General features: G+C 33.8%; 6 protein-coding genes and 1 long non-coding RNA gene across 15 annotated transcripts in view; 2 read left to right on the top strand and 5 right to left on the bottom strand.

Moving 5' to 3' along the window:
* Positions 1-6,690: 6,690 nt before the first annotated feature.
* On the bottom strand, positions 6,691-10,030 carry LOC136068898 (tryptophan N-monooxygenase CYP79A68-like). Its single transcript, XM_065776724.1, has 2 exons — positions 9,074-10,030; positions 6,691-7,317 (listed from the first exon to the last, which is right to left on the bottom strand). The coding sequence occupies exons 1-2, from the start codon at positions 10,028-10,030 to the stop codon at positions 6,691-6,693; spliced, it is 1,584 nt and encodes a 527-aa protein (XP_065632796.1).
* A 5,209-nt stretch (positions 10,031-15,239) lies between these two features.
* LOC112000134 (protein FAR1-RELATED SEQUENCE 5-like) lies at positions 15,240-16,391 on the top strand. The gene has a single exon (XM_024032242.2). It carries the CDS (start codon positions 15,240-15,242, stop codon positions 16,389-16,391), a length of 1,152 nt encoding a protein of 383 aa, XP_023888010.2.
* Positions 16,392-16,553: 162 nt separating this feature from the next.
* LOC112000132 (protein FAR1-RELATED SEQUENCE 5-like) lies at positions 16,554-17,354 on the top strand. The gene has a single exon (XM_024032241.1). It carries the CDS (start codon positions 16,554-16,556, stop codon positions 17,352-17,354), a length of 801 nt encoding a protein of 266 aa, XP_023888009.1.
* An 826-nt stretch (positions 17,355-18,180) lies between these two features.
* Positions 18,181-20,014, bottom strand: LOC112000125 (uncharacterized). The gene is made up of 2 exons (XR_002881683.2): positions 19,656-20,014; positions 18,181-18,702 (listed from the first exon to the last, which is right to left on the bottom strand). It is a non-coding gene; the product is annotated as an uncharacterized LOC112000125 (long non-coding RNA).
* Positions 20,015-25,851: 5,837 nt separating this feature from the next.
* Positions 25,852-44,363, bottom strand: LOC136068889 (uncharacterized). 8 transcript variants are annotated; one of them, XM_065776712.1, is made up of 9 exons: positions 44,085-44,288; positions 40,821-40,887; positions 33,188-33,257; positions 30,986-31,055; positions 30,790-30,857; positions 28,996-29,119; positions 27,454-27,493; positions 26,909-26,976; positions 25,852-26,274 (listed from the first exon to the last, which is right to left on the bottom strand). In XM_065776712.1, the coding sequence occupies exons 2-9, from the start codon at positions 40,869-40,871 to the stop codon at positions 26,262-26,264; spliced, it is 504 nt and encodes a 167-aa protein (XP_065632784.1). In that variant the 5' UTR covers positions 40,872-40,887; positions 44,085-44,288; the 3' UTR covers positions 25,852-26,261. The 8 variants fall into 8 exon arrangements, 2 of the variants coding, with proteins under 2 accessions (XP_065632784.1, XP_065632783.1); XR_010630200.1 differs by lacking the exons at positions 25,852-26,274; positions 28,996-29,119; positions 30,986-31,055; positions 40,821-40,887 and adding exons at positions 27,572-27,791; positions 30,459-30,524; positions 33,649-37,476 and having other exon boundaries at positions 26,908-26,976; positions 44,085-44,363; XR_010630199.1 differs by lacking the exons at positions 25,852-26,274; positions 28,996-29,119; positions 30,986-31,055; positions 40,821-40,887 and adding exons at positions 27,572-27,791; positions 33,649-37,476 and having other exon boundaries at positions 26,908-26,976; positions 44,085-44,363.
* Positions 44,364-45,908: 1,545 nt separating this feature from the next.
* LOC112000129 (tryptophan N-monooxygenase CYP79A68) lies at positions 45,909-48,268 on the bottom strand. Its single transcript, XM_024032238.2, has 2 exons — positions 47,266-48,268; positions 45,909-46,594 (listed from the first exon to the last, which is right to left on the bottom strand). Exons 1-2 carry the CDS (start codon positions 48,241-48,243, stop codon positions 45,968-45,970), a joined length of 1,605 nt encoding a protein of 534 aa, XP_023888006.1. The 5' UTR covers positions 48,244-48,268; the 3' UTR covers positions 45,909-45,967.
* A 20,048-nt stretch (positions 48,269-68,316) lies between these two features.
* Positions 68,317-72,089, bottom strand: part of LOC112000128 (uncharacterized) — a 6,094-nt gene continuing 2,321 nt past the window's right edge. Inside the window, exons 5-8 of one of the 2 annotated variants that reach the window (XR_010630205.1) lie at positions 70,272-70,341; positions 70,071-70,138; positions 68,640-69,011; positions 68,319-68,403 (exon numbers count right to left, since the gene is read on the bottom strand). Coding sequence is in view for 1 of the 2 variants with exons in the window: in XM_065776713.1 (XP_065632785.1) it covers positions 68,333-68,403; positions 70,071-70,138; positions 70,272-70,341 (209 nt within the window). In the remaining variant the exon portion in view is untranslated. Of the gene's footprint in view, positions 68,404-68,639; positions 69,012-70,070; positions 70,139-70,271; positions 70,342-72,089 lie in introns of both variants that reach the window. The other variant, XM_065776713.1, reaches the window with a different exon arrangement.

Genomic DNA, 72,089 nt, shown 5'->3' with positions numbered 1-72,089 from the left:
CTACGCAATCTGTGTGTTTAAGGGGTCTAAAACCGTTCAAAATATATTGTAATGGAATAACTAAAGTTATTCATAAGTTTGTTTATGAGTTGTGAGATTAGAATAAAACTAAAGATTTATTTTAGGAAATATCTTACTCAAATAATTATATTTTAAAGTAATAATATTTTTTAAAATTTGAGAGAGAGATGAGTTATTTTTCATGATCTTTTATTTCCATAATTGTTATTTGCATATGGAAAGTTTATTTATTTAAAAATATATTAGTTTTAGAAATTATTACACCTAATAATTATTTTTCATTTTAAGCAATAGCTATTCATAAGGAATGATTATTCCTTGTAATAAAAATATTGTCCAACTACTAAATAGTTAAATCATAGAAATAATTATTACACTACAAAACATGTCCTAATTGATTTTTTGTTTAAGAAAAATTCAAATAAAAGTCTCTTATTCAATGACAAAATATATTAGCAAATAAAACTATAATCCCACTTGATATATAGCATTAACTGTTGGAGTATTTTAATATTAAATAATTAAAATGAATGAATGTTATAACATAAATGTAAATATGTGGGAGTGAATATGGAAGATAAGGAGTTAGTGAAAATGGTTAATCCCACATTGAAAAAGAGAGAGACTATTTTATTCCTTTTAATTGTGATGATTAATGCCCTAAAATAAATTGTCTCAAATATTGGGCTAGATACGTGCGCAAGGGGGAGGTGAGGAGTGTAGGTATCAAAATTGGAAATGAATCAACCTCTTGAATCCTCCTACTTGACAGCCCATTCAAAGTAATTACCATATCTGTTGGTGAGTAAATGGCCCGAATTAATACTCCATTTTTACTATGGAAAAATGAAGAGCCATTAACCCACTTAATGGACTATCCGTTTGGGCCTATTCATTCTTCAAAAACTCCTTATTTCACCATTAATTGTGTAACTCCAGCCTGTCAGATTAATATCCAACAATTAATTTTGTAACACCCACTACATCAGAATAATGGACCTAATTAATCAAATTAATTTGGGTAGTAATTTCGTGAGGCCCATTGAGCCTATAAATAGACTCATTCAGACCCAATCCAAGTTACTGCAAAAAAATACTGCAATATACACTAAAAAAAAATAGAGAGGTTCTTGGCAAAGAAGGGTGTTCTTTTTGGTGGAACTTTGAGCTTGAATACTTTATGCAGAGGTTGTTCTAGCCATATGACACTTGTGGGCTATTGTATCTTGGGGGAGACAAGTCAGAGACAGTCTGCACCGGTTACAAAGTTTAGCCAACGAAGGGCTTGAATCTCCTTAAAGAGAGCGAGTGTCGCGCTTCAGTCCAAATAGTGTTGTATAATTTTTCTTATTGAATTAGTAATATTCAAAAGTATTATTTAGTTTCTCGTTGTGTTATTTCCATTATTATTGTGTTTGCACCAACAATTTTAAGGAGATTCAATTAACATGGAGCCTACATAAGAGAAACCAAATGAGCCTGTTGGAGGACAAGAATCCATCAAAAGTTCTACCGATGGGATGAGTGAGGAAGAATATAGTCTCCATCAAGAAAAAATAGATAAGTATACAAAAGATGAATATAATTGTCTCTCTTATCTTTTGAATTGTCTTGCCAATCATTTCTATGATTATTATGATACAGCTTATAATTCTACTAAGAAAATTCGGAAAGCTTTACAAAGCAAGTATGAACTGAGAAGGCTGGTGCAAAGAAATATGCTGCTAGTAGATTTTTCCGTTACCAAATGGTGGATGGAAAATCGGTGGTGGATCAAGCACAAGACTTCCAAATGATTGTAGCAGAATTAAGATCTGAAAACATAAAGATTGGAGACAATTTGGTGGTAGCTGGCATAATTGACAAACTACCACAATCTTGGAGGGGGTTCCAAAAGACTATGCGGCACAAACAAAAGGAGATATCCTTGGAGACTTTGATCACACGCATCCGTGTGGAGGAGGAGGCTAGAGGACAAGATGCACTCATGACACGAGAGCAATGGGAATTCCACCACAAAGGTAAACCTTATGTTAGCCAATAATAATATGCCTAAAAATCATTTTCCTAGAAATGGTCAATTGAAGCCTAAAAAGAGAGCTTTTAAAAATAATAATAGACCTCAAGGAAGGGGAAACCCGAATAAAAATTACAATAAGAACCAAAAACCCCCTTCACAAGATCAATTTAATAGATCCTGTTTTGACTGTGCCAAGAGTGGGCATATTGCTCGATTTTGCAAATTTCAGAAACGTGAATCTGTCCCGCAGGCTAACGTAACCGAAGAACCTTTAGTGGCTATGATTACAGACATTAATATGGTGCAATATGTTGAAGGGTGGTGGGTAGATTCTGGTGCTAATAGGCACGTCTGCTATGACAAAAATTGGTTCAAGTTGTACACTCCTTTTGAAGAAGAAAAAACGGTTACGCTTGGTGACTCTAGCAAAACCAAGGTTCTTGGAAGTGGTGAGGTTGAATTGAAATTCACTTCTGGACGCGTGCTAATATTGAAAGATGTTCTTTACACTCCGCCCATGAGGAAGAATTTGATGTCAAGTTTTTTGCTTAACAAGGTTGGCTTCAAGCAAACTATGGAATATGATAATTATGTAATCACTAAAAAGGGATTATTTGTGGGTAAGGGTTATGCTTGTGATGGAATGTTTAAATCGAATGTTGAAAATAATAAAGCATTTACCAATTCAGTTTATATGCTTTCTTCTATTAATTTTTGGCATGCTTGTTTGTGTCATATAAATAGTAGATATGTGGGAATCATGAGTAGTTTAGGATTAATTCCAAGATTGTCAAAAGATTTTGAAAAATGTGAAACTTGTAGTCAAGCTAAGATTACAAAAAAGCCTCTTAAAAGTGTTTTAAGAAATACCGAATTACTTGAGTTAATTCACTCTGATTTATGTGAATTTGAGGGAATTTTAACTCGTGGAAGAAATAGATATATTATCACTTTTATTGATGATTTCTCAAAATATACAACTATTTATTTGTTGAAAAATAAAAGTGATGCTTTTGAAAATTTTCAAGATTTTTTTAAAAAAAGTTGAAAATCAATTCAGTAGAAAAATAAAAAGAATAAGAAGTGATAGAGGCCGTGAGTATGAATCAAGTGCATTCAACTCATTTGTTCAATCTTTGGGAATTATCCATGAAACTACTGCACCATATTCATCTGCTTCTAATGGTGTGACTGAAAGAAAAAATAAAACTTTAATTGAGTTTACAAATGCCATGTTAATTGAATCTAGTGCACCTTTACATTTTTTAGGTGAAGCTATTTTAACTGTATGTTATGTTTTGAATAGGGTGCCACATAAAAAGTCACACACCACAACTTTTGAGATGTGGAAAGGACATAAGCCAAATTTGGGATATTTGAGAGTATGGGGTTGTCTTGCTTATGTAAGACTTACTGACCCTAAAATGCCTAAATTAAGTATAAGAGCTACTACCTGTGCTTTTCTTGGTTATGCAATTAATAGTGCAACATATAGATTTTTTGATTTTGAAAACAAAATAATTTTTGAATCTGGTGATGCAATTTTTTATAAAGAAAAATTTCCTTTTAAATTGAAAAATAGTGAGAGTGAAGAAAATATTTTGTCACAATCTAGTTCTTCTACTTCACATTTACAAAATCAAGAAAATTTTGAAATGGATCCTAGAAGGAGTAAAAGAGCTAGAGTTGAAAAAGATTTTGGTCCTGATTATTATGTTTTTAACATTGAGGAAAATCTCCAAAATTTAAAAAAGGCTTTAACATCACCTGATGCTATATTTTGGAAAAAGACTGTAAATGATGAAATAGAATCTCTAATTTCTAATAGAACTTGGAAATTAGTAGATCTTCCACCGGGTTGTAAGACCATAAGTTGTAAATGGGTCCTTAGAAAAAAGTTGAAACCGGATGGATCAATAGATTAGTTTAAAGCAAGACTTGTTGCAAAAGGCTTTAAACAAAAAGCTGATCTTGATTTCTTTGATACTTTTTCTCCGGTAACAAGAATTACATCTATTAGATTGTTAATTGCTATTGCTGCAATTTTTTATTTGAAAATTCATCAAATGGATGTAAAAACTGCTTTCCTAAATGGGGACCTAGAGGAAGAGATTTATATGAATCAACCCGAAAGCTTTGTAGAGCCTAAACGAGAAAGCAAGGTATGTAAGCTAACTAAATCCCTATATAGCTTAAAACAAGCCTAAGCAATGTCATGGAAAGTTTGATTTCTGCATGATTGAGAATGATTATAAATCAAATGAATGTAATAAATGTATTTATTCTAAATCATGGAATAATTTACATGTTATTATTAGCCTCTATATGGATAATATGTTGATTTTTGGCTCAAATATGCATGTTATAAATGAGACAAAAAATATGCTTAAAAGCCATTTTGATATGAAAGATCTTGGTGAGACTAATTTTATTTTGGGCATGAAAATTACAAAAATATGTGATGGAATATTTCTTGATCAATCACATTATGTTGAGAAAATATAATTTTCATGATCACAAAAGTGTGGCTACTCCTTTTGATTCTAGTATTCATTTATTTCCTGTGAATAAAGATGATGAGATTTTTAATCAAAAGGATTATACTAGCATTATTGGTAGTTTGCGTTATGCTACTAATTGTATTAGACCTAACATTGCATATGCAGTAGGAGTACTTTGCAGATTTACTAGCAAGCCTAGTAAAGATCATTGGCTAGCTATTGAGCGAGTCATGAGATATTTAATTGGTACCAAAAACTATGGCTTATTTTATAAAAAGTACCCTGCTGTGATTAAAGCTTTCAGTGATGCCGATTGGAATACTTTGTTAGGTGATTCTCTCTCTACCACTGGTTATATTTTTACTTTAAGTAGTGGTGCTATTTGTTGGAAATCTAAAAAAGCAAACAATAATTGCTAATTCAACAATGGAAGTTGAATTAATAGCATTAGCTTCAGCTAGTGAAGAGGCAAATTGGTTTAGAGATTTATTATATGAAATTCCACTTTGGGAAAAGCCAATTCCACCTATATTAATTCATTGTGATAGCACTGCTGCAATTGGTAGAGTTAAAAACCGTTACTACAATGGTAAATCCAGACCTATAAGAAGAAAGCACAGTATCGTGCGATCTTATTTGAGTAGTGGCATCATAACTGTAGATTATATTAAATCTAATGATAATCTTGTAGATCCATTTACCAAGGCCTTGGCAAAAGATAGAGTCTGGAATACATCGAGGGGAATAGGACTAAAGTCCATAGAATCATGAGCCATATATGAGGATACCCAACCCAAGGACCAGAGATCCTAAGAATTGGGTTCAATGGGAAAAACAAATCATACGATGGTCGTAAGAAATGCACTATTTATTTTTTTTAATTATTTATTTTGTAAATAATTTTTTAATTGTTCATCCCAATGATGTAAGTGCATTTATCCTATAATGTGGAGAGGTTGAAGAAAAACTCTTAATGAAATTTGTAGCTCGTATGAGTGGGGTGTCAAAATTACAGGAGCACCCTTGACAAAATTTCACCTATGTGAGTGTGGGGGTGGGGCCGCTCCCTATGAGATTTAGACTTAATCTCAAATACACTTATGAAACTGGGATCAGCACACGGCTGTAAAGTGTTAGCTATAAAAGCTCATGTCAACACCTGGGTTGTTATGTGTAAGTAGTGACGCTTAATTTCCCTAAAGTAGTCCTAGTTCAAGTCAAAGACCACTATGACTCCGGAGTTGAGATCTTTATTTTACTAAGAAAATGTTCAATGCAAAGCACACCTTCATGATGTATAGTGACCCATCTTTGCCTGGTAATCTCTCTTTAACTAAAATTTAATATTAAAATGAGTGGGGGATTGTTGGAGCATTTTAATATTAAATAATTAAAATGAATAAATGTTATAACATAAATGTAAATATGTGGGAGTGAATATGGAAGATGAGGAGTTAGTGAAAATGTTTAATCCCACATTGAAAAGGAGAGAGATTATTTTATTCCTTTTAATTGTGGTGATTAATTGGCAAAAATGAATTGTCTCAGATATTGGGCTAGATACGTGCGCAAGGGGGAGGTGAAGAGCGAAGGTATCAAAATTGGAAATGAATCAGCCTCTTGGATCCTTCTACTTGACAGCCCATTCAAAGTAATTATCATATCCGTTGGTGAGTAAATGGCCCGAATTAATACTCCATTTTTACTATGGAAAAATGAAGAGTCATTATCCCACTTAATGGACTATCCGTTTAGGCCTATTCATTTAGACCCAATCCAAGTTACTGCAAAAAATACAGCAATATACACTAAAAAAAAATAGAAAGGTTCTTGGCAAGGAAGGGTGTTCTTTCTGGTGAAGTTTTGAGCATGAATACTTTGTTCAGAGGTTGTTCTAACCATACGACACTTGTTGGGTTGTTGTATCCTGGGGGAGACAAGTCAGAGACGGTCTACACCAGTTACAAAATTTAGTCAACCAAGGGCTTGAATATCCTTAAAGAGAGCGAGTGCCACGCCTCAGTCCAAATAGTGCTGTGTAATTTTTCTTATTGAATTAGTAATATTCAAAAGTATTATTCAGTTTCTCGTTGTGTTATTTCCATTATTATTGTGTTTGCACCAACATTAACTACACGAGATTATCAATTAAGCTGGGTACAAATGAGTAGGCAAGCGAGGTTCTGCATACACATGCAAGGGTTTGGGGAGGAAGAGTTGGTCGTTCTCTTTAAGGTCAATCTTCTCCAACTCAGGTGGAATACTCCATGTAAAACCTTGTAGAAGTCTTGCAAATAGCATCACAGTAATGAGTGTCCCTAGTGTACCACCCATGCACCCTCTTCTTCCTCTGGTGAAGGAAATGAACCTCAGGTCAGGTTCTGCAAGCCCTAACTCATGTGAATTATCCTTGAAATGTCGCTCAGGGTTGAACCTTAAGGGGTCCTCCCAAACTCTTGGGTTTCGACCCAGGCCTAATCGGCTTAGCAAGACTTGGCTACCTTTAGGGATGAAGTAGCCAGCCACAGTAAGATCTTCTTTAGCAACATGGGGGAGATTGAATGGTGCAATTGGGTGAAGCCTAAGAGATTCCCTTGCACAAGCCATCACATAGCTTAGGTTAGGAATGTCTGATTCTTCAACAAGTCTCTCTTTTCCAACCACCCTGTCTAATTCCTCTACTGCTTTTTGTAGCTTCTCAGGTTGGTTTAGAATTTCTGCCATAGCCCACTCCACTGTATTGGAAGGATTATCTATAGTTGCAAGGAATAGTTCCTACATGAATAACAACAAGGCTATTAATAGGTATACAAAACTAAACATTTTTGTAAATATATAACATAGACATTTCTGTAGGGAGAAAACTGGAAGGATCCTCTAGAATTCTTTTATTTTATATTTTATTTGAGATAAAGATTATACTCTAACCTAACGTAAGTGTATATATGCGTAAAACTTTCTCCTAAAAACTTAAACTCTGTAAGGTTGAAATTTATCAACCATCTTGTTAGCTTTATTCCGTGCCAATTTGCTTGTAATTTAGCACTTAGTAACCCTGTATTTAGGTGAGATTTATGTAAGGATAGTGTGTGAAGAGAGTGTAAAGAATTGCTCAACTTTGTGCAAAGAAGCAGGGACTCACGGCTAGGACTCGCGACTTGCAAACCGCCAACTGCTGCACATGTGAGAATAATGCGGGAAGGTGAAAGGTCACACCAGCTGTTGTACTAAAGGATAAAAGTCCCAGACTGGCCAAGCCGTTATCTCGCAACTTGAACTCACGACTTAGACCAGTCGCGAGGCCAAGCCGCCAATCAGCCCTGTTTGGGAAAAACTGACTTTTTGTATTTCAAACACACACCACTATATATAGATCCTTATACCCACGAAATGTAGAGAGCTTCCAGGGAGAATTTTGTGAGAGAAACCCTAGAGAAAAACAAGATTGCCTCATCCCCAATCTTCACTAAGAGATTCTTCAAAATTCCTCTACTCTCTTCCTCTCCATTGATACATCCTTGAGAGGTTATTGACCAAGTCCTTTTCTCACCACACCCACGTTTGTGAGAAGGTCTTTTGGTGCCAAGGGAAGCAGTTTAGAAGGGAACAATGGTTACTGGTTGATGCTATGGGTTATAGCGGAATCTGGTAAACTAGAAAAGAAAAAGGTTCGGCGCAATCTCGTTGGAGCAAGAAGCTTAGAGGGCTTAGGTACCTGGATAGATTAGCTTTGAAGAGTCTATTGTTGTTCATGTATCCCAACTACATTTTCTAGTGGATTATTGACCGCTTGGAGAGCGACGGAGAGATTTTACACCAAGGGCTTCGGTTTCCTCTTCGATAACACATTGTGTGTTGTCCTTGTGTTTGCATTTCTCTTCCCTTTATCTTTGCCTTTTATTTTCTGTTGTTGATGTGATTATAATTGGCTTAAATTGTTTATCAATTCTATGTTTGGCTTATGTTCATGTTCCACACATTAATTGTTTGATAATAAGCTTGAATTGATATTTTGTAATTTTGGGTCTAAACGTTCAAGAGTGTTTCACACACATATTAAACATTCAAACTCCGACTCTTACCCCCTACCACACAAGAACTTGTGGCATGCTAAGGATGTGTGATGATAGAATCCCCTAGAATTCTTAGAGTAAATAGAAATCAAATCTTATATTAAATCTTGTCCATAAATTTATTACAAAAGATATGAGTGAATATTCAAAACAATAATAATTAATATTTCTTTAAATGACACTAACCGGCAAAATTGAATCAATGATAAAAAGAAGAAGAATTCCAATCAATTGTTTAAACAAGAAGTTATTTGTAATTTCTTATACTATGCAAATAAGATCCATCAATTAAAAATGATTAGGTGGATACTTCTTTTCTTATCAAACCTAGGTTTGTTTTCAATAGTGAAAAAAGAGTAATTATTTGGTATCTAATTAAAATGATAATTAATGGAGTATAAAAGTCGTGAAAATGGGAATAATATCTTAAAAACCGATTAAATGTTAAAGTATATCACCGTGATTTGTGCTTTGATCTCTGCCACTGATAGCAATGGCTTCCCATTGTCATCCTTAACTGAAATGAAAACATCAAGAAGGTCTTCAGGCTCGGTCCTCTTCCCCTCTTTCCACATTTCTACTCTCTCATTGATAATCGGATCCTCATATTTTTTGATAACATTCAAAGCATTCCTCACAATCTTTTCATGTCCATCTAAATCGAGTGGCTTCAAGATTGGCAAGTAATCAGAAACACACAATGCATACACATACAAAAGAATAGCAAATAGTGCTTTAATATGCTCTTGTTCTTCAACACAAGGCCCCCCATCCTCTCTTCCTTGCCCATAGTACCTTCTGTTGAACATCATTCTCCTTATAATATTTCCAGTGAAGTGTCGGGAAACTAACCTTACATCAACAACCGAGCCTGATTTGCATATATTGTTAATCACTCGGAGAATATTATCGGCTTCTTCCTCTCGCTTACTACGTAGCCATTCGAGTCTTGTCTGGTTCAATATCTCGTGACTGAGCACCTTCCTCATCTTCTTCCATTGCTTTCCCCAAGGTGCAACGACTACAGTCAAGAACCCATCACTGAACATACTAGTGGTGACTGTGATAGGCCTTGATGCCATCACTGCATCATGTTGCTTCAAAAACTCCATGGCAATCTCTGGGGAAGTTACTGGCACAACATACACTCTTCCTAGACGTACACAAGCGATTTCTGTGTTCAACTCTTTCATGAGGCTATGCAGCCACCTATATCTAGGTTTTTTCATCCACATCTCTGGCAGATTTCCAACAATAGGCCATGGTTTTGGGCCAGGAGGGAGGGGGGCTCGCTTGCTTTTGGTGAAGATTTTTGAAAGAAAGAAGAAGATGAATGCAAAGAGAAGCGCAAATAAGAAGGTTACATAAATGAAAGCATATTCAAACCCATGACTGAAGAAGAAAGATAAGGACATGGTCGATATAATGTCAAACATATATGGCTGCGTCTTTTCTACAAGCTAAAAAGATGGGAGTATATGTAGAATGCTTTTGCAAATACAATACCATGGCTATATATACAATGAATTCCCCATGATTTTAGTTAATTAGGATGGCAAGCTGTAAAAGCTATTTATTAATTAATATTAATTACTGTTAATTAATATTGATTAATATTAATTAACAGTAATTAATATTAATTACTGTTAATTAATTAATATTAATTACTGTTAATTAATATTGATTAATATTAATTAACAGTAATTAATATTAATTACTGTCAATTAATATTGATTAATATTAATTACTGTTAATTAATATTGATTAATATTAATGACTGTTAATTAATATTGATTAATATAAATTAATTAATATTAATTACTGTTAATTAATATTGATTGAGATGGGGCCATGCATGCTTGGTTTTATCATGTTTATAGAGTATAATGCTATAGTTTCAAACTATTTTACAAATTTTTCCTCACTATTTATTAATTAATATTAATTACTGTTAATTAATATTGATTGAGATGGGCTCATTCATGCTTGGTTTTATCATGTTTATAGAGTAATGCTATAGTTACAAACTATTTTACAAAATTTATTGTGTTGTGACCAATTATTATTATTGATTTTTATCTAGGTCTGTCATCACTTTTTCACTTAGCAATAACCACTCACCACATCAATAGTATTTTGTAAAATAATTTGTAATTCTAACATTTTCCTTATAAAATACAATACAACGAGATTTCAATTATGGCAAGAATATATAACCCAATAATTAATTGAGATTAAATAATCTAATAAATGAGATTAAATTCATTAAAGACCTGGTATAAAAGTTTTTTGAGTAAATTGCAAATTACACCCTAAAGTTTAAAGGTATTTGGATTTTACTCCTTGAAGTTTAGGAGTGTTTGAATTTTACACATTGACGCTTCATAATTTGAAATTTACCCCCCTAAAGTTTGGGGGTGTTTGGATTTTACACTCCCAAATTCTGAAACTTTAGAGTGTAAAATTTAAACACTCCCAAACTTTAGAGAGTAAAATTCAAACAACCCTAAAATTTAGGGAGTAAAATCTAAATTCTAAAATCTAACACTCCCAAATCTTAGGGGATAAAATTCAAATTCTAAAACTTCAGGGTATAAAATCCAAACACTCCCAAACTTTAGGGGTGCAATTTGTAATTTACCTAAAGTTTTTATTTACACTCTCCACTAGTACAAATTTAGATTTTTTTTTTTATTGAGAAGATATGAAGATTTAGATCCGATGTACCATGCAATTTCCATATGTATATTTAATCTCTTAAACAATTTTTTTTTTTTTAAGAAACAATTTTATAAGTATAAATGATAAATAATTTTGTGGATGGGTCAACGTTAACCCCCTTGGCTTCACCCATGTTTATATACAATATAATTGGATTTCAATTGCAAGAATATATAATTTATGTGAGATAAAATTCGTTAAAGACCTAGTGTAAAAGTTTTACACCCTCCACCATGAACGGAGCCATTCATGGACTGGGGGGGAATGGCCCCCCCTAATTTTTTTTAAAAATAATATAATTATATATTTAGGTTCTAATTCTAGCTACTTCATTCAATAAAATTACATTTTTTCTCCCTTGTTGATTATTATAAGAGAAATGTTATCACTACAAACCTTTTTACAACATTTTTACAGACTATTGAGGTAGCAAATTCTTACTGGTTTGCATCTGGATCCACCACTTACATCACTTTTTTACTTACTAATAACCATTAATCACAACAAAAATTTGTAAAAAAAAAATTGTAGATTTAGTATTTTCCTCCTTTTAAAGTCCATTAAAAAAATTATAGATCTAAAATCTAAAAAAATATATATATACAAGCCCAAAATATTAGCCTAACAACAAAAATTACCAATAGGCAATAGCAAAGCTAAAAAAAAATAAAAAAAAATTTGAGACTAATCAACCAATTTTACCAAAAACAAACAACTTAGCTCTTTAAAAAACTTTAAACAAAATAATTTTGTCCTTACCAACAAAAGACATGCTCTACACACAATAAAAAAATAATCATAAAAGAAAACCTTTGCCGGCTAAGCAATAGAGCTGTAAGCTGAAACCACGATATATAGCTATCAATAAAACCGCCCCTCCTAACTCCCAGTCTTGGCTCCGTCCCTGCCTTCCACAAGTATGAATTTACATCTGGTGTACCATGCAAAAAATTATGGGTACTCTACAAATATAAATGCTTGTGGGGTGTGAGGGGCGAGAGCTGGGATTCAAGTCTCCAGGAGGGAGACTCATACATATATACACTTAAATTAGGCTAAAGTAGAAATTCTATATCTTGTATTCAAAAAAAAAAAAAAAATCTTTTAAACAATCTTTTCTTTTTTGAGAAACAATCTTATAAGTATAAATGGTAAATAATTTTTTGGATGTGTCAATGTTGACCCCCTTGGCTTCACCCATGTTTATATACAATATAATGAGATTTCAATTGCAAGAATAAAAGTTTTACACCCTCTACTAGTATGAATTTATATCCTGTGTACCATACAATTCCAATGTGTACATTTAATCTGTTACAATTTCTTTTAGAAGAATCTTTTACAAATTTAGATATGGTGTACCATGCAATTTCCATGTGTACATTTAATCTTTTTAAAAAATCTTTTTCTTTTTTGAGAAAAAATCTTTTAAAAAATCTTTTTTTGTTTTTGGAAAGAAATCCTTTAAACAATCTTATAAGTATAAATGATAAATAATTTTTTGGATGGATCAGCGTCGACCCTCTTGGCATCACCCATGTTTATATACAATATAATGAGATTTCAATTGCAACAATACATAATTCATGTGAGATTTTTTTTTTTTTTTTTTTTTTTGAGAATCTATAATTCACGTCAGATTAAATTCATATTCAAATCAAATTAGAAAAAAGGAAAAATTTTATAAACAATATTTAAAAAAGCATTCCAATATTCAGGACCCATTAAAGAATACTCTCCATGAATTACTTACAAACACAGAGTTTTAGAATTATAAATCTAGAAGCCTATAAAGTTTACTCTCAGTTCTTATTCTTTTGAAAATCAAGTCAATATGAACAAGAACAACTTTTTTAGATAAATCAAAGATAAATTCAATACTAAAGAAAAATGAACACAATTTCTACAACTCAGCTAAATTTAGTATCATAAAAACTACAACAAAACCATAGTACAAGACAGCAAATAACAACACTATTACATATTAGAGAAGAAATACACATAAATTCATTTTTAATAAGTAAATTAAACTAGATTTGGTAACTTATAAACAAACGCTAGAAAATCCTCTTCAGTTCTTGAAGGAATCAAGGTTATCAATGAACAATCAAACTAAAAAATGCACATTAATAATAATTAAAAAAAATAGAAAATCAAGAACTCACATTAATAACCAAACACAATTCATTCAGAAAAAAAAATTAATAGAATTAAAAAGGTAAATTTAGTTATCTATGAATAAAACAAAAGGAAATTTAGTTCTAACCGGTGAAGCGGCGGAGAGTGGGTGGGCCGGCAGTGGAGACAGAGGAAGATTGAGGTGGTTGGCCGGCGGTGGAGACAGTATAGGATTTGAGGTTGGCTGGCGGTGGAGACAGGAGGATTTAGGCTGGCCGGCCGGCGGTGGAGATAGGAGGCTATGGGTGATTGGTTGGAGCTGGGTTTTGGCCTTCTGGGTTACAGTTTAAAGAGAGAGATCATACGTATAGAATTTTTGAGGGTTTTTATTTTTTTTTTATTATTTTTTTTAATAGGTAGTGTAGTTAACTAAGGTTAGTTGAGTTAAGTTTACTTTAAGTAATCATGTGCAATGCACACGCTATTTTTTACACAAGTCATCTTATTAGAGCAGTTTTTAGCCTAAGGCTACAACTGGTTTTGTAATTAAACTTTGTCCTTCCTAATATGGGTCAGCGGAGTGTGTGTCCTTGTTTTTCATTTCATTCATCTGTTCAGTTTGGGCAGTTTTTTTTAGTCGGTTTTTTGTTGTTGTTGTTGTTAAATAGTGAAAATGTCTAAGAATCAACCACATAAGTCACAACTCTTCGATGTTTTTAGATGTTTACATGACAGTAATTTGTGTAGTCATGTGGCGCAATGTGGAGTGGTTAACAAAAATTCAAACGTTTCGATTATTAGTTATTATATAGATTATACAGATATATAGATTTTAATGAGAGAGTAATTATATGAGTTTATTTATTTTCTTATATTATATTAGATAATGGAGTCTCTTTATTTTTAATAAAGATAATAGAGTTTTAATGAGTATGTTTTTTTTTTTTTTTTTTTTTGAGAATTAAAAGTATTTTAACACACATACAGGGAGAGGGGAGAAGGTCTTAAACAAACTGACATTGGTGTATATTCAAAATGGCCTAATTCTTAGATACACAACACATGTTTTAAACCTTTTTAACTCACACTTATTAATGAGTTTAATCTCAAGTGGATTATATATTCTTGCCATAATTGAAATCTGAATGTATTGTATTGATCAATATAAGCATAGGCGAAGTCAAGGGGTTGACACTGACCCATCTAAAAGATTGTAAAAGATTAAATATACACATTGAAATTACATGGTACACCGGATGTAAATTTATACTACTAGACTAGAGGGTGTAAAACTTGGACAAAATTTTGCTACAAAATCGATTGTAGTGTTAGGCTACAAACTCACTCAATATTTTTTTATTGGAGGTGAATTTTGACAAATCCACCATTGGATTACATCTTCTTCTTATATCCTTCATGTTTGCAAAATTTCAATAAAATTAAAAATCAATAACTATGTCATCAATAAATTTTTAAATTGCAAGTTTTTGTAATTTATAATTTAAAATTATGCATAAAATATAAGTTTATAGATTATATAGTAAATAATATTCAATTGACACAAAATTTGATATATGTATTAAGAGTGTAAAAAACATGCAATTCAATGGTTAGATTTTCAAAATATGAATAATATTTATTTTATTAAGTGAGTTTGTAGCATAAGGCTACAACCAATTTTGTACCTAAATTTTGTCCGTAAAACTTTTACACCAAATCTTTATTGAATTTAATCTGACGTGAATTATAGATTCTCAAAAAAAAAAAAAAAAAAAAAAATCTCACATGAATTATGTATTGTTGCAATTGAAATCTCATNCATATGAATTTTACAAAGAATATGCTCACCGAACTGGCTTTAGTGTACGGGAACATTTTGTAAAGCGAGGAAATGCGGGGCAAATTATAAGGAGAACATTTAGTTGCTCAAAAGAGGGTGAACGAGCTGTTGACAAACATCGCAAAAATGCATCTTATCGTCGTCCAATTTCACGAACAGGTTGTTTAGCACAGATGACCTGTCATCTTCAAAAGGATGGTATGTTACATGTTGTTTCTTTTCATGGTCAACATAATCATGAGTTTGTTCCTTCGCCAATGAAACATATGTTAAGATTAAAGAGAAAAATTTCATCTACTCAAAAAGCCATTGCAAATGATGCAGAGAGGTCTGGAATATCAATTAAACAAACCATTGAATTATTGAGCATGCAAGCTGGGTGTCGTGAAAATCTTGGGTTTATGGATGTTGACTATAAAAATCATGTACATAATGAGAGGGGGATGGCTTTGAGGAAAGGAGATGGACCTACTATGATGGAGTACTTTCATAAGATGCAATCGGCAAATCCATCTTATTTTTATTCAATACAAGTTGATGATGATGGTCAAATCATGAACATTTTTTGGGTTGATGCTAAATCAATAGTTGATTACGGGCACTTTGGAGATGTTGTTTGTTTTGGCACAACTTATCGAACAAATAGATATGATCGTCCCTTTGCTCCATTCGTTGGGGTTAATCACCACAAACAATCAATTATCTTTGGTGCAGCCTTACTTTATGATGAGACTATAGAGTCATTTAAGTGGTTGTTTGAAACTTTTTTACCTGCAATGTCAAGAAAGCAGCCAAGAACTATACTTACAGATCAATCTGCTGCAATGGCTAAAGCAATAACAGAGGTATTTCCTAAATCTAATCATCGTTTGTGTGTATGGCATATTTATCAGAATGCTGCTAAGAATCTACATCATGTATTTCATTCATCTAAGCATTTTGCAAATGATTTTAGTGATTGTTTGTATGAGTATGAAGATGAAGATGAATGGCTTGTTTCATGGGATTATATGCTTAAGGAATATGGTCTTACTGATAATAAATGGTTGTGTAGCATATTTGATGTGAAAGAAAAATCGTCTATGGTATATGGTTGACATATGTTCACTGCTAATATGAAAAGCACCCAACGTAGTGAGTCAATAAACAATGTGTTGAAGAAATACTTGAAACCAAAACACGATTGTGTGTGCTTTTCAGGACATTACTCTAGAGTTTTGGTTGATAAGAGACATCAAGAACTACAGGCAGAGTTCAAAATGAGGCAAACAAAACCGATTTTACAATCTAATGTAGAGATGTTGAGACATGTTGTAGAGCTGTACACCCCAGAAATTTTTCAAATGTTTCAAGATGAATATATGAAGATTGCTGATTGTACTATTTACAAGGCTAATAAATCTGATACTATCACAAAATACAAGGTCAAATATAGTCAAAGAATTCAAGAGCACCTAGTTAAATATGAAGCGTCAACTACAACGGTGGAATGCAGTTGCAAGAAGTTCAGCTTTGTAGGAATTCTTTGTGCCCATGCTTTGAAAGTTCTTGAACATAAAAATGTTAAAAGACTTCCCATCCAATATGTATTGAAAAGATGGACGCAAGATGCAAGGGCTGGTTCTATCAAGGACTATCATGGCATTGATATTAAAGGTAATGCTCATAAGTCGATAGGAAAACGCTACTCTCATTTAAGCCACAATGCTCGTGAAATTTCCACACTTGCAGCAAAGAATGAGATAATGTATGAACATACCAAAGAATGTTTTGAAAAATTAATGAGGGATTTGCAAGAGATTAGAAAAAAATGTCATTCGAATAATATGGAGAGTTGCATAGAGGTCCATGGTGATGTTACTGCAGATGTTTTACAAGGTGATAGCATACATAGGATTAAAACAAAACCTACTATTGGGCGTCCAAAGAGAAGATTGAAATCTGCATTAGAGAAGAAAAATGGCAAATCTCGAAGCAAAACAACAGATGCTAAAAACATGCCAGTGGCTTACAAAAAAAAGCTTGTGAGGCGAGACAAGTTGAATCACTTGGAAGCCTAAATAAAGTAAGATTTGTTACATTCCACTGTAATATATCAATCTTGTAGGCACATAAATTTGTTTATAGTCTACGTGACAATTATTCTTTGCAATTGTTTTCAGGTTTCAACAACTACTTCTTATGTTATCCAAGAAGAGCACCATTTTGGCAAAAGCACTAAATAGGTTGGAGTTAGGGTGCAACTTTATTGGATGGAGATTGAAGACTGTGCAGTTTTATTTGTTCGAGATTGAAGACTATTTTTTATTGTTAGACTATTGGCAAATTGTTAACCTTTAAGTATTTTTTATTGTGATGCCATTGGCATATTGAAGACTATTTTTAATGGTTAGACCATTGGCAGATTGATGATTCCATACTAATCATATTGTCATGTGAGGAGGAATATAGTTTAGGTTGACTTTATTTTAGCTATTGTGAGAGATATGTTTGTGGTTCAAAATGGTACCACTTGTTCTGCAGTCCTAGTTTTACTTGTTCTGCAGTCCTAGTTTACCACAAGTGTATTGTAACTTTCAGTATGGAAGATTTGAAATTCCCTGGCAAAGAATCCCAATAAAAATTCTGCTCTATTGATATCCATTTCCTTGCAGTATCCATTTGTTAATACCTTGCATATTGCTATATCAGGTGGCACACCAAATTTAACTAGTTCTTTCATTACATATTCACCCTCCATACTTTTGTTTATTTTACACAAGCAATCTATTATAAGCTCTATATGCAGTGAGATTGGGTTTTAAATTTTATGCACCATCTCAACTTTCCAAGCTAATGCCTCTGCCACATAATTGTCAAAGAAATTCAAATTACTGCACTAGCAGATAAGAAATAACCATTTTAATAATAAATTGTACCACTCAGGTAAAAGACAAAAATACTTGGCTCAAGTGCTTTCATCAAGATCTTACAACAAAACTTAATTCACGTTGTGACCCAACAAGCATCCAATCCATTGCCAATTGCAAAGGCAATAAAATAGACTCCAGTGCCTTCAGTGGCAGGTTTTTGGAAGCAAATAAGGAGAATTCCAACAAATAGGGACATTACAAAAGAGCTCCATAGTATGAAATGAACCATAAATAAAGCCCATTCCCTGACTGCCTTTTGCCATTCCAATGCAAGAGTAATGCTCAAAACAGATGCGGCTTCAACTTGTGGCAGATAAAACTGCAACACCCTTTTCTCTTTCATTTTAATAGATTCTGACGCTTGTATTAGGCCTTGAATTCCCTTGAATATAAGAAAACAAACTAACCCAACAGCAGCAACCATGTGCAGAATGAACAGAAACAGAGTTATTCTGTCTGTATAAGCTCTTGAATTCAGTGTTGTCAGTGATGGTTGCTGTGCAAAAAGAGAGAAACCAAAAAAAAAAAAACATTCTTGACTTGAAAATTAAGCATAGATTTTAACTCATTCTTTAGTTATACATGAAACTTGACATGAGAGATAGTAAGAAGGAGCCAGAAAAATTCAAATTTGCCACCTGTGAACAGCAAATATATAAGCTATTATTTTTTAATCTTATGAAAACTGACTTCTAATTGTACCCATAAGAAAATAGACAAGTTCTTTTGAGATGACAGACTAGAAAAAGGTTCAAAAAAATTTCTCCTTTTGCAGACTATGAAACAATACTTTTAAATAGAATATAGGATCTCTCCAACACCCTTTAGATTTGTTTCAATTCAAAAATAGAATAAAAAGGTAGAAAATAAAGTTTAAAAAATTTTGATTGTAGCTTCAAAAGAAAATGTCAAAAGCAAAATAATTGCACAAGATGCAAGCACTGGTTGATAGCTAAGCATTAACTTTCCCAGAGTTATTCACTAGGTTCTTGGCCAAGCACATAACCATACTGAGAGTCTGAGAGATTCTTTCCAGAAGACTTCTAGCGGCAATTGGCCGATTCTCTTCACACAGTTTGACCACTAGATATTCATAAAAGTCAGCAAAAATAGGAATTTCAAATCCCTGAAGCTCTGACAACAATTTCAAAGTTGAAAGCAACTTACTATTGTTTCTAGGTCCTTCCACAACAACTCGACAAGTAAAACTATCCAGGCAAACCCCATTTCCTATCACTCATACAACAATGACTTTGACAGTTTGAGACTTAAATCATTCTTGACCCAATTGAAGAAAGTGAGAGCTGATGAGGAATCAGATTGAAACCTCAACTGAACTTAAAAAAAACCAGCTAGCAAATCCTCTTCAGTTCTTGAAGGAATTAAAAAAGTAAATTTAGTTATCTATGAATAAAACAACAGGAATTAAAAAGGAAATTTAGTTCTAACCGGTGAAGCGGCGGAGACTGAGTGAGCCGGCGGTGGACACAGAGGAGGATTGAGGTGGTTGGCCGGCGGTGGAGACCGAGGAGGATTTGAGGTTGGCCGGCGGTGGAGACAGTACAAGATTTGAGGTTGGCCGGCGGTGGAGACAGTACAAGATTTGAGGTTGGTGGAGACAGTACAAGATTTGAGGTTGGCCGGCGGTGGAGACAGTACAAGATTTGAGGTTGGCCGACGGTGGATACAGGAGGATTTGGGCTGGCCGGCCGGCGGTGGAGATAGGAGGCTATGGGTGATTGGTTGGAGCTGGGTTTCGGCCTTCTGGGTAATAGTTTAGAGAGAGAGATCAAACGTATAGAATTTTTGAGGGTTTTTAATTTTTAGTTTTTTTTTATTATTATTTTTTTTAATAAGTAGTGTAGTTAATTAAGATTAGTTGAGTTAAGTTTACTTTAAGTAATCATGTGCAATATATATGTTATTTTTTATGCATGTACCCATAATTATTTATTTTATTTTATTTCAAAATTGAAGTTATTAATCAACTGATCATACAATTAAGAGGAAACGAGTTATGAAAAATTGAATGAAATGCCAAAAATCTGATTGGATAATTAATTTCTATGGCAATGAACGAACTACTTCAAAGTAACAAGCACATATACAATCAAGTTTATTGGGTTCTACAAATAACTATTTTGGAGATGATTCACAATTTCTTTTGTATTTTTAAAAAAGATGAAAGAAAAGAAATTAAGAAAAAGTTACCAAATGAATATGAACTACTATTTATTGCCAAAGGATTATGACCACCTTCAATAGGCACATTTTTATTAAATATGCACTTTTTTTTGTTAGTAGACATATTTTCATTCAACAGACACATTTTCTGTCAATAGGCACATTTTGATTCAATAGACATTCCATTCAATAGGCACATTTTTGGTCAATAGACATATTTTAGTTCAATAGGCATCTTTCATATATATCTAATATGAAGGGTTATGACCTTACTCAATAGGTTATAACATTTAAATATGCACTTTTTGGTATATCTAATTTGAAATATTATGACTTTTCAATAGACACCTATTACTATATATACTACAACAGTACAACTTACCTTGTATATATCTATATATACGACTCAAAGTAAACTAGAGATTCTATCTTAAGGGTCATCAAATAGCCCACAGTCCATAACCCGACCCAAAAACCCAACGGCCCACCGAGCTAATAGGCAGCCCGGCCCGTTATTATCGAGGCTCATGGGTAGCCCACTAGCCCAATGGGTTAGGCCGTGGGCTAGTTTTTATGCCCATGGGTACCCGATGGGCTAACCCAATAGCCCAACCTATTGCCCAACCCGTTGGCCTAACCCATTGGCCTAACCCAATAACTCATAATTCATAACAAAAATATATAGGAAGTGTATGAAGAATTGATCTTGAGATATTATAAAGGAATTTCTTAAGAGAACTCCTTGAACCACTAAGATATTCAAAGTAATTGTACTAAACTTAGTTTACTAAATATATATTTTTCTAGTAGTCTAGCAAATTTGAATTAACTATTTGACCTTTTTTTTATTAAAGATAAAAATAAAAATAAAAATCTATTTAAAGCCTTAATAAAAAAAATTAAATAAGTTTCCATCAACAAAACAAAAAATTAAATAGATTTGACTGTAAAAAAAAATTGTGATTAAGTATAAAATTCTTTAATTCTTTCCTTTAAAAAAATAGATCGATTATTCCCTTATAAAAAATTGATTCTTTCCTTATAAAGATAATAAAATAATATGCTAATACAAGCTCATGAGTAGCCCATTACGCCCAACCCGATAGCCCAGCTTGCTAAAGACTAAATGGGCATTGCCCATGGGTAGGGTCATGGGCTGAAGTTTTCTCTTTCGGCCTAACCCAACCCGACCCGTTAACTAGTTAATAGCCCATTATACCCAGCCCATTGTGCCCATGGGCCAAGTAAAAATGGGTTGGGCCGACCCGACCCGGCCCATTGACGACCCTTATTCTATCTCTTATTCCTCCTCACAAAACACTAATAAATAAAATAACATTACTTTCTTCAACCTAACTAATAAAACTATGTGCTATTTCTTTCAATATCATTTTTTAAATGCATTTTTGCTTACTACTCCAACTCAAAAATAATGGTTTTTTCTTTTCCTAAAACTCATCCAGTAGCTATTCCCGTGCATTGCATGGGTTAGAGACTAGTTTTATTAATAGCCAACAGTCTTGCATAACTCAACTAACACTTCCAATGTTTTAAACGGAGACATTCAATGTTCAAATGCCTTCTCCTCATTGTTGCAACTAATTATCAAAAATATAAATAAATACAAAAATATCCTATTACCTAAATATAATTTGAAATATAAAACCCATATCATGGTGCAACACTAATGGAGTGTGTAAATAGGGGCTTTTACAACTTGTCCTTATCAAAAAGAGAACCTACTCATACTTATCTTATTGTTAAAATTTCTATTCTACATATTCGATCATGTAGTCAAAATGAAGGTGATCTTACCCCCGAGGGGTTGGTTTTGTGATCCATAGGGCCTCATTTGATCCATGATGACCTCGGTTCATAACTCTTACCTAAAATTTCTATTCTACACTTACGCATTAGTCGCTCTCTTTTTTCTTTTTTCTTTGCAAAAAATGCGACCAGGTTTAACACTAATGGAGTGTGTACGTAAATAAGGGCTATTATACCAAGTCCTTATTAAGAAGAGAATCTACTCCTTCCTATCTTGGAAAAAATGGGCATTTGCTCCTTTCGCCAAAATTTTTCAACAAAATGCTTCATATTTAAAACTATTTAAGAAAATGCCCTTCTTTTGAAACCCAATTTTTAAAAAATCGAGTTTCAATTTAAAACTCGATTTTTGGACAATCGAGTTATAGCAAACTGAAAATTAAAATAAAAAAAAATCTGGAACTCGAGCTCAATGTGAAGTACTCGAGTTCATAGAGCTGTAGATCCTTGAAAAAATTCAAGTAGAACTCGGGTTCTATGAACTCGAGTACTTTACATGGAACTCAAGTTCATGGAACTCGAGTTCTCAAAAAAAAAAATTCTAAGTCCACGTTCGCTATAACTTGATGTTTCAAAAATCAAATTTTACATTTCCTTAATTAGTTTCAGACATGGGGCATTTTGTTGAAAAGTTTGTGAGAAAATGGTAAATACCCATTTTGGCTTCCTATCTTATTGCTAAATTTTCTATTCTACTTTTTTGCGCAGTCAACATGAAGGTGATTTGATCCCAAATGATTGGTTTAGCAGTTTCCAATGTCTCGTGAAATCCATGAGGTCTTGTGTTCACAACTCTCAACTTACATCCCCCCCCCAAAATTAAATACTCAACATCAATCTTCTTAGCTTTCGAACAATAATACTATTGACACACTCATATTCGCATTCAATTTCATAATTTACCGACTTGTGTAACCATGAGTGATCAAAAAATGAAGGATGTTTAATAGTGAGTAGAAATTATCCATCACTTAAAGTAATGCAAATCAATAAATTATGAAATCAAGTGTGTCCATTTATATTATTGTTTCTCAAAAGTTTAATTTAATGATAATTTATATTACTTTTTAGGCAAAAATCCATTCACATATTTTTTGCAAAAAAATATGGGTTTTATACGATTGTCATTTTGTGAGAAAGAGCTAGAGCGCCTGCTTTGATTACTTTTTCTGGTGTTTCTCAAAAAAAAAAAAAAAAAACTTTTTTCTGGTTGTGACATATTTTAACATTAATAAATAATAAATGGATTTTCTCTTTTTATTATATTTCCTATAAGTGTATAAAATTAGAGAGAGAAAAAAGTACTAGCAAAAATTTTCCTTTCTATCCTTATCACCAATGAATTGACTTTTCCCTTATTTTTAGGCAATTAATGCATGATATTAATGCATTATACACATTAAATTCAATCAAATTGTCCATTCTCAAAATCAGTTCCCCATTCAATGTCTTTACAAAGTTTTTTTTTTTTTTTTTCCTCCCTCTCTGTTTTTTAAATGCATTCCCAGTTGAGTTTCAATACCCATCAAAATGGGGTTTGTGAGCTTTTGATTTTCAAAAAGAAAATGTTAACGAATGCCTATTGATTAATAATTCATTTAAAAAAAATTTATGAAAAAAAATATAATTAATATTTTGACAGTTTTTTTTATTTTCTATAAAAATTGTGTCAAAATTTTCTTAAAATAGATTATTAATCAATACTCTAAAAATACTCATTAGCATGACCCTTTTCAAAAATAGAATTATCTTTTTTTTTCTTTTTTATTCAATCTCCGAAAAGTGTATAAAATAGGAGAGAGAAAAAGTAACAACTTTTTCCTTTGCATCCTCATCACCATTGAATGGATGGTTTTTCTTTTAAGAGGCAATTAATGCAATGTATTAATACACATTAAATTCAATCAATTTGTCCATTCTCGTGACTCTATGTAACTGTTGTTTCATCTTGCAATAAAATTGACCCTCGGGTCTGGTATCTTAAAAAAAAAAAAAATTTTAATTAAAAAAAAAAAAAAAGGAAATGTCCATCCTCAAACTCAGTTCACCATTCCATGTCTTTAGAATTTTTTTTTTTATCATTCTCAAAAAAAAAAAAAAAAAAAACAAAAAAAAGGAAATGTCCATCCTCAAACTCAGTTCACCATTCCATGTCTTTAGAATTTTTTTTTTTATCATTCTCAAAAAAAAAAAAAAAAAATCGCCTCCCTCTATTTGCTTTTGAATGCGTTTCCCAGTCCAGTTTCATTACCCATCAAAATGGGGTTGTGCTTTTCAAAAATGGAATTATATTTTTTTATTCTATGATTCTTTGATTTTAGGAAAATGCTAAGGAATGCTCTTAGGGTATTAGTTAACAATCTATTTTAGAAAAATTTTGACATCATGTTTATGAGAAAAAAAAAAAAAAGATGTTCAAACATTAATTGCTTTTTTTTTTCCCTTAAAAACTTTCTTTAAATAGATTATTAATCAATGTCCTAAGAACACTCGTTAGCATGATCCTTGATTCTATCTCCAAAAAGTGTATAAAATAAGAGAGAGAAGAAGTAACAATTTTTCCTTTGCTATCCTCCTTACTGATGAATGCAAGAGTTTTTTTAATAAACTATTTTAAGAAAGTTTTGATATCACTTTAATGGAAAATATAAAAAATCGACAAAAATGTTAATAGCTTTTCCTATAAAAAATTCTAAAAAAAATTTCTAATCCAATACTCTTAACCAGGACATTAGTTAACTTTTCTCATTCTTTTTAGAGGCAATTAATGCATGTTATTAATGTATTATACACATTAAATTCAATCAATTTGTAAAATTCAGTTCACCATTCAATGTCTCTAGAAAGATCTTTTTTCTTCTTCTTTTTTTCCATTTATTTTCACCCTCTCTCTACTTTTGAACACATACCTTAGTCAAGTTTTAATGCCCCTCAAAAAGGTGTTGTGATTTTCAAAATAATTGTTTTACAATGAAGAGTTGGGCTTGTGTCTAGTGGCCAGTTCCACTAGACACATTGAAATGCAGACACGTCCAATTTTGAACACGTGGCAATATCCTAACATGTCCAATAGACACGTGTTGATATCCTAGCATGTCCATATCCTACATTTCAAAAAAAATATTCTAAACCAATACTCTTAATCAAGACATCCGTTAACTTTTCTCATTCTTTTTAAAGACAATTAATGCATGTAATTAATGTATTATACACATCAAATCCAATCAATTTGTGAAATTCAGTTCACCATTCAATGTCTTTAGAATAATCTTTTTTTCTTATTCTTTTTTTCCATTTTTTTTTTCACCCTCACTCTACTTTTGAATGCATACCCCAATCAAGTTTAAATACCCCTCAAAATGGTGTTGTGATTTTCAAAATAATTGTTTTACAATGAAGAGTTAGGCTTGTGTCTAGTGGTCAGTTTCACTAGACACATTGAGATGTAAATACGTGTTTAGTTTTGGACATATGTCCGTATCCTTACGCGTGCCCATATCCTAGCACGTCCAGTGGAATTGACCACTGGACACAAACCTCTCCCTACAATGAAAACTTTAAACGGCAACATTCACATTCTAAAAATTAAATATTAATAACAATAATAAATGAAAAATAAATAAAAGGACTGAAATTACATGGGCATGTATGAGCATTGTATTGAATAACTTCATATTAATTAAATGTCCACAAGGAATCAAAAAGGAGCAGCAATGTGCAATTTAAGTCATCTTTTTCCCCTCCTCATAAATTCATAGAAGTACCAAAACAGTATGAATTTATTCATAGAAAAAATGTATAAACCTCTACATGTTTCACAAATTGTGTCATCTCCCATTGCCTCACCGCACTTTTTTAGAATCTAAAAAACTAAAAATAAAAAGCCTGTAGGTCTCATATACCTCAAGTTTAAATACCATATGTAGGTACGAGCAAATTGTATAAAATCGATGAATTGAAAGATTGATGTCCATAGGAACCAGAGATATGCATGGTGCACAATTTAGCATTCCATCTCTCCTTCAGAATAAAGCCAACACAAGATTATGCCTTAGCCCTGCAAAGCCAGGCAACAGAATCATGAGCAAACAATATTTTTATACCATCCACCCCATGAAAATAAAAAGAATAACCACTAGGTGATAAAAGTTGTCGCTGACAGTAATAAAATATTTTGTAAAAATTAAAATCATGAAAAGTCAATTTATCAACATGATATTTTAAAAATAGCAAACAGGCCAGAGTTAATTTAATTTCCTATCAACCACTGGTCGATAGACTCAATACAGACAAGAATGTACTATGATAGTTTCATATTCTTGAGACTAACATACTGAACTGTAGCTTTTAAACAATATTATATCACAAAACGGTAATAGTTAGGATTTCAACATCGAGTAGGTCAACAATAACAACAACAACCAAGGCTTAGTCCCAAAATTTTAGGGTCGGCTATAGATTCTCAACAAACTAGTCAGGGTTAGTCACATGCAATCTTTTCATTGCTCTCAAAATAGAGAACGTCGTCATTCTTTTTCTTTTCTTTTTTGGAAGAATCCAATCTGGGTCTGTAGTTTATCCCAGTCATTATTCATAGGACAGAAAATCACATTCAATTGCAAGCATGACAGCCACAAAATACCCAAGACAATCCTCAACTTTATCTTAGAGACACAACAAACAAACTTTACCTTTCTACATAAGAGTCAGTCTCAGTATTAATAACTACAGCATCACCGACTACGATGAACATTGGCACCTGGAAAATTAGAAAACTTGATAAGACATACACCACTTAGATTTCATAGTACATGTACCAGAACCTCACCCCTCCCCACTACACACGCACACATATCATATTTTCGCCATGTTGCTTATCATCGCTGTTGGTTTCATCACTTTAATTGAGTACAATCTGTGGTCAGGACTGTATTTCTTTTTATGGGTATCTAAAGTAAAAGTCTAATTTGGAGGATGGATATAATGGTTTGGCAAGTATACAGTACACCTTCTTCTATGTAGGACCCACAACATGCCTTGTCCCTGGCACCCTCCATGCATGACATAATAGAAAAAATATCCCATGAAAAATTCGGATATTCCGTTTACACAAATACCTTCTGCCACTTTTTTTTTTTTTTTTTTTGGCTGAGTTCACCTTTTGCTTTATATGGTAATTATACAAGTGACTAATTTAGCAGCTAAACATTAGAGGGAAAAATAACATTTAACTTACCTCAACAGTCAGGCCATTTTCCAATACAACCTTTTTATCCCTGAATGGAAAGAAATTATTATGATAAGATTCTATTGATACAATCAAAAGCAGAACAATGATCAAGAAGGTGAAATACTTTGATTTTGCATTGTCAAAGGAGACAATAGGACAGAAAATCACATTCAATTGCAAGCATGACAGTCTTCATTCGACAATACAGTACATGCCAGTCTCATCATACTGGCCAAGGTGTACACGTGGTCCACAGTTAGACAATTGGTGAACGCCTCTGATTAACAAACTTTAGCAATTACAGGTCAGCTAGCTGGTTGAATAAGAAGATTGTGTTTCTTCAGCTGAAAAATTATGCAATGGAAAACCCACATTTCAAGGATGAATATAAAAAATAAAGTATCTGGCACATATTGCAAAATTACAGCAAAAAGAAAATTTAGGCATTAACAACATTAAGTTTTATCAGAAAATCTTGTTCTTTTTTAACATTAGCTAGATCAAAAATTTCTGAAATCAGGCCATAAAGGATAACCTACTTATAAACACAGAACTTCTTAAGAATGTCTTTCTTGGGTGTGTGCACACATGCTTGCTTTTGTTCATGTGCATGCAGCCCATAAGCCAAATTCATAACGTATGCACATAATAAGAAAAAAATTACTTGTGTCCCACATGCACCAACCATAAGCGAAGTTCATCACATATATGCATGTCACAAACCCATACAGCAGGGATCATTTAGCACAATGAAAATCACTATGCATAATATCAAATTAAGTTTGGAATAAGAATCATGACCACACCACAGAACCAAACATGGTCACACTATACTGTAAAATAGGCAGATGTTTCTGACCCATAGCAGAGACATACACAATGGACGAAGAAAGCAAGCTGGAACATAATGGCCATCAATAATTAGCTTGTGAAAATTGAAATATCAACCAACTTTATGGTAATGTATTGCACATTGTACCAAACAAAAAAATATCCAGAAATTTGGGGAACTTAAACAAAAATTAAAAAATAAAATGACAAATAACATTATAAAAAATTTGCACCAAGTCAATAACCAAAAATTGCTTAGTCAATAAAATTAACCACCCTGGGCATGAACCTTCTAACAATTATTTTGCATTTCTGTGACAATAACACCTAAATTAATATTGCCCACGCACAACACACATAATAGTGGAGCTAGATCTTTGGCAATAATGTAGACCCTTACAGCTATTATCATAATCAGAACAAGTTAATACTCGCATATTTGATCAAGTAACTCATATATTTCAAGTTATATTCCAAGAAGCATGCAAGAAAAAAATGAGAAAGAAAAGGTAACAGGATATGAGTAAAGGTGAACATTTCTTAACACACACAGCATTTGCAGAATGCTAATGGCCTTTCCATCTCATAACACCTCCACCCTTGTGGTGGTTCAATGAGAGAGTTCACTCCACAATAGCTTTGCCTAGCAAAAAGGGGGGGGGGGGGGGGGGGGGGGGAGGGGGGTTGTTGTTACATTTGCAAAATGATAAAACTTACTTAGGTGGGGCTGGGACCCCCTTCATAGGATCTTGTGATTCCTTGACAATACATGTCACACGTTTTGGAACCGATGCAGATAAAGGTATATCATCATAAAGCCTTACAATAACTCTCATCTCACCTGTTGATGAATGCCGTATGTTAGATGGAAGAGAATGTAGTGACCACTGCAATATTTGATTATGTAAACAACACAAGCCTCAAAGAAGTGTGAGGGGAAAGAAAATGAAAACAAACTTGAAAATAATGCTCCATTTGTTTTGCTGTGAAATGTTTCCAGTGAAGACACTTTCAAGTGTATGGTGTGACCTAAGGTTAAAATGAAAAGGAAAAAAAAAAATCTCATATCAAAACCTACCAGCCACAAGATTAGCACAATCCAACCCAACCACCCAGCAGATCGGCACAATCCAAGCCAGCCAGCCACCAAATCGGTGCCCATCTAGCTTGCCACCACCAGATCAGCTCAAAACCCGACCCAACCACTAGATCGGCGCAACCTCAAGGGATCCATAGCCCCAGCCACCAAGTCAACATCTTCAACCACTAGATCGGTGCTTCCCAGTTACCATCAACGCCCCTTGCCACAATTGGAGCCTCCTAGCCACAAATCGAAGCTTTGCCACCACTATTCACCAAAACCCAACCACCAACCACCGTGAACTAGGCTCTAGTGACCAAAATGATTCAAGGCTCCAATGACCACCGCAACTTAGGGCTCCAACAACCACCTTTGTGAGCAAGAGAGGAGATGGGTGGGGGTGTCACAACATGTTCAAAAGGGGGCAGGGGATGTGCGAGTTAGTCAGTTTGTAAAATGTTTTACCAAGTTTTTTTAGGTAAAATGTTTTTCAAAATTTTACAGAGGGCTTTACAGTCAACTGTAAATGTTTTCAGCTTTAACCAACATTTTACAACAAAACAAACATTGTAAAATGCTAAAAATGTTTTCCGTAAAACATTTTACATCAAAACAAACGGAGCTTAATATGCATTTCCAAGAATTTTTATTAGAACAATAGTTAACATGATAGAAAATCATCAACTACTATAACTTCACAAAATATTTACTCATTACTAAATTATAATCAATTACTTTAAAATGATTGCTATTCCTAATAAGAGAAGACAAAATCTTGAGGAATATCATTGGGTTATATTTGGCTGGAAGCACGAAACTCAAGAAATGATGAATTGATATAGAAAAACACATGTTCTTGAAGCGTCAAAACATATGGAAACTAACTACTACAGCATGCTTTTTGGTGGCCAAATTCACAGACAAAAAAAAATTATATTAAAAGGAAGAGTCAATTTAATACTGTCATTAACCAGTAAATAAGGTAGCAATAAGCATGTGCAAAATAAATCTGAAATATATACAGTGAGCGTGTTGAAGTGAGTTAAGCAGGTTGACGATGCCAAATAATGGGACTAGTGATTATGAAATAGTCAAGTACCAGTAATGCAGGAGTCATGATACTGGCAGTGACTTATTGGTCATGCGGTGACATACAATGGTGGAGCTACATGGGAACATAAGTTAGTTTGGCCATGTGTTGACATGAAGAGCCTAGTTCAAATAAGAACTATAAACCAATTTTCATGAATTCATGTAAAGTGAATTTTTACACCCATTTGGCCATTTCCTGCTTTCATAGAGGTTATTTTTGGGAGAGTACTGGAGTTATTATCAAATCAATTAAATTCTGACCAACTCTAGAATTTTTCAATTCATATCATGGTGTATATCATGAACTATATAATGCTCAGTCCTAGATATTTATTCACCTTGTAAATACTTTGCATCTTTGCCAAACAACTCCTGGGACACTTCCAGCTGATCAAAAGTTTTAACGCTGTTAAGAATTAAAAGAGAATATATATTTAGTAAAATAGTTCCATAAAATCTTTGACCTTAATTGCATATTTACTGGAAAACAGGTATAAAAATCGGGTTTGGCGCGGGGTGGGGGGACGAACTTACTCCATCAGGACTATAGTGCCATTGCGATCAGTGCACATGTACATGTAAGTTTTCTCTTGAACAAATACTCCTGCAAGCAGCCATATAAAATTTCACAATGGAGTTCTTATCAAAGAATAAAATTCAAATTAAATGACATCTAGGGATGGAGAATGACCACACTGAAAAGGATAGTAAATTTTTTTTATTTTTTTATTTTATATATAAGTAATAAACTTGATAGCAGGCTAAAGTTAAAAGCCTCTCCACAGTCCAGCCATTTTTAGTCATTGAGTAAATTACACCTTTCATGAGATTTCACTAAATGACACTCCTCTAAAGAACGGGCAACATAACACTACCCGTTTGAGATTTGATATAAATGACAAAAATCCATGCCTAACTTTCCAACGGAATACTTAATTTTTCAAAAAAATATAATATATATCCTACCAAAACTAGGAAAAAAGTCACTCTCCCTTGGGTTTGTATAAATGACATTCCCCTTTGAGATTTTACAAATAGTAGAAATTTTTTTTAAAAATAGAATATTCTCATAGAAATTAAAAGTGTTAGAGAGCATGAAGTTATTTGTTGAGGAGTGTCATTTCAATAACCCTCAAAGAGGTTGGTGCAATTTACCCTTAATTATTTAAAACACCTAATTCATAAAAGTGTAAGTAAAATAATTATGGAAATTATAATTAAAACTGATCAATGGGTCTACAAGATGTTGAACCTTGGTGCTATGGCAAGTACCACTTGCCATCTACCCAAGCAATGTGTCATGAGTTCAATTCAAGTAATTAGTTTCTAAAAAGTTGAGTTAAGGCTACAGGTGATCATGGGTCAATCAGTTCAAGTTGAGGTAAGCCCGTCACTTAACGCGATCATGTCAGGCAGATGGTCCTTATACCTACAGCTGAATGATGGATCAGCTGGAGTCAACCGCACCCAACTTTCAGGTGCTCAGCCAAAACCTGGTCAGGTGATAATCCCAGCATTCCCAAAAAATTAGTGCTAAAAAAAAAAAAAATCAAACCCATCCTATTTCATCCACCAAAACTTTTAGATAACCTAAAGTAGCTAAAAGGCAAGACTTCCAAGTTCTTAACTCTAAAATGTTCATGCTACAGCTCACCCTTCACCCAATCTTATGGAAGAAATAAGTGTTATTTAAGCTATAGCAGGGATAAAACTATTCTAAGACTAAGGGGGGCCATGGCCCCCTAAAATTTAAAATATATATATATATATATATTATTATCTATAAATACATATGAATTGCAATTTTTGATCCAAAAAATGTATACCTAGCCCCTCCCAAATATTTAAAACTATCCTCCCAAACTGAAAGATGGCCTGAAGAACCCAAAAAATAAATATGACTTTCAACCTTTCATGGTTAAAAGAATATTTGACATATAATAACATAATAAATATGACTTTCAATCTTTGATGGCTCATGCTATATCCTTCATGGCTTGAATATTTGCCTAATAAAGATATGGCTTTCCATCTACAATACTTTCTCTTTAATAAGCCATCTGAGATTCCTAGGCATAATGCATTCATTGTTGATGGATTTAAGAATTATAAAAAGAAAGTTAGGGGCGGAAAAGATTGTGCTTTTTTTTTTTTTTTTGAAAAGAAAGATGTATATGGGAAATTATCGTAAATCTTTTAGTAAAGTTGATGCCAAACAGCCTATTTCATCAATCACATGAATGCTAAACCAAAAAGTTAAAGGTAATGGATTGTATGCTTTACTTAACATTATGAAATATTTTTGTAAGGCATGCAACATTGGTGTCCCAAATATTAATACTCTTTATATTGAAAGACAAGGTTAAGCTAATCATCGACAAGATGACTTTACATTTGAAAATTATTATTGTGCATATATCTTTTATTGTGTCTTTTTTTTTTTATATATATTTTGTTAACACTAAATAAATACTAGTTTAATTTATCTTTTCAAATATCAATTGAGAGTTGTCAAAAAAAAAAAAAAAAAGTTCAAGCTTTGGTCCCTTCCAAAAATAAAGTCCTCATTCCAATCCTGAATTCTTTTAAAAGTACATACAACTTTTTAAAATCTCGCTTTTTCCAAGTGCATCTGCACTTTTACCCAGTTTGAACAAAGCCACAAAACACTACTCAAACGCTAATTTTAACAAACACTAGATTTTTCAAGGAGCTACAAAGTTAAAGTATGCATACTTTCAACACTCTCGTCGGAACCCAATCGTTGAGACACTTTGTTTCCACTTTCAATGTCACGAAGCTCCACCTACATTTCAAAAAATCAAACTTAATGTTAGGAACAGGGGTGTGTAGTAGTTGAATTCGAGGACAACTAGGCCTCCAAGAACAGAGAAAGAGATATGAACAGAGAGATAGAGAGGAAATGGAAAGAGAATTGAGAGAATTGGAATTAAGAAATGTTCATCTGATACATGCTAATCCTTCCCACATTGCTCTAATACCTCTCAATGTCTCACTCCCTAACTGCCTAACTGCCTAAGCTAGCTGTCAATATTCTAACTAACTAACCATATTAACTAACTCTCATTTTATACAACACTAGTGTGGATACAAGTATATAATGCCAACTAAGCAATTACGCTTGTCACCTATAGTTCAATATCACTGTAACTCTAGCAGCACTAATGGATGCACACCTCATTAGCTACACTTGCACGCCTTATCAGCAACTAACCCACCCTTCATCAGCAACTCATACACACACCTCACAAGCACCCCACATGCAGCACCACATGCACACCTCAACACCTAACTAAATAACAAACTCAAACACTTCTAACAATTCCCTCCCCTCCAAAGCACCTTGCCCACAAGGTGAGGAAACTTCTGCTGCAAAACAAATAAACTCTCCCAGGTAGCATCATCCTTGCTCTCATCTTGCCACTGCACCAGCACTTGAGTGATAAGTCTGTTTCTCAACTGATGAGACCTAGCTTTGTGAAGTAAACAGCTTTGCTCAATCTATCAAAGAGGTCTTCAATCAAAGGGACTAGATATTTGTTTTTCACAGTCACTTTGTTCAAGGCTTTATAATCAACACACATCCGCAATGAACCATCTTGCTTCTTCTGGAACAGAACAGGAGCACCATAAGGGGCCTTAGATGGCTGAATATAGCCTACATCTAGCAGTTCTGTCAACTGCTTCCTCATTTCAGCCAACTCCATTAGGGACATTTTGTACGGGCCCTTAGAAAGAGGCTATGATCCTGGAACCAATTTGATCCTATGATCAACAGCACGCCTTGGTGGAAGGGTTTTGGGCAGTTCTGAAGGCATCACATCAGCAAACTCCCCCAAAAGTCTAGCCACAACATCTGGAACTTCGACATACTTGCCCTACTTCACTTCAATCAATGTAGCCAAGTAAGTTGTCTCACCCTTCTTCAGCCCATGCTCAATCTGCATGGCTGAAACCATTGGTTCTTTCCCCTTGCTTATCTTGCTGTTTCCTGCCCCACGCCTCACAAAAATATAGTATGGTTGCTTCTCATCAAGTATTAACAATATTCCAAGGAATGGCAGCAATGCAGCCTTAGCAGCCACTAGGAACTCATCCAGAATTACATCGAAATCATCTAATTCCATGACTAGGAAATTCACCTTTCCTGTCCACTCGCCCACCTTAAACTTCACTCTATAAGCAATTCCCAACACAGGTTTTGCTTCTGAGTTTACAGCCTTGATCTTACTTGGATACTTGCTCACTTTCAGACCAAGCCTTTGAACCATCCAATCAGCAACAAAATTGTGGGTAGCACCAGAATCAAGCATACCCTCAGCCCCATTCTCGTTCATCTTGACTTGAACATAAGACAAACCCTTAGAAGTACCTCCTGCACATAGTGCATTCAGTAATTGCAAAGGGTTTACTCTACTGGGAACTTCTTCATCGGACTGCCCACTACCATCTTTAGCAACCATGGCATTAAGCTTCTCACGCTTTAGATAGTCTCTTGCATGATGAGGGCCATTGCAAATGAAGCTGCTAGCATTAAGCTTAGGCTGTTCTTTGCTTGGTTGAGAGGTAGAACTCTCTCCCTTGTTCTTGTTACCCCACGTTTTCTTCTGCTTATCCTTCTTCTTGCCATCTTTCTTCTGCTTGTCTCTACCTTTGTCCTTGGACTTACGTTTTTCCTCTTCCCCACTAGGCTTACTGAACTTGTAGTCCACTAAAGCATTTGCAGCAGACATAGCAGAAGGCAGATCACGCATTGCCTGCCTCTTTAATTCCAACTGTGCCCAAGGCTGCAAGCCAGACATGAAGTTAAACAGTTTGTCCTCCTCTGACATGTTCTTGATATCCAGCATCAAAGAACTGAACGTCTTGACATATTCTCTCACTGTACCCATCTGTTTCAACTTCTTCAAGGCGTCTCTTGCAACCCAAGCAGTGTTGGTTGGCAAGAACTGGTCCTTCAATTCCTTCTTTAAGGCTTCCCACCAGTCAATTTTCCCTCTACCAGCATCTGCATCATCTTCCACGCGGGTTCTCCACCATAACTTGGCATCCCCTGAAAGATACATGCTAGTAATCGTTACCATCTCTTAACTAGGCACCCTAGTAGCCTTGAAATACTGCTCCATATCCCACCAAAAATTCTCCAAATCCTTGGCATTCCTGGCACCGTTAAAGGGCTTCGGTTCAGGTACCTTTACTTTGGTGGCCACTTCCCCCTCCCTAGGCAGGTCACTCACTGCTCTCTTCAACAGAGTAATTTCTGTTTCAAGGTGGTGTTGGGTCTCCCTTGGTGCCTGGTTCTGGGCATCCATTACAGTAGCCAACTCTTCAACACGATTTAACACCAATTCCCTCTGTTCTGCAAGATCATTCTGCACTGTAGTTGTTTCTGCAGAGACAGTATCAAGTCTGTCACACAAAGAAATTTGTTCCCCCTCTGCAGGAACTCCAACTATGGTCTCCAAGACAGTCACCCTTGCCTTGGTGTCCGAAGACATTGCAACCTGGCTCTGATACCAATTGTCACATGGTTAAATTTTTCTTTTAAATTTTCTGCCTGTGATGGCACTAAGCCCCTGACTTAGTCTCAACCAACACTCCACACACACACACTGCAGCAATCACTTAGAACAAAATTATTAAGGAAATTCGCACACACAGTATATACAGGGCACCAACCCCAACCTTTATTACTCAATATCAAGTACAAAGGAAGACTGGAGAATACACACGAAATTCTCTAAGCAAAAATATACACTCTCTGCCATTGACAGCCCCAATAGCCTAGGGTAAATATACAGAATAAACTGTCACAGCAGTTCACAACAGTTACTGCCAAGTAACTACCCCTGTCCAGGACTTGCTGCCACATGTGGTCTGACTAAAACACCTCTGTCTAATGCTGTTTTGGTTTGCTTTCCATGTTTCCAGCCCCTACACAGCAGGTTTGATCATCCAGAAAGCCAGGAACTGCTTGATAACTGCCAACAACTGCTGCTGCACACTCTGCACATGCCAGCCCATGTATCAGTACATCATCATAGATCCTTTGCCCATGCTTCTGCAACCCAAACCAATTGTTCCATCACGTTTTAGAAGGCTTTGCCCCCTGCGCCCTTCTCATCAGCATCACAGCCCACATCACATGTCCATATGCAGCACACCAAGTTACAGCCATCAGCCCACTCACTCAAGTCCATGCATTCTGCCAGCACCAACCAGCCCAATGCCTTGCACAGCATATCATAATCACAACAGCCCAGCACTGCCTTGCATTCAAGCCACCAAGCCCACACACAAAGCAACCATCAACCAAACCACTAATGTCATGCATCATCACATAGGGTCAGCACCACCTGCTGCTGCCCAACATCAAAATCCGTCTCTGCCCACCATGGTCCTCCTCCACCATGGCTTTGGGGCATCATATGGAGCAAAGTGCCTCCACATGCTGCCCCTCATCATGCTCTTCATTATGAATCCAGCAGGGAGACTGGGCTTATCCCCCTCAATGAGCAGCTAGGAGCTTCACTAGATAGGCATGAGGAGCCATTGGTGTGTTGAGAAAATATTGAGCCATGTGACTGGCCTGATGTTGTCCAAGCACTCCAATTTCTCATTCCATCATCAGCAACGTGTAAAGCTCCTAACAATGAGTTATGTTCTTATGTGTTGTTTTGTTATTTATAACTTCAAAAAATAGATATTAGCACACTTTTTTTAAATTAAAAAAAAAAATCTATTTATCAACAATTAATATATCTCTGTCGTATCATATCTTGAAAAGTTACTATGCACATATAGGAACTTTGTCTGTTCATCAGTGCTCAAGGTGAATATACCATTACTACTCTACGTCTATTTCATTCATCACAAGAATTCTTTTTATCCTCAACTATTTGACTTTACAAGCATCTCCTCCTCAGGTTTTAAAAAGACTTCTAAAAACTGTTCTTACAACCACGTTCTCCTCAGACCTGCAACCACCTAATAGAAAGTATATACTGCAATTTTCACAAAGTGAAAGTTCTCAACATTCTAAACTCTGATACTCCCAACAAAAAAAATGTACATCATAACATTCTTAAACATCATGAAATGCCAAACCAGCACATTTAGATACAACTGACATACCAAGTCTAGATGACTTACAAATAATATTTCTTGAAAATGGTGATCCAAGTGATCAAGGTGGTAGCAATGAACAGAAAATATTATGAAGCAAAATTGGTTGATGTTAAACATCTGTCCATAACAAAATTTAACTACTAATTCAAATAAAAATACAAATTAAGATCTCCAAAATTTGTATATTTAAAAGAACTAATCAGCATTTTAATCAAAATTCATCAATAGCATATTCTACTGCAATAATGTTATTATATGACTTTCTTCTGCAATTGAATATTAAACATAAATATGCAAAGGCATTTATCTGAAAACATTCAAGTAAATAAAATTATAACCACTAAGCAGGAAAAGAAGTGATAAAAAACAGCTATTCACATGTATTTAATCATGACATGTTTAGTAATCATGTGCCTTGTGTAGATGATTTAATGAATAATACGATTTAATAGATGCAGGTGGTCATCTAAATCACTATGTAATGTAATTGATTGGTGGAGATTCCTTCAGACAAATTGGCAGAAAATTTGTCCAAGAAATGTGGCAGCATATTCTAGCAAATACAGTTGGCAAAACAGCAACAAAACAGATGAAAAGCTTTGCAGCTCTCCACTGCTGAAAATAAAAGTTAGCATCTTCTTATATTTTAATAATTTTCCTCACTCTTTTAATAGCAATTGAAGACTATAAATGCTTACTTTTGGATCAGCACAGCAACCAAAAAGGCTTTACTTTTTTACCAACAAAGAGAATGCCTTTATTACAAAAGAAGCGTAGGATTGTTTTTGCAAAACACTAATTACAAATGCAGTTATCAATTATACAAAAAGGTTTCAAGGAATAAAATTTATAACAAAATTTTTTTTCTTCATTCACATGCTCATCTTTGGATTTCTCTTATAGGAAATGTAAATGCAGTATTTTTTTTATTATCGTGTTCTTTAAAGAAAGTGCAGTTAAATAGTTCAATAAACTGTAAGAGATTATTTTAAAAGATGATGTTTGCAATTTTTTTTTGTTTGAAAATTCGTTTGAGGAAATTATTTCTCAAAAACAGAATCACAATGAGAATTTAAACATCCTAGAAAATAATTTTGAAATTACACCACACATATTCACTCTGCAATTTAAAATCATTTTAGAAACAACATACAAAATGTGATAGAACTAATCTAAGATAGATAAAAATTAAATAGAACATTGTTAATGTAGGGACTCAGTTTAGAAAGGTTCCCCAACAATACATTTTTAGAGAGTGGATCGAAGGTTTAGGCCCTAACAGACTAGCAAGGGAATACAAGCCCCTACCCTTCTTCCGTTGAAGGGGAGTGAGCCCAGTTTACAACTAAAGGTAGCTCCTCGACACTCGTCCGAGGAGATCCCTCTTCCTGAAACTAACATGACCTCTAAGTCCTTCTAAGTCATTCTCTTGAATGATCCAAAAAATCCCCTTTAATTGCTTTGCTCGCCTTTCTTATATAGTTCTCTTCCTCCTATCCCTTTCTTCCTTTTGTTGATCATCCATTGGCCTTCCCTCTGACTGTCTGTCCCATCATAGGTCTTATCCGTACTCAAGTGGCTCACCATGATCAATGTTGCCCTGTCAAGGGGTTACATCCCCATTAATGCGGCCAGGGGGGTTAGGTGAGCGCATTCAATGCAGAGGTGACAGCTCGCCTAAGGCTTGCTCCTTCGCCGTGCTCCCGTCGCCAACACGTGGTACTGGGCCCTCTCCTCCTCGAATATTCAAGGAGTCTCCTTTGGTGGGGTGGTGCTCGTGTTCTTCCGAGGTCTCGGACGCCCGAGGACGGGGCCATCCTCAGATAAGTTCCTCGGAGATTGATCCTCGCGCTCTCATCCACGGACCCCTTATGCGTCCTCGGCGTGGGCCCTGGGCCTAGCTTGGAGTGGGCCAAGGTGTTGTGAAATTTTAAAATACTCGCAAGTGTACGAACCGTACCGAAGTATAGTTTGACAAGAACGAGGTCGAACCCACAGGGACTTGAATGAACGTAGGAAAATTAATTAAACCTAAATCAAATTAATCCTAATCTAGTTTAATAAAAATTGGTTGTTTTGAAATTAAATAAACTAAGCAAATAATAAAATTAAGCAAATAGTTAAACTAAGCAAAAGATATAAAGCAATAAAAAGATGAAAACAATCAAGGGAAAGGAATTAAGGTTTTGGAATCCACCTTGTAAGTCATACTAGCATATATTTATGATCATTAATTTTTCCCACCTCACTACATGATAATCTAGAAATCAATCTTGTTATCATGAAAAATATCCTCATTAAAATCCTTATTTTAAAAATCAAAGGCATGTTCTTCTTCGCTTCTTAAGTATAAAACCAAATCATCAATTGTATCCGTAGCCAAACAAATCACAAGATATATCCAATTCTAAAAATCAAATCATAACTTGTATCCATTGACAGACAAATCACAAACAATATCCAATTTTATAATCAAGAATTAATAAACCAAGCATTCAATTAATTAAGACAAATCCTAAATCATGAGAAAAACATGATTGAACTCATATCTAGAACCCCATCTTAGTCAATTGATATGAAGCAAGAACAATTTAAATCATTAAAGAACAACTATTGTGGGAAAAATTAAATCACATAAATATTACTAATAATCTTTAACAAGGTTTCATCCTCAACCCTAATTATAAATTTAGCTACTCATGGTAATTGAAATAAAACAAAAGAATAAAATACTAAACATTAAACTAGACAAATAAAATAGAAAAAGAAATAGTCACAATGCTATCATGGAGAAAAGCTACAGAGAAGCCACATGAGGCACTGCCTCTTGCTCCAATTTTCTGTTTTGCATCCCAACCCTAGCACTAGCCTCTGTCCCCCCATGAATTTTGCCCTAAAAAGCCTTTAAATAGGTCAATGAGTCCTATTACAAGTTGAATTCCCGTTTGGAGAAAATCCCAGACTTTTAGGCTTTACTTAACCGACTATTTAGGCCCACTTAACGTCAGAATTAGGGCTTCTGGTAAACTACAAAGTTGTAGCCCTTTAAGTTAACTTTCCAGCCCAACTTGAATCATCTCAATTGGACATCTGAGCCGAAAGTTATGCTGAAAATACTAACTGATGTGCAGGCTGGAATCCTAATCCGAATTGGACTTGGATTTGGTGTAAATTTCCTTTGATTTCTTACTCCAATTGGACTTAAATTTAATATTCATGCCTGGCTGGATGTAAATTGGCTTGATTCAATTGGCCTAGCCCCACTTTGCATGTAAAGCCCTTGTTACCTGCAACACAAAGATATTATATAATCAGTCACAAAATAACATAGAAGTAAGGTCAAATATGTAGATATGTTAGTACTTTATTGTATATATTTCATGCACATCACAAGGCCACTTGTTTTTCTGGCCCCACAGTTAACAATTAGTCATATACAATAAAAAATTTTAAGAACACGGGTAACACAATTATATTTTCCTATAATTTTAACCCAACATGAGATCAAAACATGCATTAAAGGAAATAACAATAAGACATAAACGAACAATAATTGTAGCAGTGACAAATTGACAATCAAAATCAAATTAAAAAAAATAAAACTTCTTCAATATCCCTCTCGCTCTCTAATGAAAGGAGAACTCTGTTTTTCTTTCCTCTAAATCGTATTTTAAAGGGTAATTTATGGGAAAAAAAGTAAAAAAGAGAGACTGATATAAAGCATAACACTAATCTACCAATTTTCCTAAAGCCCATACTAATCAAATAACCTGTAGCTAAGCAAACTGCCTATTTGGCTAATCTCACCTCATGTATTGACAACCACAAATATCCTACACTAATTCAAGCAAGTCTAAAATAAAGCTCATACAAATTTTAAAAGGAAGAAATCTAATATTACATAAATCAATTTCAAGTAATATCAATTAGTCAATAAATTACTTCGTATGAGATTCAGGAAGCATGAAGTAATTCTACTTTAAAAAAAAGAGCCATTAAGGCATATTGCAAGAGCAAAGTTTAAATTGGTAAGCATTATGTTGTAATGCAACTCATATCCTAACAGCCCACTCAACCAAACTTTGAATCAAATAAAAATTAAATCAACCCCCAAAGAAAGTAATGGAGAAACAGAGACATCAAAAAACTATAGATTCAAAAAAGCAAACAGACACTGGAAGCTGCCTTCTTTTTAGTACAAAAGGCCATTTAGACTCAGAAGGGGATAAAAGAAAATAAAAATGAGACCAAATAACTTAGGAACCAGAAAATAGAATCAAGTTAGTTACACACATACTAAAGTTTATAACAATGAAACAACTGTCAGAAGTACACTACAATTAGAATCCCTAAATATATATATATATATATATAAACAGTTGAAGAAGCAGGCTAAAGAGCCAAACAGATATGAAGAAGGCAATTGCAGGAAAATGCTCCCTTGACATAAACCATGCATGTCACTTAAAGAATTTGTTTCATAAATATGGTCATTAGCAAACTCTTCATGGAAAACAAAAAAATAACCTTGAGCAAATATTCAAAATCCCACAATTTCACTCCCCGTTACAAATAACAGAACAGGTAAGAGGGAAAACAAAAACCCAAAAATTATAATGAAATTATTAAGTTTAAAAGATAACCAACCTTTAAAATTTAGGTAAGATTTCCTCTTGTAAGAAGGTTTATGTCAATAAAATAGTGGCCTGCGAAATTCTAAAAACTGCATTACAAAAGGTTACTATTGTGAAACCTACGGTTGGTACACTCCTCCATAGATCTCAATCAAAAAAATACATTTGAGCAATTCATTGGGTTGCGAAGCAAAATTTTCAATAAAAACTCAAGAACTAACACCAAAGGGTGGGTGCACGCACATATGATAAATTTGATGAATTATAAAAATCAACAGCTACTGTACATGAAACACTTTTTGCTAGAGACCACAAACTAAATATAAAAAAACTGGCTTGAAATTGAAATTAGCAATTATACAACCCTCACTATTACAAACTAAAATCTCTCAAAAACCAACAAAATGTCATCACTCAGCTAGTTTGAATAGTAAAACCTCACAAACACAAATAAGTCAAACTGATTAGAAAGCATAGTGAACAAAATTTTGAGGAGAATTCCAACCTTCTATAAGGCTGCTGGAAATAGGGCAAAAAAATTTAAAGCAATTCCTAATTTCTAACAATTTTACTGACTAATCTATAAAAATAAAATGATACAACATAAATTAAGCCAGAAGGTGCAAAACGATGAAAATATATATCAAAAGAGACATATATCAATAGAAAAGTAATAATAAAATTAAATATCAATATGTAAAACAACAAAGGCGATTGTACTCTCCAAACATTCAGATTTTAAACCATCCATGTTACAAATATGACTATTAAAATCAAGAGTTGTTTCCATTTGAAAGGTAATTAACAATTCAACCTTTTTTTTTTTTCTTTTGAGAACAATTCAACAAAACATAGATCTGCACAAAGAATTAATCAATTCAAATTTTAGGGGCAACCAAAAAAAGCACAAACCTAACAAAAATCTGCCAAACAAAAATAAAATTTAATCAATACAACAATTGAACAAAACAGAACTGAAGAAATTGTAAAAATAAATGGGAAATTAGGGAAAAAGGTAGCCAAACCTTAAACTTTATTGAGCAGTGCGACAAAACAGTATTTAACAAAATCTTTGTTTTCTATCTATTTGTTTCTACTAAAAAAATGTAGTAAATTATTTCAGGAAAACCATAATTTCAGATCTACACTACAGTAATTGACAAAACATGAAGGCAAATGAAAAAAAAGTGCAAACCTAACAAAAATCTGCCAAACAAAACTAAACCAATATATTTTTCAATAGGGATAAAAGAAGAACCCTAGAAACGGTAATTGAATAGGGAAAAAAAAGGGGGGGAGGGGGGGGAGAAGAAGAACCCAAAACTAAACCAATATATTTTTCAATAGGGATAAAAGAAGAACCCTAGAAACGGTAATTGAATAGGGAAAAAAAAGGGGGGGAGGGGGGGGAGAAGAAGAACCCTAGAAATGGTAATTGAATAGGAAAAAAAGGGGGGAAAAAAAGAACCCTAGAAACGGTAATTGAATAGGAAAAAAAAAGGGGGAAAAAAACCATGTCTACCTTCTGAATTGTCTATTATTGTAGAGAAGATTGTTGATGAATCAAAAGCAAAACCAGTTTTCCAAATCAAAACCCCAGGGGAAAAAAAAAAAACTATGAACGCAGATATTAGAAAACAGGGAAAGGGCTTAGTGATTTCTGTAATCCAAAATAGGAAAAAAAATCAAAAATTTGAGAAAACAAACATTTTCATGGAGAACCCAAAAGCCCGAACCAAAAAGGAATCAAAACCAAAATCAAATCTAAACCTATCCAAAAAAAAAAAAAAAAAAACTCAATAAAAAGTAATATTTCATACCCAAATCTAAAAAAATGAAGGAAAACGTACCGGAGCCGGTTCCAACGATCTGGTAGCAGATATGTAGCCTAACAGTGTTGATGCCCATAGATTTTTCTTTGTCTATGTGCTTGCAGCGGTGCTCTATGTCTGAGGAGGGAACGGAGAAGTCTCTCCTTCTCTCTTTGTATCCAGCGTTTTTTTTTTTTTTTTTATTTGAGTATTGCAAGCCATTTATATTCTGCCCGGTTATTTTTCTTTACATATGAGAGAGTCAAAGGGTATCAAACGATGGGTTAATGTTGGGAAATAATATAACTTATCGCTTTTTAACTTGTTTTCTGAAACTGAACCCCTCAAACGGACCGAGCAAAATTTTAAAGTAAAATTGTAAACGTGTTAGCATTTTAAGGAATTTTTTTGGCTTACGTGTCAGCACCTTCTAAAAACTTCTGCTATTATATATAGTATTAGATTAGGCTAATATTTAAACTTATAGAATATTTGGACTATAAATTTTTTGTTAATAAACATAAAAATTAATAAATTCATACTTTCATAAATAAATACAAATATATATATATATATATATAACATGTTTTCTGAAATGGTACTCTAATATCAATCTTTCGAAATATTTCTTTCTTATAAACAAAAAACAAAACAACCTCTAGTACAAAATTGACTCATTTGACTAAAAAAAATTAGCTTTCTTATATATTGGATTCGAATTCAAATCCATTATTCAATGACAAAAATCTTTATAAGTGAAATAAATTAAAATTTAATTGATATTATTAATTACACATTAATTATGCCTAGGAAGAGTTTTTTTTTTTTTTTTTTTCTTGAGATAGTTTCAACCTATGATGTATACTTTTAATGATAACTCTTTATTATCAGACCAATACACCAATCGATTTTTGGTGTCGGTAGGGATTAAACCCCAGATCTCTTATTCAATCATTAAAGACTTTACTAATTAGTTTTTCTCTTTAAGGTCAATCTTCTTCAACTCACGTGGAATGCTCCTTGTAAAATTTTGTGGAATTCTTGCAAACAGCACCGCAATAATATCATTTACTCCTTTTTTTTTTTCAAATACAATAATATTTAAAATTATGATGTTCTTTCTATCTCCATGATAATTATTCTTAGAGCAAGACTTAGGGATAGTACTTAGGTATTATTCCTTAGGTTCCCCTTTTAAGATTCTGCCATGTGGATTTTTTTCTCATGAGAAGGAAATGTATTTTTTAGTTAAGTAGCCACATGGCTGAATCTTAAAAAGGAAACCTAAGAAACAACATCTAAGGTACTGTACTTAAGTTTTAGGAAATATCTTACTCAAATAATTATATTTAACCAAAACATCAAGGGCATGTTTGGTATACTAAATAGTAATCTTTATTACAGAGAATAAAAATTATAAAATATATTGTAACAAAATAACTAAATTTATTCATAAGTTTGGTTGTGAGTTATGAGATTAGAATAAAACTTAAAATTTATTTTAGGAAATACCTTACTCAAATAATCATATTTAAAATAATAATATTTTTTTTCAAATTTGAGAGAGAGATGAGTTATTTTTCATGATCTTTTATTTCCATAATTGTTATTTGCATATGGAAAGTTTATTTATTTAAAAATATATTAATTTTAGAAATTTTTACACCTAATAATTATTTTTCATTATAAGGAATAGCTATTCATAAGAAATGATTATTCCTTGTAATAAAAATATTGTCATACTACTGAATAGTTAAAGCATAGAAATAATTATTACACTACAAAACATGTCCTAATTGATTTTCTGCTTAAGAAAAATTCGAATAAAAGTCTTTTATTCAATGACAAAATATATTAGCAAATAAAACTAGAATCCCACTTGATATATAGCATTAACCACAGGAGATTAGCTTAATTATCAGTTAAGCTGGGTACAAATGAGCAGGCAAGCGTGGTTCTGCGTACACATGCAAGGGTTTGGCAAGGAAGAGTCGGTCGTTCTCTTTAAGGTCAATCTTCTCCAACTCAGGTGGAATACTCCATGTGAAACCTTGTAGAAGTCTTGCAAATAGCATCACAGTAATGAGTGTCCCTAGTGTACCACCCATGCACCCTCTCCTTCCTCTAGTGAAGGAAATGAACCTCAGGCCAGGTTCTGCAAGCCCCAACTCATGTGAATTATCCTTGAAATGTCGCTCGGGGTTGAACCTTAAGGGGTCCTCCCAAACTCTTGGGTTTCGACCGAGGCCTAATCGGCTTAGCAAGACTTGGCTACCTTTAGGGATGAAGTAGCCAGCCACAGTAAGATCTTCTTTAGCGACATGGGGGAGATTGAATGGTGCAATTGGGTGAAGCCTAAGAGACTCCCTTGCACAAGCCACCACATAGCTTAGGTTAGGAATGTCTGATTCTTCAACAAGTCTCTCCTTTCCAACCACCCTGTCTAATTCCTCTACTGCTTTTTGTAGCTGCTCAGGTTGGTTTAGCATTTCTGCCAAAGCCCACTCCGCTATATTGGAAGGATTATCCAGAGTTGCAAGGAGTAGTTCCTGCATGAATAACAACAAGGCTATTAATAGGTATACAAAACTAAACATTTTTGTAAATATATGACATGGACATTTCTGTAGGGAGGAAACTGAAAGCATCCTCTAGAATTCATTTATTTTATATTTTATTTAAGATAAAAATTTTACTCTAGCCTAACGTAAGTATATATATGCGTAAAACTTTCTCCCGAAATCTTAAACTCTAACCCTTTTTCCCCACTCCACAAGAACTTGTAGCATGCTAAAGATGTGTAGTGGTAGAATCCCCTAGAATTCTTAGAGTAAATAGAAATCAAATCTTCTTTACGGAGTTCAACATACACTCTTTCCCAAAACAATAATAATTAATATTTCTTTAAATGACACTAACTGGCAAAATTAAATTCACTCATTTCAAAATTGATAAATTTGAATCAATGATAAATAGAGAAGCAATCCCATCAATGGTTTAAACAATAAGTTATATGTAATTTCATATACTATGCAAATAAGATCCATCAATTAAAAATGATTAAGTGGATACTTCTTTTCTTATCAAACCTAGGTTTGTTTTCAATAGTGAAAAAAAATAAGTAATTATGGTATCTAATTAAAATGATAATTAATGGAGTATAAAGTCGTGAAAATGGGAATAATATCTTAAAAACTGATTAAATGTTAAAGTATATCACCGTGATTTGTGCTTTGATCTCTGCCACTGATAGCAATGGCTTCCCATTGTCATCCTTAACTGAAATGAAAACATCAAGAAGGTCTTCAGGCTCGGTCCTCTTCCCCTCTTTCCACATTTCTACTCTCTCGTTGATAATCGGATCCTCATACTTTTTTATAACATTCAAAGCATTCCTCACAGTCTTTTCATGTCCATCTAAATCGAGTGGCTTCAAGATTGGCAAGTAATCAGAAACACACAATGCATACACATACAAAAGCATAGTAAATAGTGCTTTAATATGCTCTTGTTCTTCAATACAAGGCCCTCCATCCTCTCTTCCTTGCCTATAGTACCTTCTGTTGAACATCATTTTCCTCATAATATTTCCAGTGAAGTGTTGGGAAACTAACCTTACATCAACAACCGAGCCTGATTTGCATATATTGTTAATCACTCGGAGAAGATTATCGGCTTCTTCCTTTCGCTTACTACGTAGCCATTCGAGTCTTGTCGGGTTCAATATCTCGTGAGTGAGCACCTTCCTCATCTTCTTCCATTGCTTTCCCCAAGGTGCAACGCCTGCTGTCAAGAACCCATCACTGAACATACTAGTGGTGACTGTGATAGGCCTTGATGCCATCATTGCATCATGTTGCTTCAAAAACTCCATGGCAATCTCTGGGGAAGTTACTGGCACAACATACACTCTTCCTAGACGTACACAAGCGATTTCTGTGTTCAACTCTTTCATGAGGCCATGCAGCCACCTATATCTAGGTTTTTTCCTCCACATCTCTGGCAGATTTCCAACAATAGGCCATGGTTTTGGGCCAGGAGGGAGGGGGGCTCGCTTGCTTTTGGTGAAGATTTTTGAAAGAAAGAGGAAGATGAATGCAAAGAGAAGCGCAAATAAGAAGGTTACATAAATGAAAGCATATTCAGACCCATGACTGAAGAAGAAAGATAAGGACATGGTCGATATAATGTCAAACATATATGGCTACGTCTTTTCTACAAGCTACAAAGATGGTAGTGTATGTAGAATGCTTTTGCAAATATAATACCATGGCTATATATACAATGAATTCCCCATGATTTTAGTTAATTAGGATGGCAAGCTGTAAAAGCTATTTATTAATTAATATTAATTAGGATGGCAAGCTGTAAAAGCTATTTATTAATTGATATTAATTACTGTTAATTAATATTGATTGAGATGCCGCCATGCATACTTGGTTTTATTTTATAGAGTAATACTATAGTTACAAACTATTTTACAATATTTTACAAAATTTATTGTGTTGTGACCAATTATTATAATCGATATTTATCTAGATCTGTCATCACTTTTTCACTTAGCAATAATCACTCACTACATCAACAGTACTTTATAAAATAACTTGTAACTCTAACATTTTCCTTATAAAATACAATGCAACGAGATTTCAATTATGGCAAGAGTATATAATCCAATAATTAATTGAGATTAAATAATCCAATAAATGAGATTAAATTCATTGAAGATATGGTATAAAAGTTTTTTTGGTATGTTGCAAATTACACCCTAAAGTTTAAAGATATTTAGATTTTACCCCTTGAAGTTTGGGAGAGTTTCAATTTTACACCATACCGTTTCAAAATTTGGAATTTATGTTTGGATTTTACAGGAATGGATGTTTGGATTTTACAATCCCTGTAAAATCCAAACACTCTCAAACTTTAGAGAGGTAAAATTTAAACAATCCTAAAATTTAGGAGATAAAATCTAAGTTCTTAAACATTAGGGTACAAAATCCAACACTCCCAAATCTTAGTGGATAAAATTTAAATTCTAAAACGTTATGATGTAAAATCCAAATACTCCCAAATTTTAGGAGTGCAATTTGTAATTTACCTAAAGTTTTTATTTACACTCTCCACTGGTACAAATTTAGATCTTTTTTTTATTAAGAAGATATAAAGATTTAGATCTGGTGTACCATGCAATTTCCATATGTATATTTAATCTCTTAAACAATTTTTTTTTAAGAAACAATTTTAAAGTATAAATGGTAAATGATTTTTTGGATGGGTCAACGACAACCCCCTTGGCTTCACCCATGTTTATATACAATATAATTAGATTTCAATTGCAAGAATATATAATTTACGTGAGATAAAATTCATTAAAGACCTGGTGTAAAAGTTTTACACCCTCCACAAGTATGAATTTACATCTGGTGTACCATGAAATTTCAATGTGTACATTAATATAATAAATGGTCATGTATTGAAAGATCTCTGGATATCCATGTTAACAACAAAAACTGAAGGTGATCTCCTTGCATAGACTTTGAATGCATGGGCATGATGCTATCAGATATTGGGAGATTACTTAAACATGGAAATTAAATACTCAACATCAATCTCCTTAGCTTTCAAACAATAATACTATTGACACACTCATATTCGCATCTAATTTCATAATTTACCGACTTGTATGACTCTGAGTGATCAACAAAAATGAAAGATGTTCAATAGTGAGTAGAAATTATCCATCACTCAAATTCATGCAAATCAATAAGTTATGAAATCATGTGTGTCCATTTATATTATTGTTTTTCAAAAGTTTAATTTAATGATAATTTATATTACTTTTTAGGCAAAAATCCATTCACATATTTTTGCAAAAAAAAAAAAAAGGGTTTTATACTATTGTCATTTTGTGAGAAAGAGCTAGAGCGCCTGCTTTAATTACTTTTTCTGGTTGTGACATATTTTGACATTAATAAATAATAAATGGATTTTCTCTTTCTATTCTATTTCCTAAAAGTGTATAAAATCAGAGAGAGAAAAAGGTAACAATTTTTCCTCTCTATTCTTATCACCAATGAATTGACTTTCCCTTATTTCTAGGCAATTAATGCATGATATCGATGTATTATACACATTAAATTCAATCAAATTTTCCATTTTCAAAATCAGTTCCCCATTCAATGTCTTTAGAAAGTTTTTTTTTTTTTTTTTTTTCTCCCTCTTTCTGTTTTTTAATGCGTTTCCAGTCGAGTTTCAATGCCCATCAAAATGGGTTTGTGAGCTTGTGATTTTCAAAAATGGAATTATCTTTTTTTTTATTCAATCTCCGAAAAGTGTGTGGGGGAGTATAAAATAGGAGAGAGAAAAATAACAATTTTTCCTTTCTATCCTCTTCACCATTGAATGGATGGTTTTTCTTTTTAGAAGCAACTAATAGCTAATGCACGGAATTACTAAATAAAAATTAAATATAATTATTTTATCTGAAAGTATATTTATTTGAAAATAAATAAAATTAAGTAAAAATATAACTATACGCAAACTGCTAAAAGAAGATAACAATATTTTCAATTTGTACCACTTCTTGAATCAAAACCATACAAAAATCTTTGCCTAGAATGCAGCAACAATTTCAAATAAAAATGTGCAATATATGCACACTACATCAAGTGGAAAAGAAATATAACTATGCAATAACACATTTTTTGCATTTAGATCCAATAGGAAAAAAAATCCCTTGAAGACGCAAAGCCTTGGCATATGATATGATAATTATAAAATGAACTTGCTTGCAGCTTCATGCAAAGCTGAAACACCAACATAGAGATCTGATATAGCCCCAATCTTCCATGGGTCAAATAATTTGGTGAAACATTAGACACAATCACTTGTTTAAGAAATTAATTAGTACAAAAGATCATATCAGGTTGGACCATTTAATTAGTAGAAAAAATTTCCTGCAAAACCAAAGCTTATCTACAAAAAATCATTGAATTCCAGATGGAATCAAAGGCAACACAAATAATGGCAATGTTTATTGCAATGGTAAATATCTCTATTGCACTTACTGTTCATAAAGGTAATGTTTATTTCCATGCCTACTATTTGTTTAGTATGTATGTAAAGTTCAAAGTTGACGTAGTCTGTGTTTGGATAGCAGGTTTTTCTGCTGAAAGTTAAGTTGCGTTTTACTCTTTTTTTTTTTTTTTTTTTTTCTTCTGGCCGCACTTGTTGACTGGGGGGACAAAATTCACTGTGCGTGTACTGTGCGTGCACTGTTCGTGCACTGTTCACGCACTGTTTATGTATTAAAAAATATTAAAAGTGGGTCCCACGATACTATTTACACATTTAAAAATTATTTTGCTACAGTGTTTTCAGCAACAATCAGTTTTTATCAACTTTCAGCAACAATAAGTGCTATCCAAACGGACTCGTAATATGTATCCTTCTCAATTGCATTGCACACAGTATGTACAATTTTGAAGCAAGTCACATAGTTTAGTGAACCAAACAAAATCTAACACAAATAAATGAGAGATACTACGTCTACAACAATTTTACAACATTTTTACAACAAATCACATGTGGTTAGTTGTTATTGGTTCAAATTTGAAACTAACACTAAGATTACTTTTTTGCCCCAATAATAACAACTAGTAACAACCTGCCACTTAGGATTTGTTGTAAAAATGTTGTAGACATATCATTTCTCCAAATAAATATCTAAAACATAACCAAATCTAACCTTTATACCTTTATCTAATCCAAAAGCCTAAATCATAATTGTAGGGACACGTTTTGCGGCCCAAGATGGATGGGATCTTGGCTCGATGAACCCAGTACAATAAATTTGTAGAGAGTAGGTTAAAGAACTAGGCACTAATGAATTGGACAACAGCTAGTATGGATGTAGGAGATGATTAAGAAAGAACTAAGGACATAGAGCTGAATGAATTCATTGTCTGAGGAGATGAACTCACTGTCCGAGGAGATAAGCCTCCATATAAATTGATTAATACAGAGTACAAGTGCAATTTAGATTGCTACAGTGCCTCTTCTCTATTTTTCTAGTCCCTTCCTCATGGAGGGTCTCTTACATTATACACCTCCCTTAGGACCATCTTCATCCTACACTTGTTGATCATCTGAGCCCTTATTTGAGTACCTGTCCCATCGGACACCTTCTCTGGCGTTCTGTGAGTTGCGGTAATCGAGGTAGCACTATTCAGGGGTCTTGTCCACATAAATGCAGTGTTAGCAGCTTTCCCTTAGATATTTTTGAGTTCCTATCCTTTAGAACTTCCTGGAAGGTCACTCTGACTATCTAGGAATTATATCTGACCGTGCCTTAGCTATTCCGAGGATATATTCCTCCTCAGACTTGGCCTACCATGCTCTCGGCCAAAGCCTCACGCTCTCGGCCAAAGCCTCACGCTCTCGGCCAAAGCCCAAAACCCAATTATTGTATGATTTAGGGCCCATGACCCCACAATAATCTATCCCAAGAAAATACCCAAACCTAGATCATATTTGTTAAAGAAAATATACACTATATTTAACAATATTTGATGCACAAAATTTTAAATTAAAAAAAAATACTAAAAAGAATATATGACCTTTAGTTTGGTTTCAATAGTGATGTGAGAGACCTGCCAAAGTGTCTCTCAAAAAAGAGAGATTTCTGGAGTGCTTTTAAGAGCACCTCTCTTTTTGGATAAGTGGTGTGGAGTTGCCACTTTTTTTTTTTTACAAAAAAAAGAAAAGAAAAAATACATAACTAAATTGTTCCACTCTCATTGATTGAATAAAAAAGAACACATGTTTGATCAATTGAAAATTACATGGCTTCTTTGGATCCTAGTTACAAACTACCAAAATAAAAACAAAGATAAAGCCTAGGTCTACCTATCCAAAGACACTAAATTCGGAGGCTAGGTTACGAAATGGGAAAGTATTAGGCACCCATTCCACCCAAACATGATCTAGTCTTCTAGACACTTGTGACCAATATACAACTTTTATGCATGACATGAATGATATGTTGCACACATGAACAAAACTAAATCACATAAGTTTATTTATGAATATGCCCTCTTCTTTGTTAAAAATTCAGATCTGTTTTTGATGTGTATAAAAAAAAAAATAGAATTAGGTTTAAAAAAAATCAGATCTGTTTTTGATGTGTATAAAAACTAGCTTTCAGAGAGAAAAATTCAGATTTGTGTTTATTAGATGAAAAAAATCTTTTGATTTAAAAAGATCAGATTTGTTTTTAAGAACTTAAAAAAAAAATGGTTTATGTGTAAAAAAAAAATCAGATCTATTTTTATATGTAAAAAAATAAGAAAAAGATTTTTTTGACAAAAGGACTTTATTCATGAAATAAATCTATGCTACATGCACTAAACAAAACAAACAAAACTATTCATGATCTTCTTTTGTTTCAAAATCTGCTATGTTAAAAAAATAAAAATCAAATCAAATCTACATTTAAAGAAAACATAGATCAATTTTTTAAATAAGAAAAATTCATATCTGCATCTAATGAAGATGCAAATCATTTTTTTAATTGAGAAAATTTCAGATCTGCATCTAATGAAGATGCAAATCAGTTTTTGTTTAAGAAAAATTCAAATCTGCATCTAATGAAGATGCAAATCAATTTTTTTTTTTGTTTTGAGAAAACTTCAAATCTGCATCTAATGAAGATGCAAATCAGTTTTTGGTTTAAGAAAAATTCAAATCTACATTTAATGAAGATGCAAATCAGTTTTTTGTTTTGAGAAAAGATTTGATAACAAGCTGATTTTTGAAATAAAAAAATAGATCTTAACAATAAAAGAATCATAAACCTATTCTAACAAAGAAAATACTGACAACTTCTGAGATGAACATTGCAAAATCAAACTAAACACATATTTATTCATGCATCACAAAATTAAAAGAGATAGAAGAAGTAAATGTGAATAAAAGCTACCTCTTGCATGGACGTACTCTTTTTCTCCAAAGAATATTTTAGGATTCAAAGAAATTTATACAATTGTTTTTGAAACCTAAAAACCCTAGCTTACAAAAAAGAAATTCTTAAGACTTAAGCCTCTAGAACCTCTTTAACGTAAGAGAGAGAAAATCAGAAAGGGGAATCAAAAATATGAGAAATTTGAGAGCGTGAAAACGTGTCTCTCTCCCCAGAAAAAATGTGTGCTGAATTCTGAAATCCATCCTATATTTATAGAGGCTGGGAGACTCGAAAAAATAGCTTAGACGATTAGAATACGACCTGGGGCGCGTCTTTATCACTAAGAAATCGAAAATGATGTGTTTTATCGTCACTCAAAGACCGCCGGGTCAAAGCCCAAATGTGTGCCATTCAGCACTTTGAAAGTGCTATTTAGCACTCCAAAAGTGCTAAATGGCACTCTTGGATGCCAAACGCACTTTCGAGTTTGGGTGCATTTTGGACTCCTTTTTTAGGTTTTTTTTTAGCCAAGACTTGCACTTAGACGTGTTTTTAATCCGTATTCTAAAATTTAAACTCTTTTCTGGATCATTCAGGTCTCTTTAACAACAATTATCTTGTAGATAAATTCACTAAAAATCTTGATAAAGTCTGGATTATCTAAAATTTTATTGTTATCCAATTATCCTCTTTAATCTCATGAAAGCAAGCCTATCTTTGACACTAACTATCAACCAATCACAAAATTATTTAATTAATTTTAATTTTTTAACCAATCAGAATTAATTTAAATTAATCATGCGTAGTTGACTCTACCTAGACACAATGTATGCTAACCGTGCAAACTTGATCATGCGATATCTTTCGATCCGACGGTCCAATTTGGAAACCGGGCATACCATTGCAAACATTAGAATCTCATTATCATTTTTATGATATGCTATGAATGAATTAATGTATATAATGCAATCATGAATTTTGGGTATATAATTGGTCACTCTAGTCATCTTCCTTAATTAAATCACGGGTACAAAATGGGGGGTCTACAAGTGACATAATGAAAGCCAATCAATAGATTAACAAACCCCTATGACAAAGAAAGACAACTCAAATTAGTAATTTTATTTGGTAGAACAAAATGGTATATAATTGATGTTAAGATATGGTTGTTACTTAATGTCACCAATCACAACAATATAAAGAGAAGTATATAGGTTGCTAATCCAAGTATACTCTATTATCCATTAGAAACTGTGAGTAGAAATAGACACATCTATCATTAAAAGCTTAGGTAACACACTAATGACATAAAACTAACCGTCAAGCGTTGGTTTTAAAACCAACACAAGGTATGTAATAAACTAATAATTTAAAAAAAAAATGGTGTTCAAAGTGGGATATAAGCAAATAAAAGCAGCATTAAATAGAGACAACTACTAAAATGGCTTTCAAATCAATATCTAGAAATTCTTAAGGAAATAATATTCTCAAAAGTAATCGCATACCACTTTGACTCCAAGCATAATTATGAAAAGACCAGGGTAAGAGTTCTAAAATTTGAAACCTCCTTCTCATATCAAATAAATGCTCAAATCAATGACCACTACAATTTTAAATCTTATCCATCATAAATAACCTAAAATTTACATATGCAAAATGCTGCTTTATTATTAGGGGGGGAAATTAGAGTAAAAGATTATTTGCATAGATATGGCACTGTCTCAAACCCAAGATTAAACTTCAACCTTAATTATTTCAATAGCATACCAATTATGTTTTAAATGTAAGTTTGCATCTGACAAATACATGCTGATCAAAATGAGCAATGTCCATTGAAGCAAAATTTCTTAAAAAGGGAAACTGAAAAAGGTCAGTCATGTTGCATATCAAATCTGCATTATCGATGATAGCAACATCTGCCTGTTTCAATGCAGTCAACTCAAAGGCTTCCTTAAAGGTCCAAGTATTGGTAGTTAGCCCACAACGTTAATCCATTGACCATTACTATCTCTAGATCATGCTACAAGCTCCAGTGCTTTATCAGTAATATATGCTATCAGTATAACACCTCACTGAGTAAAAATATGTGTGTTTCAAGACTTCATCAATTAAATCAAGATAGTAATCAGCATCAACCGAAAGAACAAAAAAAAAAAAAAAAAATTTTTTTTTTTTTTTTTTTTTCTTCTGGCCGCACTTGTTGACTGGGGGGACAAAATTCACTGTGCGTGTACTGTGCGTGCACTGTTCGTGCACTGTTCACGCACTGTTTATGTATTAAAAAATATTAAAAGTGGGTCCCACGATACTATTTACACATTTAAAAATTATTTTGCTACAGTGTTTTCAGCAACAATCAGTTTTTATCAACTTTCAGCAACAATAAGTGCTATCCAAACGGACTCGTAATATGTATCCTTCTCAATTGCATTGCACACAGTATGTACAATTTTGAAGCAAGTCACATAGTTTAGTGAACCAAACAAAATCTAACACAAATAAATGAGAGATACTACGTCTACAACAATTTTACAACATTTTTACAACAAATCACATGTGGTTAGTTGTTATTGGTTCAAATTTGAAACTAACACTAAGATTACTTTTTTGCCCCAATAATAACAACTAGTAACAACCTGCCACTTAGGATTTGTTGTAAAAATGTTGTAGACATATCATTTCTCCAAATAAATATCTAAAACATAACCAAATCTAACCTTTATACCTTTATCTAATCCAAAAGCCTAAATCATAATTGTAGGGACACGTTTTGCGGCCCAAGATGGATGGGATCTTGGCTCGATGAACCCAGTACAATAAATTTGTAGAGAGTAGGTTAAAGAACTAGGCACTAATGAATTGGACAACAGCTAGTATGGATGTAGGAGATGATTAAGAAAGAACTAAGGACATAGAGCTGAATGAATTCATTGTCTGAGGAGATGAACTCACTGTCCGAGGAGATAAGCCTCCATATAAATTGATTAATACAGAGTACAAGTGCAATTTAGATTGCTACAGTGCCTCTTCTCTATTTTTCTAGTCCCTTCCTCATGGAGGGTCTCTTACATTATACACCTCCCTTAGGACCATCTTCATCCTACACTTGTTGATCATCTGAGCCCTTATTTGAGTACCTGTCCCATCGGACACCTTCTCTGGCGTTCTGTGAGTTGCGGTAATCGAGGTAGCACTATTCAGGGGTCTTGTCCACATAAATGCAGTGTTAGCAGCTTTCCCTTAGATATTTTTGAGTTCCTATCCTTTAGAACTTCCTGGAAGGTCACTCTGACTATCTAGGAATTATATCTGACCGTGCCTTAGCTATTCCGAGGATATATTCCTCCTCAGACTTGGCCTACCATGCTCTCGGCCAAAGCCTCACGCTCTCGGCCAAAGCCTCACGCTCTCGGCCAAAGCCCAAAACCCAATTATTGTATGATTTAGGGCCCATGACCCCACAATAATCTATCCCAAGAAAATACCCAAACCTAGATCATATTTGTTAAAGAAAATATACACTATATTTAACAATATTTGATGCACAAAATTTTAAATTAAAAAAAAATACTAAAAAGAATATATGACCTTTAGTTTGGTTTCAATAGTGATGTGAGAGACCTGCCAAAGTGTCTCTCAAAAAAGAGAGATTTCTGGAGTGCTTTTAAGAGCACCTCTCTTTTTGGATAAGTGGTGTGGAGTTGCCACTTTTTTTTTTTTACAAAAAAAAGAAAAGAAAAAATACATAACTAAATTGTTCCACTCTCATTGATTGAATAAAAAAGAACACATGTTTGATCAATTGAAAATTACATGGCTTCTTTGGATCCTAGTTACAAACTACCAAAATAAAAACAAAGATAAAGCCTAGGTCTACCTATCCAAAGACACTAAATTCGGAGGCTAGGTTACGAAATGGGAAAGTATTAGGCACCCATTCCACCCAAACATGATCTAGTCTTCTAGACACTTGTGACCAATATACAACTTTTATGCATGACATGAATGATATGTTGCACACATGAACAAAACTAAATCACATAAGTTTATTTATGAATATGCCCTCTTCTTTGTTAAAAATTCAGATCTGTTTTTGATGTGTATAAAAAAAAAAATAGAATTAGGTTTAAAAAAAATCAGATCTGTTTTTGATGTGTATAAAAACTAGCTTTCAGAGAGAAAAATTCAGATTTGTGTTTATTAGATGAAAAAAATCTTTTGATTTAAAAAGATCAGATTTGTTTTTAAGAACTTAAAAAAAAAATGGTTTATGTGTAAAAAAAAAATCAGATCTATTTTTATATGTAAAAAAATAAGAAAAAGATTTTTTTGACAAAAGGACTTTATTCATGAAATAAATCTATGCTACATGCACTAAACAAAACAAACAAAACTATTCATGATCTTCTTTTGTTTCAAAATCTGCTATGTTAAAAAAATAAAAATCAAATCAAATCTACATTTAAAGAAAACATAGATCAATTTTTTAAATAAGAAAAATTCATATCTGCATCTAATGAAGATGCAAATCATTTTTTTAATTGAGAAAATTTCAGATCTGCATCTAATGAAGATGCAAATCAGTTTTTGTTTAAGAAAAATTCAAATCTGCATCTAATGAAGATGCAAATCAATTTTTTTTTTTGTTTTGAGAAAACTTCAAATCTGCATCTAATGAAGATGCAAATCAGTTTTTGGTTTAAGAAAAATTCAAATCTACATTTAATGAAGATGCAAATCAGTTTTTTGTTTTGAGAAAAGATTTGATAACAAGCTGATTTTTGAAATAAAAAAATAGATCTTAACAATAAAAGAATCATAAACCTATTCTAACAAAGAAAATACTGACAACTTCTGAGATGAACATTGCAAAATCAAACTAAACACATATTTATTCATGCATCACAAAATTAAAAGAGATAGAAGAAGTAAATGTGAATAAAAGCTACCTCTTGCATGGACGTACTCTTTTTCTCCAAAGAATATTTTAGGATTCAAAGAAATTTATACAATTGTTTTTGAAACCTAAAAACCCTAGCTTACAAAAAAGAAATTCTTAAGACTTAAGCCTCTAGAACCTCTTTAACGTAAGAGAGAGAAAATCAGAAAGGGGAATCAAAAATATGAGAAATTTGAGAGCGTGAAAACGTGTCTCTCTCCCCAGAAAAAATGTGTGCTGAATTCTGAAATCCATCCTATATTTATAGAGGCTGGGAGACTCGAAAAAATAGCTTAGACGATTAGAATACGACCTGGGGCGCGTCTTTATCACTAAGAAATCGAAAATGATGTGTTTTATCGTCACTCAAAGACCGCCGGGTCAAAGCCCAAATGTGTGCCATTCAGCACTTTGAAAGTGCTATTTAGCACTCCAAAAGTGCTAAATGGCACTCTTGGATGCCAAACGCACTTTCGAGTTTGGGTGCATTTTGGACTCCTTTTTTAGGTTTTTTTTTAGCCAAGACTTGCACTTAGACGTGTTTTTAATCCGTATTCTAAAATTTAAACTCTTTTCTGGATCATTCAGGTCTCTTTAACAACAATTATCTTGTAGATAAATTCACTAAAAATCTTGATAAAGTCTGGATTATCTAAAATTTTATTGTTATCCAATTATCCTCTTTAATCTCATGAAAGCAAGCCTATCTTTGACACTAACTATCAACCAATCACAAAATTATTTAATTAATTTTAATTTTTTAACCAATCAGAATTAATTTAAATTAATCATGCGTAGTTGACTCTACCTAGACACAATGTATGCTAACCGTGCAAACTTGATCATGCGATATCTTTCGATCCGACGGTCCAATTTGGAAACCGGGCATACCATTGCAAACATTAGAATCTCATTATCATTTTTATGATATGCTATGAATGAATTAATGTATATAATGCAATCATGAATTTTGGGTATATAATTGGTCACTCTAGTCATCTTCCTTAATTAAATCACGGGTACAAAATGGGGGGTCTACAAGTGACATAATGAAAGCCAATCAATAGATTAACAAACCCCTATGACAAAGAAAGACAACTCAAATTAGTAATTTTATTTGGTAGAACAAAATGGTATATAATTGATGTTAAGATATGGTTGTTACTTAATGTCACCAATCACAACAATATAAAGAGAAGTATATAGGTTGCTAATCCAAGTATACTCTATTATCCATTAGAAACTGTGAGTAGAAATAGACACATCTATCATTAAAAGCTTAGGTAACACACTAATGACATAAAACTAACCGTCAAGCGTTGGTTTTAAAACCAACACAAGGTATGTAATAAACTAATAATTTAAAAAAAAAATGGTGTTCAAAGTGGGATATAAGCAAATAAAAGCAGCATTAAATAGAGACAACTACTAAAATGGCTTTCAAATCAATATCTAGAAATTCTTAAGGAAATAATATTCTCAAAAGTAATCGCATACCACTTTGACTCCAAGCATAATTATGAAAAGACCAGGGTAAGAGTTCTAAAATTTGAAACCTCCTTCTCATATCAAATAAATGCTCAAATCAATGACCACTACAATTTTAAATCTTATCCATCATAAATAACCTAAAATTTACATATGCAAAATGCTGCTTTATTATTAGGGGGGGAAATTAGAGTAAAAGATTATTTGCATAGATATGGCACTGTCTCAAACCCAAGATTAAACTTCAACCTTAATTATTTCAATAGCATACCAATTATGTTTTAAATGTAAGTTTGCATCTGACAAATACATGCTGATCAAAATGAGCAATGTCCATTGAAGCAAAATTTCTTAAAAAGGGAAACTGAAAAAGGTCAGTCATGTTGCATATCAAATCTGCATTATCGATGATAGCAACATCTGCCTGTTTCAATGCAGTCAACTCAAAGGCTTCCTTAAAGGTCCAAGTATTGGTAGTTAGCCCACAACGTTAATCCATTGACCATTACTATCTCTAGATCATGCTACAAGCTCCAGTGCTTTATCAGTAATATATGCTATCAGTATAACACCTCACTGAGTAAAAATATGTGTGTTTCAAGACTTCATCAATTAAATCAAGATAGTAATCAGCATCAACCGAAAGAACAAAAAAAAAAAAAAAAGTCAATCAAAATAAAAATAAAAATCTAAAGATTTTTCTAAAACAAAACCCAATAACTATTTAGCATCAAATCAACCATGCCTAAAAATTTTATTGAACCCCATAAACAAAACTATCTGCAACAAATAGCCCATATATATCACTGAAAATTCTAAAACCACAATTTACATCAATATAAAATAATTTTTCAGCCAAATAAATTAATCACCAAGCCAACTCTTAGGCCTTTCAAAAACACACAAAAAAAAAAAACCATTAAATCAATACTATCTCCTCTGTTTGCATCATTCAGTAGGCTGCCTTTCCTCTGTTTGGTTTCAATTGAAAAACTTAAATTCAGAGAAAAGAGAAAGACGAAAGCAAGCGTACCTAGGCTTTGGGTATGGAGTTTGATTTTCAATTGAAAATAATAACAAACAGAGAATAAGTCGCATAATATAGAGAGGAAAACCAAAAGATGCAATGGCAGTGATCCATGGTGGCGGCAATCTGTGGCAGCAGCAACGACGGTGGGAGAATCTGAGTTTTGGGTTTTGATTTTGGAGGAAGGAAAGGGTGAGTTAGGTTTAGGGGAAAGAGATGTTAGTGTGTGAAAAAGGGAGAGATTTTTCGGTTTTTTGGTTTTAAAGAGGTATCGGCTTTTGTAACGTGTATTTGGTGGGGAAAAAAATGAGATTTATTTTTAAATCAAATTTAAAAAAATAGAAAAAATAAATTAAATGCTGACGTGGAAAATTGTGGGAGTTTCAATGGTTTCGGTTATATATATATAGATTAATGCATGGTATTAATACACATTAAATTCAATCAATTTGTCCATTCTCGTGACTCTCTGTCACTGTTGTTCATCTTGCAATAAAATTGACCCTTGGGTCTGGTTTCTAAAAAAAAATGTTCATCCTCAAACTCAGTTCACCATTCAATGTGTTTAGAATTTTTTATTTTTTTTTATCATTCTCAAAAAAAAAAAAAAAAATCCCCTCCCTCCATCTGCTTTTGAATGCGTTCCCCAGTCCAGTTTCGTTACCCATCAAAATGGGATTGTGATTTTCAAAAATGGAATTATATTTTTTTATTCTGTGATTCTTTGATTCTATCTCCAAAAAGTGTATAAAATAAGAGAGAGAAGAAGTAACAATTTTTCCTTTACTATCCTTGCCACCAATGAATGCAAAAGTGATATTAATGGTGGGCTTAGGTTAAAGTGATATGAATAGTAGGCCTAAATTAAAACCAATAAGAAGTTGGCCATATTAACATTTTGTAAAAATATTGTAGGCGTAAATGCACTTTTAGTCCCTACATTTTGACGTTTTTCCATTTTAGTCCCTAGATTTTATTTTTTCCACTTTTAGTCCCTAAAACCAATTTACGCGTTCCATTTTAGTCCTTTCCATCAGTCAACCGACTGAAATTGCTGAGGTGGCAGCCGGAGCAATTAAAATATTATAAAAATGCCACATCACCCATGACACGTCAGCATATAAATTTAAAAAATTAATTTTTTAATTTTAACAAAATTAAAAAACATAAAAAAAAATTTAAAACATAAAAATACATCAAATTTGAATTAAACACAAAAAAAAAACCCAGAATTTTTCTCCAAAAACAAACGCACATAGAACACAGTAGCAAGCATAAATCTCCCAGCCAACCCAAAATGAAAGAAAATCAGAGTTCAAAGAGTCTCAGCAGAGCTTCGCTCTCTTCGGCGTCAATGTCCTCCCTCACATCCGCCTCGTCGCTCCGCACCAGTCCCCGAAGCAATCGGAGCAAATGGACCAAGGCGATTTCTCGCGACTCGCCGAGTCGATGGCCGATTTCGTCCAGGCCAAGACCAAGCTCAACGTCGGTCTGATTCACCGGCCCCCGTTCCTCTCCACCTGGCAATTGGGCTTCAACGTGGTCGCGACCCTGGTTTGGATCCCCTTCGCGATCAAGAAGATCGTGAAAGGCAAGACCTTGCTTCACGATCCCAAGCTCTGGCTCACCGGCTTGGTTTTCGATTACTTCTTCAGCTTTCTCTTTGGATTTGGGTTTAGAGAAAGAGATGGTGGGCGNGTGAAAAAAAATGGAAAAAAAGAAGAAGACAAAAGATCTTTCTAAAGACATTGAATGGTGAACTGAATTTCACAAATTGATTGAATTTAATGTGTATAATACATTAATAACATGCACTAATTGCCTCTAAAAAGAATGAGAAAAGTTAACGGATGCCTTGATTAAGAGTACTGGTTTAGAAATTTTTTTTAGACATGCTAGGATACGGACATGTGTCCATTGGACATACTAGGATACGAACATGTGTCCTTTGAACATGCTAGGATATGGACATGTGTCTACTAGACACGCTAGGATATGGACACGTGTCCAAAACTGGACATGTGTCTGCATCTTAATATGTCTAGTGGAACTGGCCACTAGACACAAGCCCAACCTTTCATTCAAAAACAATTATTTTGAAAATCACAACTCTATTTTGGGGGGTATTAAAACTTGACTAGGGTATGTGTTCAAAAGTAAAGAGAGGGTGAAAAAAAAAATGGAAAAAAAGAAGAAAAAATATATTTCTAAAGATTTTTTGTTTGTTTTATACAAAATATAAATTCTACTTTAAATTATTCTAAGTGTATACGTGTGTGAAACTTCCTCCTGAAGATTTGAATTCCGGCCCTTGCCTTCCACACTCCACAAGTACTTATATTTGTGGAGTGAATGGTAAATTAAATTTCACAAATTGATTGAATTTAATATGTATACTACATTAATAACATGCATTGATTGCCACTAAAAAGAATGAGAAAAGTTAATGAATGCCTTGATTAAGAGTATTGGTTTAGAAATTTTTTTAGAATCTTTTTATAGAAAATCAATTAACATTTTTGACGATTTTTTATATTTTTTATAAAAGTTGTGTTAAAACTTTCTTAAAATAGTTTATTAAAAAAGAGTAATGTTACGGACACAAATTATTTTACAATATTGGCGTAAATGCACTTTTAGTCCCTACATTTTGACGTTTTTCCATTTTAGTCCATACATTTTATTTTTTCCACTTTTAGTCCCTAAAACCAATTTACGCGTTCCATTTTAGTCCTTTCCGTCAGTCAACCGACTGAAATTGCTGAGGTGGCAGTCGGAGCAATTAAAATATTATAAAAATGCCACATCACCCATGACACGTCAGCATATAAATTTAAAAAATTAATTTTTTAATTTTAACAAAATTAAAAAACATAAAACAAAATTTAAAACATAAAAATACGTCAAATTTGAATCAAACACAAAAAAAACCCAGAATTTTTCTCCAGAAACAAACGCACAAAGAACACAGTAGCAGCATAAATCACCCAACCAAACCAAAATGAGAAACATTTTCAGTAAAACATCTTCATTTTACAATGGTCGTGTACTTGAAAATGCAGTGGAACTCATTTTTCAATGTTTGTTTCTGGTAAAATGAAAAAAAAATTTCCAGTTCTCAAGACACATGAAATGCAAGTATAGTTGCACAAACCACCACTGATCACCCAAAAATCAAGATTGGGAAGAAAAGCAGCCACAACAGCCACCCACAAACCCACTCTGAAACCCCCACCAACCTCCGACAAATCCACTCCGAAACCACCATCAACAACCTACAAGCCCAGTCTGAAACCACCACCAACCACCCAAAACCTTGACAGAAATCACCACCAGCCCGCCCAGAACCACCATCAACCACCCAAATAACAACCAAACCATCACCAACCACCCAAAATTTCAGATCAGATAGCCAAAAAAAAAAAAAAAACCCACGAACCCAGATCCCAACAAACCCAGTCGAACCCAGCGCCCACCATCTCTTTCTCTAAACCCAAATCCAAAGAGAAAGCTGAAGAAGTAATCGAAAACCAAGCCGGTGAGCCAGAGCTTGGGATCGTGAAGCAAGGTCTTGCCTTTCACGATCTTCTTGATCGCGAAGGGGATCCAAACCAGGGTCGCGACCACGTTGAAGCCCAATTGCCAGGTGGAGAGGAACGGGGGCCGGTGAATCAGACCGACGTTGAGCTTGGTCTTGGCCTGGACGAAATCGGCCATCGACTCGGCGAGTCGCGAGAAATCGCCTTGGTCCATTTGCTCCGATTGCTTCGGGGACTGGTGCGGAGCGACGAGGCGGATGTGAGGGAGGACATTGACGCCGAAGAGAGCGAAGCTCTGCTGAGACTCTTTGAACTCTGATTTTCTTTCATTTTGGGTTGGCTGGGAGATTTATGCTTGCTACTGTGTTCTATGTGCGTTTGTTTTTGGAGAAAAATTCTGGGTTTTTTTTTTGTGTTTAATTCAAATTTGATGTATTTTTATGTTTTAAATTTTTTTTATGTTTTTTAATTTTGTTAAAATTAAAAAATTAATTTTTTAAATTTATATGCTGACGTGTCATGGGTGATGTGGCATTTTTATAATATTTTAATTGCTCCGGGGGGGGGGTGGGTAACGACAGTTTTCATTAGCAAAGCCAGGCAACAGAATCATGAGCAAACAATATTTTTAAACACATCTGACACCATCCACCCCCATGAAAATAAAAAGAATAACCACTAGGTGATAAAAGTTGTAGCTGACAGTAATCAAATATTTTGTAAAAAATTAAAATCATGAAAAATCAATTTAAAAATAGCAAACAGGCCAGAGTTGATTTAATTTCCTATCAACCACTGGTCAATAGACTCAATACAGACGAGCGTGTACCATGATAGTTTCATATTCTTGAGACTAGCACACTGAACTGTAGCTTTTAGACAATATTATATCACAAAATGGTAATAGTTAGGATTTCAACATCGAGTAGGTCAACAACAACAACAACCACGCCTTAGTCCCAAAATTTTAGGGTCGGCTATAAATTCTCAACAAACTAGTCAGGTTTAGTCACATGCAATCTTTTCATTGATCTCAACATAGAGTAGGTCATCATTCTTTTTCTTTTCTTTTTTGGAAGAAACCAATCTGGTTCTGTAGTTTATCCTAGTTATTATACATAGGACAGAAAATCACATTCAATTGCAAGCATGACAGCCACAAAATACCCAAGACAATCCTCAACTTTATCTTAGAGACACAACATACAAACTTTACCTTTCTAAATAAGAGTCAGTCTCAGTATTAATAACTACAGCATCACCGGCTACAACGAACATTGGCACCTGGAAAATTAGAAAATTTGATAAGACATACACCACTTAGATTTCATAGTGCATATACCAGAACCTCACCCCTCCCCACTACACACTCACACAAATCATATTTTCTCCATGTTGCTTATCATCACTGCTGGTTTCATCACTTTAATTGAGTACAATCTGTGGTCAGGACTGTATTTCTTTTTATAGGTATCTAAAGTAAAAGCCTATTTGGGGGATGGATATAATGGTTTGGCAAGCATGAAGCTTCACAGTACACTTTCTTGTTTGTAGGACCCACACCATGCCTTGTCCCTGCTCCATGCATGACATAATAATAGAAAAAACATCTCAAGAAAAATTCGGATATTCAGTTTACACAACTACCTTCTGCAGGGTTTTTTTTCTTTCTTTTTTTTTTTTTTGCCGAGTTCATCTTTTGCTTTATATAGTAATTATACAATTGACTAATTTAGCAGCTAAACATTAGACGGAAAAATAACATTTAACTTACCTCAACAGTCAGGCCATTTTCCAATACAACCTTTTTGTCCCTGAATGGAAAGAAATTATTATGATAAGATTCCATTGATACAATCAAAAGCAGAACAATGATCAAGAAGGTGAAATACTTTGATTTTGCATTGTCCAAGGGGACCATAGACAGAAAATCACATTCAATTGCAAGCATGACAGCCTTCATTAGACAATACAGTACATGGAAGTCTCATCATACTGGCCAAGGTGTACACATGATCCACAATTAGACAATTAGTGAACACCTCTGATTAACAAACTTTAGCAATTACAAGGTCAGCTAGCTAGTTGAAAAAGAAGATTGTGTTTCTTCAGCTGAAAAAGTATGCAATGGAAAACCCACATTTCAAGGATGAATATAAAAAATAAAGTATCTGGCACATATTGCAAAAGAACAGCAAAAAGAAAATTTAGGCGTTAACAACATTAAGCTTCATCAGAAATCTTGTTCTTTTATAACATTAGCTAGATAAAAAATTTCCGAAATCAGGCCATAAAGGATAACCTACTTATAAACGGCGAACTTCTTAAGAATGTCTTTCTTGGGTGTGTGCACACATGCTTGCTTTTGTTTGTGTGCATGCAGCCCATAAGCCAAATTCACAACGTATGCACATAATAAGAAAAAAAACACCAACCATAAGCGAAGTTCATCACATATATGCATGTCACAAAACCATACAGCAGGGATCTTTTAGCACAATGAAAAACACTATGCATAATACCAAATTAAGTTGGAATAAGAATCATGACCATACCACAGAACCAAACATGGTCACACTATACTGTAAAATAGGCAGATGTTTCTGACCCATAGCAGAGACATACACAAGGGACAAAGAAAGCAAGCTGGAACATAATGGCTGTCAATAATTAGCTTGTGAAAATTGAAATATCATCCAACTTTATGGTAATGTATTACACATCGTACCAAACAAAAAAATATCCAGAAATTTGGGGAACTTAAAAAAAAATAAAAAATAAAATGACAAATAACATTATAAAAAATTTGCACCAAGTCCATAACCAAAAATTGCTTAGTCAATAAAATTAACCACCCTGGGCATGAACCGTCTGACAATTATTTTGCATTTCTGTGACAATAACAGCTAAATTAATATTGCCCACGCACAACACACATAATAGTGGAGCTAGATCTTTGGCAATAATGTAGACCCTTACAGCTATTATCATAATCAGAACAAGTTAATACTCACATATTTGATCAAGTAACTCATATATTTCAAGTTATATTCCAAGAAGCATGCAAGAAAAAATGAGAGAAAAGGTCACAGGATATGAGTAAAGGTGACCGTTTTTTAACACACAAAGAGCATTTGCAGAATGCCAATGGGCTTTCGGTCTCATAGCACCTCCACCCTTGTGGTGGTTCAATGAGAGAGTTCACTCCACAATAGCTTTGCCTGGCAAAAGGGAAGAAAGGGGGGGGGGTTTGTTACATTGCAAAATGATAAAACTTACTTAGGTGGGGCTGGGGACCCCCTTCATAGATCTTGTGATCCTTGACAATACATGTCACACGTTTTGGAACCGATGCAGATATAAAGGTATATCATCATAAAGCCTTACAATAACTCTCATCTCACCTGTTGATGAATGCCGTATGTTAGATGGAAGAGAATGTAGTGACCACTGCAATATTTGATTATGTAAACAACACAAGCCTCAAAGAAGTGTGAGGGGAAAGAAAATGAAAACAAACTTGAAAATAATGCTCCATTTGTTTTGCTGTGAAATGTTTCCAGTGAAGACACTTTCAAGTGTATGGTGTGACCTAAGGTTAAAATGAAAAGGAAAAAAAAAATCTCATATCAAAACCTACCAGCCACAAGATTAGCACAATCCAACCCAACCACCCAGCAGATCGGCACAATCCAAGCCAGCCAGCCACCAAATCGGTGCCCATCTAGCTTGCCACCACCAGATCAGCTCAAAACCCGACCCAACCACTAGATCGGCGCAACCTCAAGGATCCATAGCCCCAGCCACCAAGTCAACATCTTCAACCACTAGATCGGTGCTTCCCAGTTACCATCAACGCCCCTTGCCACAATTGGAGCCTCCTAGCCACAAATCGAAGCTTTGCCACCACTATTCACCAAAACCCAACCACCAACCACCGTGAACTAGGCTCTAGTGACCAAAATGATTCAAGGCTCCAATGACCACCGCAACTTAGGGCTCCAACAACCACCTTTGTGAGCAAGAGAGGAGATGGGTGGGGGTGTCACAACATGTTCAAAAGGGGGCAGGGGATGTGCGAGTTAGTCAGTTTGTAAAATGTTTTACCAAGTTTTTTTAGGTAAAATGTTTTTCAAAATTTTACAGAGGGCTTTACAGTCAACTGTAAATGTTTTCAGCTTTAACCAACATTTTACAACAAAACAAACATTGTAAAATGCTAAAAATGTTTTCCGTAAAACATTTTACATCAAAACAAACGGAGCTTAATATGCATTTCCAAGAATTTTTATTAGAACAATAGTTAACATGATAGAAAATCATCAACTACTATAACTTCACAAAATATTTACTCATTACTAAATTATAATCAATTACTTTAAAATGATTGCTATTCCTAATAAGAGAAGACAAAATCTTGAGGAATATCATTGGGTTATATTTGGCTGGAAGCACGAAACTCAAGAAATGATGAATTGATATAGAAAAACACATGTTCTTGAAGCGTCAAAACATATGGAAACTAACTACTACAGCATGCTTTTTGGTGGCCAAATTCACAGACAAAAAAAATTATATTAAAAGGAAGAGTCAATTTAATACTGTCATTAACCAGTAAATAAGGTAGCAATAAGCATGTGCAAAATAAATCTGAAATATATACAGTGAGCGTGTTGAAGTGAGTTAAGCAGGTTGACGATGCCAAATAATGGGACTAGTGATTATGAAATAGTCAAGTACCAGTAATGCAGGAGTCATGATACTGGCAGTGACTTATTGGTCATGCGGTGACATACAATGGTGGAGCTACATGGGAACATAAGTTAGTTTGGCCATGTGTTGACATGAAGAGCCTAGTTCAAATAAGAACTATAAACCAATTTTCATGAATTCATGTAAAGTGAATTTTTACACCCATTTGGCCATTTCCTGCTTTCATAGAGGTTATTTTTGGGAGAGTACTGGAGTTATTATCAAATCAATTAAATTCTGACCAACTCTAGAATTTTTCAATTCATATCATGGTGTATATCATGAACTATATAATGCTCAGTCCTAGATATTTATTCACCTTGTAAATACTTTGCATCTTTGCCAAACAACTCCTGGGACACTTCCAGCTGATCAAAAGTTTTAACGCTGTTAAGAATTAAAAGAGAATATATATTTAGTAAAATAGTTCCATAAAATCTTTGACCTTAATTGCATATTTACTGGAAAACAGGTATTAAAATTGGGGGGGGGGGGGGGGGGGGCTGGATAACGAGCTCACTCCATCAGGACTATTGTGCCATTGCGATCAGTGCACATATACATGTAAGTTTTCTCTTGAACAAATACTCCTGCATGAGTAAATTACACCTTTCATGAGATTTCACTAAATGACACTCCTCTAAAGAACGGGCAACATAACACTACCCGTTTGAGATTTGAATAAATGATACAAAAATCCATGCCTAACTTTCCCAACGGAATACTTAATTTTTCAAAAAAATATATATATATATATTCCTACCAAAACTGCAGAAAAAACGTCACTCCTCCCTTGAGGTTTGTATAAATGACATTCCCCTTTGAGATTTTTACAAATGAGTAGAAATATTTTTTTAAAAAATAGAATATTCTCATAGGAAATTAAAAGTGTTAGAGAGCATGGAGTTATTTGTTGAGCGAGTGTCATTTCGATAACCCTCAAAAGAGGTTGGTGCAATTTACCCTTAATTATTTAAAACACCTAATTCATAAAAGTGTAAGTAAAATAATTATGGAAATTATAATTACAAACTGATCAATGGGTCTACAAGATTTTTTATTTTTGAGAAGTAACGAAAGAGATTTTATTAAGAAAAAACCAACCACATACACTGGAAGCGTACTACAGTGGCACAAATCAAAAACCCAGATTACAATGATCCATAAGATCGGGGAGCAAAAGACAAGAATAGGAAGGCAAAACTAAACTCCACTCAAGGAGAGTACGGAAAAAGAAAAACTTAATGTCAAGAATAGACCGTTCAAAATTCTCAAAACATCTCGCATTCCGCTCCCGCCATAAGCACCAAAACAAACAATGTTGCACAAACCTACATACACCTATATTTCGATGTCTACCAAACTTCCCCTGCCAAGAACCTAATACCTTACTAACTTTATACGGCATGACCCAATGCATACCAAACAAACAAAAAACCATAGACCACAAGTCATATGCTATAGGACAATGAAGAAGCAGATGATCCACCAATTCCCCACATCTTTTACACATAAAGCACCACTCTAACATTGCAATATGCCTCTTCCAAAGATTATCCATAGTAAAGATCTTACCTAAGGCAGCAGTCCAAGAAAAGAACGATACTCTAGGAGGAACCTTGGATTGCCACACCATTTTCCAAGGAAAATCAGTGACAGAAGAAGGAGATAAAGAGCGATAGAAGCCTCAAACCTCAAAACCTCTCCTCATTGCTGGCTTCCAGCAAAGTTTATCATCACCAACCCCCCACACATTCGTGAAATAAAGCACATCCCAAAAACGATCAAATGATTCCAACTCCCAATCTTGTGGTGGACGACGGAACCGAATGTCCCAATGAAGCCTCCCATTGGAGAAACACATCACCTCTGACATAAAAAACTCCCTTGCCTGACTAATACTATACAATTCTGGAAAAGCTTCCTTAAGGGAACAATCGTTACACCATACATCCTCCCAAAACTTTATCCTCATACCATCATCCACATCAAACCGAAGAAATTTAAAAAAGCCCAGCCAGCCACTTCTAATGGATTTTCACACACTAACACCATAGGTCCCTAACACCGGTTTGGTAAACCAACCACCCCTTCATCCCCATATTTAGCCTCAATGAGCTCCCTCCAAAGGACATCTCTCTCCGATCCATATCTCCACAACCATTTGCCTAACAAAGTAGAATTAAATCTTCTTAGTCGTCGAATCCCAATGGGTCTACAAGATGTTGAACTTTGGTGCTATGGCAAGTGCCACTTGCCATCTACCCAAGCAATGTGTCATGAGTTCAATTCAAGTAATTAGTTTCTAAAAAGTTGAGCTAAAACTACAGGTAATCAC

The sequence above is a fragment of the Quercus suber genome, unplaced genomic scaffold (assembly GCF_002906115.3).
Source record: "Quercus suber isolate HL8 unplaced genomic scaffold, Cork oak 2.0 scaffold_140, whole genome shotgun sequence".
NCBI classification, from domain to species: domain Eukaryota; kingdom Viridiplantae; phylum Streptophyta; class Magnoliopsida; order Fagales; family Fagaceae; genus Quercus; species Quercus suber.
This window is presented reverse-complemented; position numbering and strand designations above follow the sequence as displayed.

Excerpts from the sequence above, each read along its gene's own strand:
- LOC136068898 (XM_065776724.1), bottom strand. The coding sequence starts at position 10,030 with ATGTCCTTATCTTTCTTCTTCAGTCATGGGTTTGAATATGCTTTCATT. Across the intron at positions 7,318-9,073 it reads AGATCAAAGCACAAATCACG|GAACTATTCCTTGCAACTAT; the intron begins GTGATATACTTT and ends TTATTCATGTAG.
- LOC112000132 (XM_024032241.1), top strand. The coding sequence starts at position 16,554 with ATGAGGCAAACAAAACCGATTTTACAATCTAATGTAGAGATGTTGAGA.
- LOC136068889 (XM_065776711.1), bottom strand. The coding sequence starts at position 35,556 with ATGGTAACGATTACTAGCATGTATCTTTCAGGGGATGCCAAGTTATGG.
- LOC112000129 (XM_024032238.2), bottom strand. The coding sequence starts at position 48,243 with ATGTTTGACATTATATCGACCATGTCCTTATCTTTCTTCTTCAGTCAT. Across the intron at positions 46,595-47,265 it reads AGATCAAAGCACAAATCACG|GAACTACTCCTTGCAACTCT; the intron begins GTGATATACTTT and ends TTATTCATGCAG.